This window comes from Phalangium opilio, unplaced genomic scaffold (assembly GCF_054372755.1).
Source record: "Phalangium opilio isolate 3A_F unplaced genomic scaffold, DU_Popi_V2 ptg000060l_1, whole genome shotgun sequence".
Lineage (NCBI taxonomy): Eukaryota > Metazoa > Arthropoda > Arachnida > Opiliones > Phalangiidae > Phalangium > Phalangium opilio.
The window spans coordinates 6,137,009-6,209,097 of NW_028324177.1; the positions used below are offsets into that span (position 1 = coordinate 6,137,009).

General features: G+C 38.5%; 3 protein-coding genes across 3 annotated transcripts; 2 read left to right on the forward strand and 1 right to left on the reverse strand.

Annotated features, from left to right (window-relative positions):
* Positions 1–6,445: 6,445 nt before the first annotated feature.
* On the reverse strand, positions 6,446–8,484 carry LOC149666831 (uncharacterized). Its single transcript, XM_089841641.1, has 2 exons — positions 7,172–8,484; positions 6,446–7,094 (listed from the first exon to the last, which is right to left on the reverse strand). Exons 1-2 carry the CDS (start codon positions 8,482–8,484, stop codon positions 6,446–6,448), a joined length of 1,962 nt encoding a protein of 653 aa, XP_089697767.1.
* A 10,152-nt stretch (positions 8,485–18,636) lies between these two features.
* LOC149666832 (uncharacterized) lies at positions 18,637–20,047 on the forward strand. The gene is made up of 2 exons (XM_089841732.1): positions 18,637–19,246; positions 19,311–20,047. Coding segments are annotated over exons 1-2 (693 nt in total). The 5' UTR covers positions 18,637–19,244; the 3' UTR covers positions 20,002–20,047.
* A 4,118-nt stretch (positions 20,048–24,165) lies between these two features.
* Positions 24,166–24,867, forward strand: LOC149666833 (uncharacterized protein F54H12.2-like). The gene has a single exon (XM_089841642.1). The coding sequence runs from the start codon at positions 24,166–24,168 to the stop codon at positions 24,865–24,867; it is 702 nt and encodes a 233-aa protein (XP_089697768.1).
* Positions 24,868–72,089: the final 47,222 nt, after the last annotated feature.

The following is a 72,089-nucleotide window of genomic DNA, read 5'->3' on the forward strand; positions in this document are numbered from 1 at the left end:
CGCACGGTGTTTTCCCGCCAATGACGTCACAAATACAGTTGTAGATTTTCCCGCCAATGACGTCACAGATACAGTTGTAGACAGGTCTGCCAGATTCCCGCGCAGGGTTTTCCCGCGAGGGGGCGCGCGAGTTTTCCCGCGAGGGGGCGCAGCCGCCAGGGGGCGCGCGGGGGCCCGCGAGTTTTCCCGCGAGGGGGCGCGCGCGAGTTTCCCAAGGGGGCGTGGCGAGAGGGTGACCTTGAAATTCTACACCTACACTCTACACCTACATTCTACACCTACATTCTACACCTACGGAGGTACGAAGTGCGGCTTTACACTACTCAAGCCAAGGTGTGCAGGTATCGTGCTGAGGGCTGTGCGGTACCGGGGAAGTTAATACGGTATCTCGAACGATCCCTCGGGGCACCAGGCGAAACCCCGTTGTAATTAGCCTTCCACCCGGGTTGAGGACTACCGGGTGGTGACCTTTTAATTGCCTCATTACTCGTGGGATCTTTATGGATTCTTAATAAACAAAAACTAAAAACAAACCTGGGCATGGAGCCGGTTCTACCGGTACCCAGCCTTCTCTCAGGGAAGGAGGCAACTCCCAACCTGCTTCTGGGCGTGATGCTGCCTCCGGCAGCACCCACCTGCAATCGGCGGAAGGCCAAAAGTCACCTCCTGCTCCTCAATCGGGTTCCACCAGGTTGAGTGAAGCTAATAGGAGGCGCAAGGCCAACCGCCGAAGAAAACAATCCCAAAAAGGTGGTTAGAACTCTGCACTGGGTGCAAGAGATACGGGCCGAGATGAGACTCCTGTACCTTCGGGTGCTGGGAGTAACGTCCCGGGTACGGAGTCTACGCCTGGTGCAAGAGAAGCTACCACCCTTTCTGGAAAGAGAGCTAGGGCGGAGGACCCTGATCCCTCGCCTAACTTACAAGCTGCCACGTCAAAGAAGACCAAGTCTTACTGCGACGTCGCCAGTATTGTCAAGATGGCCATCGTTAAAGAGGGCTATCCGACTAATACGGTCACGGAGGAGGACGTCGTTCCCATCCAGGCCGCTATACTTGACGCACTGGACGCTGAGCTTTCTTCGGGAAGCTCGCTGCCGCGTCCTCTCAATTTCCACATCATGGCTGGGGCCATGATCTATTCATGTGGGGATGTTGCGACCAGCGAATGGCTCGTGAAGGTGCTACACCATAATGAGCGTGCCATAGGGGGAACAGGCTTTCAGTGATGAAGGCCAGTGAACTCCCGAAGCCGTTCAAGGTGTCCTTCCGGACCAAGGACCGTCGCACCACTGATCCGGCGGCTCTTCTCCGGCGATAGAAGGCCTACAACGGTAGGTTTCTGACCGACTGTTGGCGGTGCCTGAAGTCGTTCGATGAGAAGAGCACCAGACGCTGGATCTTCCTAATTGATATCTCCTCCATGGAGGCCATCAAGGAGGCCGGCTTCGAGGGCCTTACTGGTGTAGATGTCGGGACATTTAAAGTCCTGACTGCGCCAAAGGACCCTCTCCAGAATGCCTCTGAGGCTTCTGAAGAAGAAGGCAATACTGCAGCCAGCGTGAGTGGGGAGCTGGCAGCAAATATTGCTGACATTAATTTAGAGCCATCCTTTACATATAGCTAAGACATAGACCTCGGGACAGAGTCCGACTTTTTGAAGGACTCTGATACCGAGAGGACCTACGCTCCTGTTACTGGGATGGAGTTGGGGGCCGAGGGTGCTGCTGGTGGAGGCGAAGGAGATACCGGTCCTGGATCGGGACTCCGCGCTACCGCCAAGCAGTAGCCGGGGCCGCCTCTCTTCCTAAGATATGAGCATCAAGGTGATCCAGATCAACCTGCATCACTGCAAAGCAGCCTCGGCAGTTCTATGCCGGAGGTTTGCCCTAGAGGGCCTGTATGTGGCCCTCATTTAGGAACCTCGGATTCATAATGGTAAAATCCTTGGTTTAAAGAATGCAGGTAATATCTCTTATGACTTTACCTCACCCAACCCCAGGGCGTGTGTTCTGACCAGGAAGGGTCTTGACATCCTTCCGTTTCCGAACTACCTCACTAGGGATACTGCTGTGATTAATGTAATGCCCTCCTCTTTTGGAGAGGCAACTGGCCTTATCATGACTTCTTACTTTCCCCATGATGCCACGGGTTCCCCTCCACCACAGGAGGTTGTCGTTCTTGTCGACCGCTGTGAGAGGCAGGGGGACAAGCTCATTTTGAGCTGTGATGCCAATGCCCACCATGTCACGTGGGGCAGTAGTGACTGCAACAGACGTGGTGATGAACTGCTTGAATATCTGGTCGGTACGAACCTGCATATTCTCAACAGGCGCAATGAGCCAAACTTCGTTGCTTCTAACAGAAAGGAGGTCATTGATGTCACCCTGGCCACGGACAATATCAGTCTGTCGGTTTCTAATTGGCATGTGTCTAATGAACCGTCTCTCTCGGACCATAGGCACATCTGCTTCTCGGTCGCGGTCAAGTCAACTTCGGTTAAGACGGAACTGCGTAACCCCTGTCGGACCGACTGGTCCGGCTACAGGGAGGAACTTTGCCTCCTACTCAGAGGTAATGCTCCAAAGCTTTCCTCGGTGCTGGAATTTGATTTGGCAGTTGATCTTATGCAACAAGCCATTATCAATTCCTACCACCACAACTGTCCGGCGAAGCCTGCCAGCCGGCCGAGGCTCGTTCCTTGGTGGAATACGGAACTTGGCAAGCTTCGCAAGCTCACTCGTAAACTCTTTAATAGGGCTAAAAGGACTAAAAGGACTGGGGACTGGACTATTTATAGACAGACCCTCAATAAGTATAATAAAGCCACCCGGGAGGGACTTCTGCGGTAGCATCTCTGATGCCCCTGCTACTGCCAAGATCATGAAGATCCTGGCTCATGATAACACTCACCAGCTCAGCACCATAAAGGTGGCAGAAGGTGAGTTTACCAAGTCAGGGACTGATAACCTTAAGCATATGCTTAAGGTACACTTTCCGGACTCCAAGGCTTTTGACCTCACAGGCACTGACGCTCCCCCCGTGCACTTTCGGAGAGCACACAGGGCGGACTGGGGCATCGCCAATAAGATAGTTACATACTCTAGACTTAAGTGGGCTGTAAACTCGTTTCAGCCCTATAAGTCCCCTGGCCCAGATGGCGTCTTTCCCGCCCTCCTCCAGGAAGGCATAGACGCCATTGGCCCTCATCTGTGCAGGATATTTAGAGCCTGCATTGCTCTGGCGCATATTCCAGATGTCTGGAAGCGCTCGAAGGTTATCTTTATTCCCAAACCTGGGAAGACGAGCTATCTTGAGGCTAAGGCATTTAGACCTGTCTGTCTTACCTCTTTCTTCCTAAAGACTTTAGAGAAATTGGTGGACAGGTATTTGCGGGATGGAATTCTTTCCCACACTCCCCTTCCCCCTCCTCAGTTTGCCTATCAGAAAGGCAAATCTACAGAGACGGCTCTCCATGGCATTTTGAACTGCCTTGACAGGGCCATCGAGTTCAAGGAGATGTCTTTGGCCATCTTCCTTGACATTGATGGAGCCTTTGATAGGGTCTCTAGTGAAGTCATCCTTCACGCTGCGGAGCGGTTTGGTATTGACGACACTTTGTGTCGTTGGATAAAATCCATGCTCACGTATCGTAGGGTGATGGCGTCTCTTCTTGGGGAATCCTTGGAGATCTCCACCGACCGTGGCTGTCCTCAGGGAGGGGTTCTTTCCCCTCTTCTTTGGTGCCTGGTGGATGAGCTGCTGGGTCGACTCGAGGAGGGGGGTTGTCACTGTTTTGGCTATGCTGATGACATCGCAGTGATTGTTACAGGGAGGTTCCCTGCAACTATCGCTGCACTGATGAAATCTGTCCTGAGGAAGAAGCTATTATGGGAGCCTGTAGGCTCAACAACCTCGGCTGGTGGAAGCCCAAGCACTGGGACTTCAGTCACACCAAGCTTTTCAGTGAGTACAGCAGTACTGAGCCATCACTTGTGATGGTCTCAGATAAGTCTGTTATATCATACCACTTCGACAAGCCCTTCAGCGTGCACTTTCCCAGTCGCGCTGTTTGGGAGACTACCCCAGTCCTTGGAACTGGGGGGAGTCCGTCTGGTTCACGGACGGCTCTAAGACGGACTCTGGAGTTGGTGCCGGGGTCTACTGCTTGACCAAGAAGTTTGGTTTTTACGAGAGCCTTGGCAACTTTGCCAGGGTTTTCCAAGCGGAAATCATGGCCATTTGTTTATGCGCGGATTTCTGCAACAAGAAAAACTACCGCGGACGGACGATTCAGATTTATTCGGATAGTCAGGCCGCCATCAAGGCGCTAAATCAGTGCCTTGTCGATTCTAGACTGGTGCTCAGCTGTCTGGATTAGCTGGGTTCTTTGGCTGCCCGAAACAAGGTTCAATTGCTGTGGGTGCCAGGACACTGCGGATACCTGGGCAATGAGAGGGCAAGCTTCAAAGGCTGGCGTGCATCGGTATCACGGGATCTATGAGGACAGCACCCACAGCTTCTCTAGAAATCCTTCTCAGTATGCTTCTCCTTCACCTCTTTATTGAGGAAGAAGCTATTATGGGAGCCTGTAGGCTCAACAACCTCGGCTGGTGGAAGCCCAAGCACTGGGACTTCAGTCACACCAAGCTTTACAGTGAGTACAGCAGTTGTTAGGGGGGCTGAGGCGAAGTTCTTCGGACCTGAGCCTGCGGTTCCCATCCCCCATGGCATAATTCGCCAAAGGATTCACTACCGGATGTCTGCACTTCAACTGCAGCTCTGGCTTGACATGGATGGACAGAGACAAGCCAAGGAATTTATCCTGGGTCCCTCCATTACTAGGGCAAAGGAACTGCTTGCCCTTACCAAAAGTAAAATTAGGCTGGTTACCAGTCTCCTCACTGGACACTGCCGGCTGAATAGACACCTGCACTTATTAGGCATCGTCGATGACCCACTCTGTAGGTTCTGCCGGGAGGTAGAGGAAACCTCATCCCATATCCTCTGTAGCTGCGACTACCTCGCGGCCATGAGGTTTGAGCATTTTGACATGCATACTATGGAACCTAACCAGTTCTCTACTGTCTCGGCCGATCGGATTCTCCAATTCATCGAGGCGACAGGACTCTTCGCAGTCTAACCAGCTCGGGGCGCACAATATACCTTTGGTATCGGTGCTCGACGCGGCGACGCGTCACCCCCTTCAACAATACAATACAATACAACAATACAAGCCGGCCATTAACTCTAACTCCGGTTCCGATCTTTTGTTTACTTACTTTAGAGATCAACATCTGACTTTTAATTTTACCGCTTTTCGCAAGGATTCTGACATATAATACCGCTCCATACGCGCTTTCACTGGCATCACAATAACAGTGCAGAGAATATCCCCGTTTTCGAAGGGACCGATAACAAAACGTGGAACCTCTATTTTTTTGCAAATCATTCAATTCGCTACACCAGTTTTGCCAGATTGCCAGCAGCTCGCTATTTAAGTCGTCATCCCTTCCTTTCCAGTTAACCAAATTAATTGGTACAAGATTTTTACGCATATAGTATAATAGTATACGGCGTTATTAAAGCCAGTGGATCGTACAACCTGCTGGATAATTTCAAGACGCCGCGTTTTGTATTTTGAATTTCGGGAATATCGCCAATTACTTGACCGACGTCATACATAAAAATGCCATTTCTGGGAATCCATTTCATCCCAAGTATTATTAAACTCTTACGTTCGCTGGAGATAATCATTTTTTCTTTTTGGTTGCTAGTGTCCCAATTTTCACTTTTAAATTTCTCATTGAGGACTTCAGAGTTACTCTTCCATTTTCTGAGGTTCAATAATAATTTTTGCCTCGGACGCTAGTTTCATGGCGGACGCCTAATCTTTAGCTCCCGACGTGAAATCCTCGACGTATAAGTCTTCGTTCAATTTTTTAGACGTCTCTGGGTAGCTCTCTTTATAATTTTTGAGGTGATGTCGAATTGTCGCCGATAGTTGAAATGGGCTGAAGGTTACTCCGAAACATACTCTCGACCAGAGGTATTTTATCAAATTTTTGTCAGAGTCGTATTCCGGAGGATTCTCATGCCACAAAAACCTTACTGCGTCTCTGTCATCTTGCGCCAAAGAGATTTACAGGAAGGCCTGCTCAATGTCGGCGACGATTGCGACCCTTTTGAATCGGAATTTTACCAGGACTTCGAATAAATCTGGATTCAAGTTAGGTCCTGGCAGCAAGCAGTCATTCAACGATTTCTGCCCACTTTCGCTAGACGATGCGGCTACTACCATTGTTACTTTGATGGAAGATTTCTCTTCATTCACAACAGGCTGATGGGGAGCGTAGAAGATTGTTTTACTATCATCGTTTATTCCACCTATCGCTACCTTTTCAATCATTTGCTTCCATTCATAATCTTTTAGTACATCTCTGTATCAAGCAAACAGTTCGGGATCTTTGATAAAACGCTTTGATGGTCCTAATCTTTTTCTTGCCATGTGGTAATTTGAATTTAGTTCTGGTTTTTCTTCGACCTGGTATCTTTCATCGACAAATTGAATGCCATCTTCAAATTTCTTCTTCGCTAACTCTTCAAGAGGATACTCATTTTCTTTTCCTAGTTCTTTAATACCTAGGTTCCCTAATTCCCAAAATGCCTTAACACGAGCATCTAAGGACTCCTCTGAATCTACCAAGGAAACTTTCATAACCTGAACTGAATCTCTAGGGCTAACCTTTTCCTCATTAATTATTGTCATATTTGTGATGGTACTTGACGGCCCTTGGACTACCCATCCAAAATCACTATTCGTTGCAACCACAGATTCAGTGAACTTTATTATCCAATAATAATCTGAGCCTATCATGATTGTAATTTTGTCATCTTCTAAGTCCTCGCTATCATCATTCGCTAATTTTAGGTTTTTCTCATTTAATTTCTCTCGAATCGCTGAATTTGGAATTTTTATTTTTGCTACGCTAATAACGGGTGTGGTGATGGCCTCTACACAAATACTGTTCCCATTGTGTAAGCTTGTCAGTTCAAGTTTCACCCTTTCCGATTTTAAAACGGTTGGGTCGCTGCTGCCAAATGTGTTAACTATTAAGTTTTACTTACCCGTTTCTTCTAACTCTAGTTTTTGGGACAGATCTTGTCTAACAAAGGTAGCCTAACTCCCACCATCCAATGAAACTCTTGCCGGTACCCACCCATTTTTCGCTTTAACTCTAACTCTAGCTTTTTGCAGGAGAATGCCCTTGTTCTCCCTCCGTTTTCCCGCCACCATGTTAACTTGTTCCTCTTGGTTCTCAACGGAAGGTCGCGTTTCGTTAGCGTTTTCAGGGTTAATACTGGGCCTTTATCGCTTTCCTTCTCGCATATTGACGAGTGGTGCCTCCCTTTACACCCACTGCAAACTATTCTTGACCAACAATCTCTTGACGTATGATTTCCTTTCAGGCAACGAAAGCAGCGACGTTTTTTTCTAAGAATTTCTTTTTTCTCCTCTAAGCTAAATTTCAAACAATCTACCGTTTTATGGCCCTCCTTTTCGCAGTAAAGACAAGATGGCCGTCTTTCTTCTACCGCTGTTGTCAACGCTGAAGCCGAAAAAGGCTTGTTTCTGCAGTCCTTTGAACGCTCGAAACTTTCACCTCGATACCCTTCTCGTTCTTTTTCGCGCTCTTTCTGTTTGCATGTTGAGTCTTCAAATTGCAATTTCGACAACGCGGCGCACCTTTCACGGCTGCGAAGCTCTCCCCCTATGAAATCAAAGACATATCGGACATCATAATTCTTGCTTGATTTATTTTGCTTTGAATACGCTAATCGGATTTCATTCGGTACAAGCCTAAGTAGCAGTGGGCATAAGAAATTCTGGAAGGTATTATGGTTGACGCCTATATTCTCTAAACATCTGACTTCCACTTCGCATGACGAATATAATTTTCTTAATCCAACCAGGTCTTGGGGTGATTTCACCTCTCTTAACATGAACAGTTTGTCAATATGCGAATTAATTAGAACGTCTTCCTCCCCATAATTCTCTTGTAGCATTTTTATGGCGGAGTCATAATTTGACTGAGTTGGGGTGAACCCAGATATGTCTATCGCTGCGCTTCCTCCAAGGTAACTCTTAAGGTAATTATTTTTATTTAACTTAGATAAATTTTCCCTTTTGTGAATTGCTGATTCAAACTGTTTCCAAAATTGGAGCCATTTTGCGCTCTCTCCATCGAATCTTTCAATTTGAAGTTGGGGTAGGGTCACTTGAATTTCGCTCTGGTTCTGGTTGCCACTTGATCTGCTTGATACGGAAGCTTGACTATGCTGATTTTGACTCGCTATTACATTTTTAATTCCGCTCTCCAACGACATTGTTAGGATGATTATTCTCTCTTCAAAATCCTCTACGCTTTGTAACTCATCCTGCAGATCCGCTATTGGTGTTAAAGGTTCGATTTCGTCATTCATTCTTTTAAGGCTCCCATGTTTTTTCTTGACAATCGCTAAAGTGGTCTCGAATTCTGATAGATTCGCTGGGTTTTTGTTGAGTAGTCGCCCCGTAGCAATTTCTAGTTTCTCCAACGCTACTCTTAGAAGATTTCTCTTCAGTGTTGCTCGGGCAAGTTTTTCCGCGTCGCTGGCCTTGTTTTCTCTTAACTTCGCTAACTTTTAACTTCTTAATTCGCTATTATTGTTGTTCAAGTTCCGCTAAACTATCTAAAGGTCCCGGTTTCGGCACCATGAAATAAACTCTCACAATTAAATATGTGGGAGACGCAAATTATGACCTTATGATTTTATTTCGTGAACAACAGAAAAATACATTTTAACAAATTTATGCTACGTCTTTACATCGCGGACACATCTTGGCTACTAGTTTATTTTGTCTCTCCTTTTTTTCTTCTTCCCCCTTTTAGGGAAGCTCCGATAGGGTGGTCGTGAGTTCCCGACCTTCGGACGCGTAAAGCCCCCGCGACACTACTCCTTTTTCCAAGTAAAACTCGCTCCCTAGTTCAAAAAAGACTTAAATCTAACAATTGATTTCAAAATTATTGTACATCCAACTTTTTATTCAACTCCTATGTATTTTTCCCAATAACCTTACAGGAAATGTTGCGTCGAGATGTTCTCGAACCATACGACTGAAGTGTGGTGGTGCCCCGTCGTACTTAAAACACATGTCACGTAGCAATGCTAATGGTATTTCCTCAAGTTTTTGCGGTAAAGTCTCTCTTAAAAACTCGAGATATGCCTCGCCATTTAGTCTGGGTGGTAGAAAATGAGGCCCTAATAAATGTGAGCCGACAATTCCGCACCACACATTTAAACTAAATTGAACTTGGTGACTCCTAACAGTTGTTACATGTGGGTTTATCTGACGCCATTCATATCGTTAGCAATGCTACGTGACATGTGGTTTATGCACGACGGGGCGCCACCACACTTCAGCCGTATGGTTCGAGAATATCTCGACGCTACATTTCCTTTGAAGTGGATTGAACAAGGAGGACCAGTTGCGTGGCCGGCGAGATCTCCCGATTTGAATCCGTGTGATTTCTACCTTTGGGGTCATCTCAAGGACTTTGTGGGCAAGAGTGAAGTCCGTGATGTGGACGACTTGCGACAACGAATACTTGAAGGGTGTGAAACAATCCGAAACACACCAGGCAATTTTCAACATGTCCAAGAATCGTTCGTTAGACGGGCACATGTTTGCATTAATGGGCATTTTGAACAATACCTCTAAAACTGCTGCTAACTTTGTACATGTACGAAAAAATGATACATTAACTGGAAACTCTTCTTTGTTTGTCACTTTGAACCAACTTTTATTGACCAGTCCTTGCACACTTCTACCTTTAATAATACGCTTCTGCTTGAAAATGGCTCAATAGAATTCTAAGATGGGAGGGTATTGGATATGTCTAAACAAGATGAGCAAGCTGATATGTCTTACTCTACATTTGTGACATTTTGCACGTTTTGGGGGTCAATGTATGGGGGCCCGTACCCCCGAAAGCAAAGTAGACCCCATGTTCTTTGGCACTTTTCACTCAGTTTGACCCAAAGAACACACCCTTTAATTATCACATGCTTACCAGAAACAACCTGTATTTATGATTATAGAGGCTATAGGTCCTCCTCAAATATTTTTGCCATGTAAGGCGGATTTTACAGACATTCTCTTGAATATGATTTTGACCAAGAGGGACGCAAATCCATCCACAATCTAGATCGATTAAAGATAAAGGTTCCGGGTGTCTCGCCTACCCTTTCACTATTGGGGGGTGGCGTGTAGATAAATATTAAATTAAAAAGGCTTAGTGTAGGGAGATCGTAGGGAAAGTACATGAATGCAATTGAGAGTTACCATGTTCATTTAATCATTAGGTACAAACGCACCTCAAATTAGTATTATCAATATCAAATAAACAAATTAAATTCCGGGTCATGACTCCGATAAACGAAATTAAATAACAAACAACTAATTGAAAACGAAATTAAATAACAAACAAATAATTGAAACAAGTGGTCGTAAAAAGAAAATTAATATCAAGGCCAAGGCCTTGTTTGGTAATTAATAGGTATGAAACCAAATGTACGTTACGTGGCGTCGGATCGGTAGAGTCCGTCATTTAAACACGGGCGCCAGCATGAAGAACCCTTGCATGTTTTCGCGTTTTCACACACCTCGATGCGCGGCTTCGTTAGCCGATAAATATATAAATGTAGAATCGGGGTTATGGGCTAATTAGCCTCTTTTACATTCGGTCTTATAATGTTAACCCGGTAATGTGCCCGATACTGCACTCGGTAGAGTGTCCCAAGGTACTATATGGGAACATAGTCCCGTTCAGCGTCTCCGGCTGGTTACCGACAAAAACTATATCGTTACTTGTCAGAGTCAGGGTTACGAATCGAATGTCTCTCTTTCTGAGTGTCCCCGCTTATAGATTTTTGCGGGTCATGGAGAAAGGGGTAGCGACTTGGCGCCAAAAGTTCTTCACCTATCTTTCTTCTTTTCTTCGTTTCACTCCAAAAATAAATACTCTCGCGCCAATCCGGCGTCCCGGAGGTCAAAGTGCGCGCACACACCAATATAAGTAAAGCACCCCCGCGCCAATCGGGCGTTCAAGAATTCAAAGCGCGCACACACACAAATATAAGTATTTTACAATATAACAGATCAAAACGGTAGATAACAATAAGTAGAACGGGTGGTGACTCTCAGTTTTCTACAGTATTAAATAAAATGCAAAAAGGGACGAAAGGGGGAACCGCCAAGCCCGAGAGGTTAGCTTGACATATATTCGGACGCTCCATAGCGCTAATGGGTTAGAACATCCTCTGAACTCCGACATAGTGTCGCCTGGCCAAGCCACACCGGCCGGTAGAAGAAAAGAAAGGCTATCCCCTTTTCTCTCGACGACCAGCATCGAGATCTAGAGATATACCTTTGCTTTGTGGTTAAAAACGGGTAAAATGATGAATTTAAACTAAAGTTGGGAAATATTTCGTTTCAGATTACTATAGCTTTAAATATGGAAAAATTTTCGTTACAACTCCTACTATAGCTTTAAATATGGAAATATTTTCGTCACAACTCCCCCCAGACTGGCTTCGAACGTCCTCGATCGAACTAAACAAAAAAATACGAGAAACAAAAAAGGATGGCCCTTCTGGAAAACAAAATGACACAGCAAAAAAAGAAAAAAACAAATTACACTCTATACAAAACGGATAATGGGTAGCTACGACGATTAGAAATCTCCATATTCACCAGTGCACTGATGGGTAAAAAAAATCAAAACTATGCGCATACAAAAAAAACACTAGATAGTTCTCTTGACTTTTCCAGTTATGGGATCCCTGGGTCTTAAGGTTCGACCTCTATTAAAATTTGGGACCAATTCGTCCGGCTCACTGTCATGCAGTTCAGCGGAGGACGTACAAAAATCGGAATCTCGAAGGTTTAAATCTTTCCGCTCAACATATGGTTTTAATTGAGAAATGTGGTAGGTGCCGAAAAGCACCTTTCTCGTGTTCACATTTTCCAACCTATAACTTCTCGAGCTAAGCTTTGACGCTATTTTGAAAGGGCCTTCATATTTTTCCGTTAACTTAGCTGCGGAATTATCGACAGCCTTGGAGAGATGATGCGTGCGTTTCAGAACTAGATCACCCTCTTCCATTTCGAAATCCCTATGGCGTTTGTCGTAATTGGCTTTTTGCCTAATTTGAGCCTTTTTGATATTATCGTAGGCCGTCTCCAAAGCTTTTTGCACTTTTGGTAGGACGCGTAAACCATAAGTATTTCCTCCTTGAAATTTATTACAGAAATGGAATGCTACTCAAAATACCCTAGTGTTTGACAGACATCTCGTTCGTTTCCATCGTCACCTTCCTCGACAGGTTCCTCCACATCCTCATCAGTTTGTGTATTATCAACATTAGCTTCATTAACTATTCTGTGCCAACACATAAAAATTATTATTTAAGTTAGCAAAAATTGTAATTTTTGACAGCTTATACCGAGGGGTCGGACACTAGCGAAAATCCCATGCACTTTTGTCGAAATCCCAAAATCTCTAAATATATTCAATGGGAAATTAACATGGAAATCTTAATTAAAATCCCAAAATCCTTCTCAAAATGCAAAAATACCATACCCAAAAGCGCCATATGTCCGACCCCTCGACTTAAACTATAATTAACTTACCTATATATAATGCAAGCATAAAAATTGAATAACTCCCGGATGTCAATTTGATCGTCATCATTTTCCGAAAAATCAAAAACGAATTCACTCCGAAAATGGTTTGATTTTTGCAAGAATGAGAAAATTTCGTGATGTATGGCAAGTTTTGAAAATTCTTGTATATAGAACTGGAAGCGTGGTGACTCAATAATTTGCTCATGTAAACGAGCGCGAGAATGGCTTACATGAAGTTCACTTAGTACTTCTTTCTTAATTCTGTTCAATAGGTTCGCCATGTTTCGTTACGATTCCCAAACATTAGTACTTGCTCGTACGAGCTCCAACGAAAGTAAACAACCGGGCCCTCCCCAATACCACACCCGTAAAAAACCAGTTTTACGCACATTTTTCTCACTACGCGACGCTAGTGTTTTTATTTTCACCTCTCTGCCTCGCTGTTCGGGAGGAACGGTACCGTTTCTCGCCTGTAAAAATACTTCATAGATGATGGCCGGCGCGAGGTAGGGAGAAGTGAACTTCGTGTAAAGTCATGAGCTACTGATGGTAGCAGTGTGATATCGCTGAAGAAGAAGTATAGGCAAGGTGAAGGCATCTTTTCCTCTCGTGCAAGGCCTCAGCCGATATCTCCTGGTAACGCTGGTATGGTCCAAAATTGAGTTTATTAAAAAAAACAAAAGTTGTGTCTTTTACTGTTACACGATTTGTTGTTTTAAACTGTTTTTTAAACGAGTAGAAAAAAACAGTAAAAAACACCAAAAAAATAGTTTTAAACATGTTTAAAATCACTCTGGCAGATCTAGTAGTCTATATCTAATAGTCTATCGCGGCTCTCCTTTAAGCCACTACTCCCGCTAGCGCTAGGCGCTTATTTTCACAGCCTGCTTGATTAAAAAAATGATCTTGGTTTGGACAGAAAAAACAAACGATGATCAATTGACTGAAGATCCGATATTGCAATTTTTCTATATTTATATTAATTTATTCCTTAATCACTATTTAATTCAATCAACGTATTTAATTGTTAATCGATTTATTCCCTCCAAATTAATTGAAAAATAACATATTTGAGCTTTTTCATGAACAAATTAGATTTTCCGAAATTATTTTGAAGGGAGTGCGTGTTAAGCGATCAATATCGAATATGTGAAATATTCTACTGACTGTTTAAAAAGAGCAAGCTCTCATTAAATTTAAAATGTCAAGGTGTAAAAAATTGTCCGTGTGGAATTTGAACCAGGGTACACTTGAATCCAAAGCGAGTATCATACACCTTGACCAACGGACCACAAAAACCTATTGAGAAGAAAAACACAAAAAAACGAAAACCAAAAACTCCTAAGTTTATAAGATGAAGCTGTAAGACGGGACCTCTGAGGGACTTGAACGCGGTACCACTCTCATCCAGTGCGAGTATCATACCCCTTGACTATCGGAACACGAACATGTACTGCGAAGTCAAACACGAAAATCAAGAGCTCCTAAAATTTAGAATTTGAAGGTGTAAGAAAGGATCCTTCCCAGGGTTGGCAAAAATGTAGTAAAAAAAGTTGTGTTTTTTATTGTTTAAAACACGATTTAAAATTAGATTTTCCGAAAACATTTTATCGTAAAATTAATTATTTAAAAAAGGAGTACGTGTTGAGGAATCAAATTTGAATATTTGAAATGTTCTACTGACTGTTTAAAAAGAGCAAGCGATCTTTTTAAAACGAAAATGTAATTTTTTAATAGCGGATACAAAATGAGGGTGATGGGTAAACTTGTACATTTAACCCCAAATGTCCAAATGTTTGATTTCTTTTGTGGCCACTATTAAGGAATTTCCGCTTCCGTACTGCAGAGTTTCTTGGTCAGAATTCGTACATTTGAAACGTCACCACCCCTTACTACCTTGTAGGCGCTTCATGTTTTTCGTTTACGGACTAAGCGTATTAATTTTAGCATTGTCAAGGGCCTGGCTTTAAATATTACGCGTAAACTTTAGAACAGTAAAATGTACCAACAGTGTAGAGAAACGTTGTTGCTTTGCCTTAAGTAGACGACAAAATAAGTTATTCTTGCTCAAATTATTAAATATTAATCTTCAATACAGATTGGTAACGGATAAATCAACTGGTAGGGTTTCCAAACAATTAAACACACATATGAAAGAGTCGAATTATTGCAAGGGTTTTGAGTCTAGCCAGTAACAACAGACTGGTGTCCATGTGGAATAAACACATGAGTAAAGGATGGTGGTGTTAAACAGACAATGGAGTAATAGCCAGCATAAGTGGAATACAATTTTCCAAATTTCCGGGAACTGTAAATGTGGTCCGGAAATTGAGAACACATTTGCTCCGATTTTCCAGCTACACGTCGAAATTAGAACCTTTCCGTGACATACGTCAGGTAAAACTGAGCATCGATCTTACAAAATATAATCCGACTAGGGGGATGAGTCGGTTAGTCCACAGCTTAAGTATTTTAAATTTATCTGACTAATAATTCCCAACTTACAGCATATATAAAGACTGAAATAAAACATTTGGCTTGCCAATCGCAATGGCTATCACTCTGAAGGTTCCAAACCAAATTTATAAAGTCACAATACCAACAAGATGATACAAGTCGTCTATTCAACGCCATGGGTGGTTTGAATACTTTAACGTATTTTGGAAACTTGTCTGAAGCATCACACTACGATGAGTGTAACATTGTAAATAACTTTAACACATCTTAACAGTTGGCAGGACAACTTGAAAACATCTTTGCACCAAATGTTGGCAAAACATTCGTACTAGAAACAAAAACTCCAAGTAGACAATTAGGGTTGCAAAAATGCTCGAAATACACAAGGAGTAGTAAGTTAACTATTCGGAATTAAATCGACTTTTTAACGGAAGACTCGTCCTGCTAGGAATTTCAAAATTTGTCGAAAATGCTATGGTCAATAACTCAATTTCTGAGATGCGATATGTTTACATGAACCGCAACTATTGTACCCCTATTCAGTAAGTTATGAGCTTGTGGAGCCAATATTTCACGAGGCGATATATTTATATCTAAATAAAATAATAAATTCCATCAAAAGTTATTACGAGTTGGTGTTTCTGTTAGAAGTAAAGTGGCAAACCTACTGAACCAGTATCTTTGGTTAATTTTTAATAATATAAATAAAGAAAAATACTGACATACAGCACAAAAAAGCACATTTAAGATTTATTTACTTTGCAAAATACAAGGCCTATGAAACAAGTGCTCGTTCCAACTCTTACAGATAAAATAGAACTATATGACAAGTCAACAAAAAACATTCACTTTTAACCAAATCATCGTCTTTTCCAGTGGTGGTCTGAAATTCACCTCAGGACGAGCAGGGGATATTTTGCTATTGAACAACGAAGGCGGCTTGCGAGTCAAAGTCAACGAAAGCATTCATTTGCTTTGTTCTCACCAAAACTTAATGAGAGACAAATTTCAAAAGCATTTGTTCCCGTCTAGGGTGAATACAATGATGAACTCCGCGGATATTGTCTTTAAGATAAACAAGCAAATACGAGGCAATTATTTTGACATTGTTGACGGCCTCAATTTTTTAAATTAAATTAAGAAATTGGTAACACCACAAGAGAATTATCAACATGAAAGAGATATATTTCCAGCCTACGAATGGGTGTATTGTGTGTCAAGTTCCTCCCTAAAAGATACGAAGCTTCAATTTTTTGGAATCGAGGTTGGTTTCGCCTGTGATGAGCTACTAGGGCCAATAAAGAGACGGGGCTCTTATAAGACAAACGGAGTTCACGTTAAGGCAATTTGAATTTCAAATAACGATAAGGATTTAAATTTTTTAAGTTCGAAATGGAAAAAGAGCTCTGAAACCCAATTTGTGGTTTAAAAAAATTCTGGCGGCTTCTAACTTAAATGTCGAATTAATCACGACCTTTAAAAGGCTTAGCACGCCACACAGTCGCCATAGAAAACGTCCACATAGATGTAAACTCCATACTTGAACTTACTCAGCCTAAAATTAGCCCCGCCTGTTTCACTTAACTCTCCACCACTGTGGAGCGCTGCCTCAAAAGCTCGTACTAGGTCGTGGCCGAGATTTTAGAAATTTTTCTCTTCATTCACGTGAGCTCCGTTGGGATCGTAAAAAATCTCAATGTCACAACTTCAAGAGCTAGAGGCTAAGGAAAACGTCTGATATATAAACTTAATGTTAGATAATTCTCCTTGAAGTTACAATATCCTTTCCACCTCTCAAATATCAAGTATATGGTAGATCAATAATATTAATGGAGTTTTATGGCTCACCAAGAATTGATCAAAGTACATTATTAAACAGTGCAGATTTGTCTTGTGGAATTTGAGCATGTACAAATTTGAGCTTAAAAACACGCATAATATGTTCGTACGATAACAATGATTTTGCTTCATTTGGTTTCTTTATTTATGGGTACTAAGTCTACTTTTTTAATTTTTTTTTTTAAATTTTTCTACTTTCGGCTTAAAATACCATAGAAATCAACCGCGCATGAGTTCTCGAATTTGTTTGGTCCATGCTTTATGATATTTATACATTAAGAGCACACATAATCTAAGTTCTTACTTGATCAAAAATCTCGACGGAAAACGAAACGTTGAGATTTTCTTTCTCAGAATGGTAAACAAACAAAATGGACGATATTACACATTTCCAATTTGCCAATGAAATCACACTTTTTCTACAAGAATTATCACAATAGTGCGAATATCCTTTAGATATTTTAAGAAGCTATAGTAATTATACGCAGAAAATTTGGATAATGAATGAGGCATTTCACTTTTTTAGTTTCAATGAGTGAGAAAATTTTAAAATTTATTTCCTCACTTCTATGAACTCTTCTATATTTTTACTTAAAATTTATTTTGGTTTTAGGGAGGTATTTTTGAATATTTTTTTTAAATGACGTTCTCTCAAAACCAATAATGCCCACTTTTTGTAAAAGAACTATTACCGTAGTTCTAGAAGGCGTTTTTACATAGTATATAAACCAAGAAAATGTAGCTAATGAATGAGGCTATATATCTTTTTACTCTTTATTATTTAAAAACTATATTTTTTCACGTCTGTGGATTTATCAATTGATTTCTTATTTTTGGTCCAGTATAAACTAGTCAACGTTTTTGGGAGGTATTTTCGACCAACAATGACCAGCTGGTATTAAGAAATATGTTGAAATTTTATGGGACATATGATTTTGACGTTATACAATTCAAATTTTCCTGGTTGACATTTAAGACTTTCGTCAAGTAGGAGAGAAATAATAAGACGTTTTAAGCCTAGTTTTTACCGGGCAGAAACGCGTCGGAATTGGCTTTTCGATGAGTTTTACGAAAAACTTGTCGTAAAGCGAGAGATTTTCTGTAGATGTTCATGGACATTAAGTTCTATCTTAAGAATGCTATGGAAAAATAATTATAAAAACGGAAAACGGTAAACAATCACCAATGCGCTTAATTTGGCCTTAATGTGGGTATTTTTGCACTCTCCGTGTCTCGTCCTTGAACTAATTAGCCATAGTAGGCTAATATTTCTCTACTGGTAGTAGTATATAAATAAGAGTTCTGGATAAGGGAAAATGGGGATTGTTTTTAAATTTTGCCGCCTCATAGTACGGTAGAGGCCGCCAAAGGTAGTACGGAGGGTCCGTACACAATTAGACGAGGGGATTGGATTCTTACACCGTTTACAAGTACGGGGAAGACCGATTAGTTCTGGATAAGGGAAAATGGGGATTGTTTTTTAAAATTTTCCACCTCATAGTACGGTAGAGCCCGTCAAAGGTAGTACGTAGGGTCCGTACACAATTCGACGAGGGGATTGGATTCTTACGCCGTTTCAGAGTACGTTGGGGGGGGGAGACCGAAACAATTGTATGAAAATTATTTGCCTAATCATCGGTGCTTTCCCTGGTATATTACGGGAGACTGGTGTCGAGACAGAACGAAGAGTTCTCAAATTTCTCTTCCGAGAGAGAGAGACGACCATCCGAGAGAGAGAGAGAGGAAAACGTTTTCAATGTGTATGAAAGAGCGTGAATTATAAATTCTTCATAGGGATTATACGTACAACATTGACTATAGGGTATATAATTTTTCCGAACAATGGAAAATGAGGATTGTTTTTAATTTCACCGATCCAAGGGTACGGGAGAGGCCGACTAAATATTACGGTTAGTGCATACCTAGGAATCGATGGTGGATTCAAATATGGATGTATTTTTACCGGTTTAATAGAAAATCCAGGTATAATTATAAATTATCCATACCAGTTGTACAGTCTACATATATATACGATTCAGAAAATAAAGTACCAAGAATTCAAATTTATAATTGAGAAATAACCATAGCTTCTTTCGAAGAGAAAGGTTCAAAGTTCAACCAAATTTACTATATAAAGCCGATTTTCTAACTTTAACCATCATTCTGATTTATCTCAACCGAATCTCTTACACCTCGTCATTCGAATACAATCTAGACGATGTAAGTATGGTAGTCTATACCTTGACATTTTACAGTATTTACAAGATATTTTCGAAACTTATAGGAATCCTCTCAAGACTTTCCCTATTTCTACCACCAAAGGGGTAACGGTTACTCCAGATTGTAACATTTTTATCGGAACTTTGGATGGGAGTGTGGGCATCGCTTTAACAGAAAGTCATTTCAAACAACTTCGGGACAAGAACGATCAAATATCTTCCTTCTTGGAAAGCGATTCCATTGAAAATTCTTCGTTTTTCTTCGAAGGATCAGAAACAAGACGAGTCCAGCTAAGCATTTTCCAAAATCGGAGAGTGGTGGACGTGAGAGAAATCATCCCCGGAACTGGGACGAATTATAGAAAGCAGTACCTAACCAAAAGGGGTTTTACCATATCGCAATACCCTTGGAAGACCTTGATGGACAAATACGACGAAGTCATAGCGTATCACAACGAAGTGAAACGGGTCTTCAAAAATATCAAACGAGACGTACTGGACCATATTACTGAATACGTGGATAAGCAATGCAATGGTTGTAAAATTGATCATCCCTCACAAAAACAACACGATTGTCTGATGATTGATTGGAACACCCGTTTAGACACGTATTTTGTAGACGCGATGGATACTATTAGTTATTCCGAAATTACCCATAAAATTGACACCTTTTTAAATGAGGATATTCGCGATGCGATTATGTCTTTCATTGTATGTAACGCTAAAAAGATGTTGTATAAAACTGAAGATTTTTAAACAATAAATAATTGGTATTAAAGTCTCAATTCTCTATATCGTAGCTCATTTAAAATCATGGACCCAGTTATGAAACATCCATTCACTGGGCTTGTCTCAGGTCCCACTCAATGTGGAAAGTCACATTTCATTGCCAATTTAATTAGGCATAATGCGTCCTGCATTTCTCGACCTCCCCAAAGAATAGTTTGGTGTTATACAGAGCACCAAGAGAAATTATTTAATTCCGTGTTGGAAAATAATCCTAACGTTGAGTTTCACGAGGGTTTATTAGACCCGAGCAATTTGAATCCCGAGGTTAGAAATTTTATAATCCTCGACGATCTATTATGCGAAATAGCTAATAACAAAGACGTCACTAACTTATTTATTCGAGGTTCCCATCACCGTAACACTTCGGTACTCATTTTAATGCAAAATTTGTTTTATCACGGGAAAGAAGTTAGGACCCTCAATTTAAATTCCCAATACCTCGTAATTTTTCGTTCGGCTAGAGACGTCTCCAGTGTCTTAAATATCGCTAAACAAATTTCCCCTTCTAATACCAAGTTTGTTGTCGATGCATTTCGTCAAGCCGTGGCGAAACCATACGGTTATTTATTCATCGACCTGAAGCCAAACACTGCAGATGAATATCGACTGCGAACGGGAATAATACCAGGGGAAGAAGCCGCTATTTTTGTACCGAAATAAAATGACTATATCAACATCAAAACGGGTGTGTAAAAACTTGAATTTTTTAAAATTTTTGAGCACTTGTAACGCGAAACAGAGGAAGGCTATCATCAAACTATCGAATCGTGACGCTATATTAGCCTTAGTCGAATGTTGTATAAATGTACTACGCGGTAACATTCAACTAACAGACGGGCCAAAGATACAATTGAAGAAACACCGTAATGTGTTGCATAAACTTTGTAGAAAAATTCCTCTCGCTAAGAGCAAACAGATTCTAGTTCAGAAAGGAGGTTTTCTCCCACTTTTATTAGCACCGTTACTCTCAATCGTTAGTTCAGTTGCAGGCTCTGCCATAAATCGTGCCATAAATAAATAAATGGCTCGGAAAATGATTTTGGTGTCCGAGGACGCTTTACGTCGAATGAAGAATACTACCACCGAAGATGTCGCTCTCGAATCGGACATACCATCCTTGGATAAAGAAATGAAAACTATTCTCGACAACCCTCGTATTTGCGAATCGGAGAAATTAACTTCATATAATCAAACTTTGCAACGACACATTGCATCTAATCGGAAACCAGTTGAAAAACAAAATAAATCAGTTAAAAAAACCTGGTACGAAGAAATTGCAACGTCTATCCCACCGTGCATGCTTTCTGACGCGATATCGTTGTACACTTGGACATTGAGGTATATTTCGTGGAACGAACTTGGCGAAATGGAAGTTGGGGGAAGGGTGGTGCCCGGAACTAACGTAGTGGATTTAATTTACGATGCGGTTAGAAAACCCATACCAAATACCGACCCAACGGGTTACAAAAGCTTCTACGAAATATTGCAAAATAACAATGTACCGAAAAAATTTATCAAAAACCCTACTAGAGCGCGTGTATTGAAATCATTAATGTTTAACGCGACACCACCCAAACTTAATCAATGGGTGACGATTTGATTGTAATTACAAATAAAACGTTTATCACGAGTTATGAGCCTTTATTTCCCTTTCATATCTCAAAATGGATGGTTGTACAGAAGTTGTAGCGCAAGGTATCGTGTCCAGATTATTTGAATCCTTTTCAAAAAATCCAAAAATATTAACCGGCGTCTTAATAATATTATGTTTCATAATAATCGAAGTTTTCGACTTCTTAATATTGTACTATGCGACACGCACATCCGGAAATAGTACCATTTATGGATAAGCTAGAAAATATTTATTACGACGTATCTGACTCTGGTGGGTACGTTGGTATTCGCGGATTGTATCGTTCAGCTAAAGAGAAGGGTCTCAAAGTGACGAAAAAAAACGTTAAGGAATTTTTACAAAAGCAAGATACCTATACTCTACATAAAAATACCAGGTGGCGATATAATCGAAATAAGACGATAGCGTACGGTATAGACGATCAATGGCAAGCCGACCTCATTGACCTCCAGAAACTTTCCAAACAAAACAAAGGCTATCGATATATACTTGTTTGTATAGATATTTTTAGTAAATACGCTTTCGTTGAACCGGTGAAAGATAAGAAAGGAGATACTATAGTAAAGGCGTTGAAAAAGATACTGGATGGTGAAAGAAAACCAAGGCGAATACAGAGTGACCATGGGAATGAGTTTGTGTGTAAAGCCGTTCAAGCTGAATTAAAATCACGAGGAATTGAGTTTTTCGCGACAAACTCGGAAGTGAAAGCCAGTATTGTCGAGCGATTTATCAGATCGTTTAAATCAAGGATGTATCGATACTTTACTGCGAAAAATACATATACGTACGTCGATGTGCTCCCCAGATTAGTTAGTGCTTATAATAACAGTTACCACCGTTCAATTAAATGTAAACCTATAGAAGTAACACCTCAAAATTCCAAAATCATTTGGAAGAATTTATACTGAGATATTGACTTCAGTCCCCCTGTGAAGTACGATAAGCAAAAACAAAGGGCTTTTTGAGAAGGATACGTCCCTAATTTTTCGGAAGAATTATTTCGAGTAATTAAGCAAATACCGAGACAACCGCCGGTATATAAACTCGAGGCGTTAAATTCGGAACTCATTTTGGGTGTTTTTTACAAAGAGGAAGTACAAAAGGTGGGAAAAGATCTCGAGACTTGCGCGTTCAAAATTGAAAAAGTGCTGAAAAAGAGAAAAAAAGCTGATAATACCGTAGAATTGCTGGTGCGTTGGAGTGGATACGGACCTCAATTTGGCAGTTGGGTGCAGGAAATTGACTTACAATGAGTTTCTATATCACTTTACCATCCGATTCATCGACAAAATACTTTCCCAACAATACTACGAGTAAATTTAGGACGTATCTTCCAGAAGTAGTAAAACTTAATGGCCCTTACGAAGTTGGATTAACGGAAATAAGTTATCCAAGAACCTGGAATAATGTGAGGGAAGAAAGATTTATAAGAATTTGGTCCACTGACGCTATAACTATGGAAACGGTAGTTGTTATTCCTAAAGGCAGTTTCTTATCAATTCGAGATTTACTCGGAATGTTGTTGTTCAAAGATAGCACAATCAAATTCACGTATACTGCTAGTTTAAAACGCGTATCCGTTTTTATGGACTATAATTACACGATAAATATACCTGGTGATATTGCGGTTATGATGGGATTTACGCTTGACTCAAATGAAGATTACGTAATTACGGAATCCATGATGGCGCCTTATATCGTGGATTTGGATGCTGGATTACATTCTCTGTTTGTTTACTCTGACGTAGTTACAAATACGATCGTAGGGGATAGTAAAGTCCCTCTTTTGAGAATAATCAGCGTGAAAGGAAAAGACGGAGAAACTGTCGATGTGGAATTTGCTCGACCTCATTATCTGCCTGTAGCTTCTTCGGACATACAAACTATAGAAATTAACGTTATGGATGAACTGGGAAACCCTATACAATTCGAACGAGGGAAGGTGAACGTTACTCTACACTTCAGACCGCGGAGGACCTGGCTCACCTTATAATAATACGAGCTGGATGGGGTAACTTTCAGTTCAGTGAATAGCGGCGAATGACAAACATCATGGGACGACCCCATTACATTTCCGCCCTAAGCGATTATGAGGACTACTATTTAAACCAGGCTGGTTTCGGATCCATGCCTGTATATCGGGGTGTTCCTGTACAAAGAGGGTATGGATTAGGGAACATACTGGCTTCGGCCTTTCGGAGCGCCATGCCCCTTTTTAAACGTGGTGCTCAGTTTCTTGGAAGAAAATTTCTCGATACCGGAGCGAAAGTCGTGACGGACGTTGCTAGTGGTATTCCAATTAAAAAGTCTCTAGTGACTAGATCGAAGAGCGCCGGTAAAGAAACCTTATTGTCAGCTGCGAATGTGGTTAAGGAGATGACAGGATCCGGAATTAAAAAGAGGCGGAGGGTGCATCGCAAAGTCACTCGGGTTAAAGCTAAGAAGAGGAAAACATCGTGTCGTTCTTATTCCGATATATTTTCCTAAAGCCCAAGAATATGGCGCTGATGCATCCTAACTCTAGTGGCTGCGTCAATGGCGAATTGGATATTTTCCAAGTCCCGTTAACGCAAACGGGAATTATCAGTGGTGAATGGGTCGAATACTTTCCCATTTCCAGCATCAGCAACAATTCAAACTTAGTTTTCTGCATTAGTGGAAATTCTGAATCCTACACGGATTTGTCCCAAACTCTGCTTCATGTTCAAGTGGATGTGAAAATGGACGATGGATCTTCCCCGAAAGCAGCCGTGATTGCCGCGGATGGTACAGTTACTACACCGGCGGATAATGTAGCCCCAGTTAATTTGTTTTTGCATAGTCTCTTTCCCGAAGTGCATTTGTTTTTAAACGAGAAATCGGTTACCCCTTGCGCTCAAAATTACCCGTACAAAAGTATGATTCAAACTATGTTAACGTTTGGAGACTCTGCTAAAAATAGTCATCTGACAAGCTCATTATTTTATTGCGACACGCCGTACAAGTTCAACGATTTTGCGAATAACAAGGGTTTCTTGAAGAGAGCTAAATTCGCCCAAAAAGGAACTATAGATATGATTGGTGCTCTTCATTTAGACATTTGCCAACAACGTCGCTACCTTTTGAACTTGGTGGATTTAAAATTTGTTTTTGGAAAGCCCAATACCGAATTTTGCTTGCATTCTGACGTAAAATGTAAACTGAACATTACAGCGGCATAGTTATGTTTGAGGAAAGTCAAATTGATACCTGAAATCCCGCTTGCACACGCGAAGGTGTTACAAATGTCGAGAGCGAAATATCCAATTACCCGCACGGAAGTTACTTCGTTTTCGATCCCAAAAGGCAACATGAGCGTCGTGCAGGATCATTTATTTAATGGGCAGAAACCGAATAGAGTCGTCATAGGGATGGTCGAACAAAGTGCGTTTTTGGGTGATCTAAAATTGTCACCATATAATTTCCAACCCGTTGATGTGAATCACATTTTTTGTTCGCCGACGGCAGTAGTGTACCACATAAACCGCTGACGCCAAACTTTGCAGAACATAGCTACATTCAAGCCTACGCTAATTTATTTCTTCAAACGGGTCAGTGGAATATTGACGAAGGAAATCAAATAAGCCGCGACGATTACCCTGGGGGAAACTGTCTTTTTGTCTTTGATTTGAATGCCTCCCATTTTCATCTCGTTAAAAATGGAAATTTGAGACTAGAAATGAAATTCGCTTCCGCGTTAAAAGAAACCATCGCCGTTATTGTATACGCCGAATTCCAGAGTTTGATTGAAATTGATAAAAACCGAACCGTAATCTTCGACTAGAATGGATACAATACAACTAACGAGAATTTTGGGGAAAGATAAGTTCACCAGAAATTTATTTCGGAGTGTGTTTGCCGCTGACCAACTACCAAAATTTGTGACGACTTTTCCGTCTCTTTATATCGTGAACACCGATACGTCAAACGGTGCTGGTCAGCACTGGGTAGCCTTGTATTTCTCCAGAAATGCCAATACCGAAATGTTCGACTCGTACGGAAATCCACCTGATATGTTTCGTTTTAATGACTTTGTAGAAAGAAATAGTAAAACTGTGACTTTTAACTCGTTACAATTACAAGGAAATCTTAGTAGAACGTGTGGAGGATTTTGTGTGTATTTCGCTCTTAATAGATGTAGGGGTGTTAAAATGTTTAATATCGTGTCTAGATTTTCGAAAAATAAAAATCTAAATGATGAGATGATCAAAGAATTTATGTATACAAGATATTCAATAAATTTTCAATAAATTATAGTGTTTTTCAAAGTTTATTTACAGAAAAATACATTCAATATTCATATATTTAAAAAAATCGTTAAATATAAGTTCATATTAACAATATTATTTTATTTATTTAAAATGCTTATCCAGTGGTGACCGTGTGATAGGGTACGAATGCCGTCTCCCAAAATATATCTTTTATTATCACAAGGATTGAGAGACATTTTATTTTGGGAGACAGTAAACAGCTGATGTTTCTGACTGACTATCCGCTTCATAGAATTACTCGTAACTCGAGTACTAAAGAGAAGGTCCCGATAACTCGAGTGTCGGATAATTTTTTCACTACTCTTTTACAAACACCTTTCGCGGTTTTTTTCTCCCCCTTTTCGGAGAGGATAGAATACATTTTGGGACGAAGTCCAACGAACTCACGTATAGGAATTCCATCCATCTCATCTTTCATTTTTCCTACAACCTTTTTGTTTACGTTATTGTAAAGAGGGTGATTCACGGGATATCCCGAGAAATCGAAAAGATGGGATGAATTATGAAAGTCTAAGTAGACGTCGTCCGTTTGTATATTATACGTGAGGCTGTCCGTGTCCCTGAAAAGTAACTGAGCCCTGTCACCGTAGGTCTTTCGTATGTACTCGTAATGAAACTCGTACATAGTTAGTTTCGAAAGATCCAAAACGGTGAATCCAGTGTAAATTGGTCTATTCAAAGTAAGCGACTTCTTCTTCATATGGATACCCACGAGTTCGTTGTGAAAAATCGTAAATTTTTCAAATGCCGGAGAGGACGCTTTCTTGATGGCTCGCTCGGGTGTTTGTACGAGATGAAAGTCTATCCGGTTTCTCAAGTTCTCCATCGTTTTACCTTTTATATATTTATATATTAAATTAAATTGCAACATTTTCTTCAATTTATGTTGCGGTTTACTTACCAAAACACGAGTTGTTCAAAAGCTTGAAGAAATCTTTTTCAAAACTATTGGTGGCAAGTTTCCGCTTTTCAGTATTAAAATTTATGAAGGGGCGAAGCCAGGGACTTTGGTCGAAAGATAGTAAACGGTGAACTTTCGTGAGTTTAAGTCCTTTCGATACGTAGTATTTCAAATTGCGATAGTGAACTACGTATCGCTCTTTGTTGTAAAGATTGGGAACTAGTTTAGGTAGGGTGTCTTTCTCCGGAAGGTGTAATCGTTGTAGCATCAGTTTATAATAAGAAGAAAATTGTTCCGTTTTTATTCTTTGAGATTCGGGTGCGAGAGGGTAACAGTTATGTTCGTGATGAAGTTCAGCGGGATATTCTAAGTCAACCTCCAAAATGAAACCGTAAGGAGACTCGTCCGATAGAGAAAGCACGTGTTTATGAGCGTAGTCGAGGAGGTCTTCGACTGGTACCCAAGCGAATCTACTCGTGGGTAGATAATCGACCATGGCGAAACCATAAAGGTTGTTAACGTCGAGGTACATGATGTAATTACTCTCTTTCTTGGGGTCGTAGGTTTCGGGGATGTTCGGGTTATTCGCTTCCGCGAAGCGATGGCTAATCATAGACACCCCTCCTCGAATACCACGTTCTATAAACAAGTGCATATCAATATCGAGAAGTAACTCCAACTTCACTTTAGTCATGTGAAGCGCGGACTCCCAGGCGAACCCCGGTCCGGTATATGCATGCGCGCAATCCAGACCGTAGTATTCTACGCACATAGCGCGGAAACTTTTGAATACGTCGGCGAGTTGAAGGGTATCCGCCTGCACGTATAAATCGTGGAGTTCCCCTGTTAATAAACCACCATTAATTTCACTTTTGTTTTAAAAATCTTCCATAGATAATACCTAGATTTTGGATTTTAAAAATGTTCCACACTTGACGAACATTCTCGTAACTCTCATCCGATATGTGTTCGTCAGTTAGAGCGTTGAAAAAGGCTTCCTTGGGTGGAAGTTCGACCTCTTGAAACTTCTCGACGTTGCTCATATAGTCGTAGGGATAGGTTAATTTTTTCAGTAAATACGGGACTTGATGAGCAGGATAGAAAGAGTTCAAGATGGGAAATTTTTCTCTACCTCCCATGGCCAAATTAGAAATTAAAGTTTCGAGACTAGCGGGCATAAAACGAATTGAGTCGATGAAACGTAAGCGACCGAAAGTGAAACTGATATACGATTCACTGTTAGATGGAATACACGAAATGTTCTCATCTTTTTGAAGCCCTATCCTTTGAATTATAAGATGGGCATCATAACTGAAAATTTTATATAGTTTATTATAGTTAATATTTAATGTTAAAACAGAACTTACTGTGACAAATTATGCATTATGACAGGAGTAAACTTTCCTACTCGCAACTTTAAATTACAAGAATTGTGCGCAACTCCACGAAAATGCCCTAGTAATTAATATTAGTTAATTTTTATCAATATTTACAGTATATTTATGTTCGTATTACCAGAATAATGGCAATGATCTCTGACTCCCGGATCATCCTGTGTTAGGACGTCCTCACACACGTAACAATGAGTCGCTTTACGACATAACTCTTCCTCGGCTGGACTCAGATCCATAGGAATATTTTCCTTTAATAATTCAGTGATATTGTCTCGCTCCATCAACAAACTTTCGAGAAAAATGTCTATGGCATCGGTTCCCCTATATGTTACAGGCGCATTTGGCTTTCCGTCGGGTCCTATTACGACGTAACTGAAACCGCACGCGACGTGCTCAGAAAGTTTGGTTGTTGATGAGATTGAAGAATCTGGGTAACAAGTCTGGATTTTGTCAATTATAGATTCAAAATCCGCATATATGACGTATGGGACCTAAAAATAAATTTATTAAGACTAAGAACTTATGGAAATTCCAAATGACTTCCTACCTTCTGAAGCCAATCAATTTTTTCAAATTTCAAGATGGGTTTTTTGTATGGCATTTTAACGAGTTGTGGACTGTGCACGTTACAGTCTTTTAAGTGTTCTCTATGATTTTTTTCTGAGTTTCTTCCCGCGAAACGATGTAAACAATAACGGCAGACGTAAATTTTTCCGTTATAGTTTGTGAAATGACTTAATAGTCGGCTAATATCAGTAATTAGACAAAAATGTTGCTTTTCTTTGGATTTTAGATAAAGTACGTCTATTTGTCGATCCTCGGGAGCTTTATTTTCGCTGACGTGGAGAGGAAAAACTTCTTTTTCGTAACCAAAAACATTGATAGATAGATTGTTTTTATTTTCAAACCTTTTTAGTTTGAGTGGATTTAATTCAAATGGAAAACAAATGTCGGTGCAGTCTAACTCCGTTTCAAAAGCTACGTATTTATTTTGATCATCGCGATGAGATTTTGGAGGTTGAGGATGTAATTTCGCGAGAATACACCATAAGAAACACTTTTGATCATTAGTTTTAATATTTAAGAGTCCTTTTCCGGGATTATTCAGTTCAGGGGGAAGCTCTATATAGGTACCACCAACCAGTGGCATGTATCTAATAATGTCCACTTGAAAAAACAAGATACGATCTATGGTCCATCCACTGCCCATATCTTGAAATTCCTCCATCGCCTGTACCATTTGTTTCACACACGAGTCTATTTGGTTAGATATTAAATGTGATAGTAAGGAAGTTTGAGTTCGGCTTCGGAAATATTGTAATGCTTCGACTTCCGATCCGTCGTTCAGTTCGCGAACGTATCTCACACGTAAAAAAATTTTCCACTTTATACCCCGCTTCTTACTTAAATGGTTTTCCAAGTATTTAATTAATGATGATTTTATTTTTTTAATTATTAATTCTGGATCCGTTTCACTCGTTTGCGGGGTATATCGCGAACTCACGATGGCGTCTTCGAGAACCGCGACTTCTTCGAGGTTTTGAAGAAAGTCATCCACCTGGTCGTTGGTGGCTAATTCGAGGTCTATGGGTTTATGGTCAGATGGTCCAGGCGTGGGGGAAACTGGACGACTCCGATGAATTCGCGAATGCTGAATTAGTCTGTACCTTCTGGCAAAACTATTATTACATACATGGCAGACATATTTTGTTTTTCCATGTTGTTCACGAACGTGGCGATTTAAAAGTAACTTGAAAGAAAATTTTCTCGAGCATAAAGGGCATGAAAACATATTGCCTAGTTGTTCGTCGCGACTGATAATTGGCTAGGTCTGACTTGATCTTATGTACTAATGAAATTTCATACCCATTACTCTCCCTAATCCTCTCTATATATGTGAAAGGTTCGACACCCTCTGTAGTCATGTAATATGATCTACGATAAAGTGACGCTTCTTGCTTCTTGCTACGCAAAACTATTCCAGCTTTTAGACAAATATTGTCTAATAATTTCATTGTAATAAAGAACTTCTTTCATCATGTACGTCATAGTGAAGAATTTTAAATTGATTTTCGCCATATTGAAATTAAGGAATAAGCATCAGATTTAAATTGTTGAGGTACGTTTGTAATAAAACTCCTACTCCCATTACGACAATAGGTTTTCTTATAGAAAGTCCATGTTGTGATATAAGTAAAACATAGTTGGTTTAAATAAAAACACTTTTATTCGTAAGATAAATATTACGCATTCCATAGTTTTATTTGGTGCGCCTTGAATAATGCGCAATTTTTATTATCAGAGTGATATTTACACTCAATTGAACAGGGATTCGACAAGTCTTTGTACTTGGGGCACCCTAATTCTTCGACGTTTATTATTGTTTTTCCAAAAAGTTCAGAAAGATATACTTGTTTTTCTAGCCCCTTAGTGTAAAGGATTGGTGCTTTCTTCGATATGGACGCGACGATTCCAGATAATTCGTCCAATTCGTATTCACCCTCGTCCCATAGCATCCCGCAAATATGTCTGGAGATCCAGGAGTTTATAGCCTTGTCTTTCACGTTTAACTTGTTGTAGGGGAAAGGTGACCTAAATGTGTAAACATCACTTTCACCCGTTTTAATAACGAGAAACGCCAATTCTTTAAGGACATATTGGTTGTTGGCTCTCATAAAGTTCGCTTCAACTATGCAGGAGTTTCCTTCCAACCTTTATTTTATAACATACATTTGTAACGACTCACTCAGAAAAACCTTAATACGATTATCGCTTACATTTTTAGTTGTTTTCCGAGATGTGTTCGAAACCAGATACGGATTAGGAATGAAATTAAATGGGTAGCATCACCCATTATATAATAATTCGTTATTAAAAATATAGCTTATAGATATACTGTATAAATTCCTTGAAAACTGTAACTTAATAATACTAAAATCCATATAATATGAATATACATGCTAAAGGGTGTATATACCTATGGTAATATTCCATAGGGTATATCCCTCATCCATGCCTCATGTTTCTTCTATCACCCAACTTTCCCGATCTCTTATATCCCACCGTACGCAGATTGTTCAAAGACCGTCAAAATTTAGCTTAATTAAAACCTCGAGTTCTCTCATCGTAACGAAACTAGAGCTCGCTCTCTCCTTGCCTTCCAAGAGAGACGATTCAGACAAATCGAGACGAGATTATACACCCAACGTTATTCTAACGCCCTCCTGGTCTGAGTAATATGAGTCGGATATTTAAAGTATGCAATTATGTATTAGTGTAAATGAGATAAACCAATAAATATTGAAATATTATTTTTTTTATTATTATTATTTCAGGCTATAAACAAGTCTTTATTTATCATTTTAACCAATACATATTGAAATATTATTTTTTTTAATTATTATTATTTCAGGCTTTAAACAAGTCTTTATTTATCATTTTAACCAATACATATTGAAATATTATTATTTTTTTTATTATTATTTCAAGCTTTAAACATGACTTTTATTTATCATTTAGTTTAATAAGGCTTCGTCTACTATATTTTGTAAAGCGATTAGATTCTCCAATTCATCATTGAATTCTACTCTCTTCGGTCTCTTTTTATTAGATTTTTCCGGCCCTGTAGAATTGATTTCAGCTTTAGGTTTGAATTTTAATGGTTGACAAACAAACAGGTTCGTGGTCTAGTGTGTTAATGCGTTTTAATGTTTGGTTGGGATGGGTTATTTGAACTCTTATAAATTACCTTCCACCTTATCCAATATATCCTCCTATTAATTAGCTGCTACCTTTTCCAAAATATTCTGATATTGATTAGCTGCCACCTTTTCCAAAATATTCTCCTATTAGCTGCCACCCTTTCCAAAATATTCTCCCATTAATTAGCTGCGACATTTTCCAAAATATTCTCCTATTAATTAGCTGCCACCTTTTCCAAAATATTCTCTTATCAATTAGCTGCCACCTTTTCCAAAAATATTCTCCAATTAATTAGCTGCCACCTTTTCCAAAATATTCTCTTATTAATTTGCTTCCACCTTTTCCAAAATATATTCCGCGAACCAGTCCATAACCTGAGGATCACAAACGGTTATTAAACGCTGTAGTGCTAAACTGCTGGTTGGGAAAATAGCGCTATATTGAGAAACGTGGAAACAGCAACCGCTGTTTTGGGAAATAGCGCTGTATTTAGAAACGCGGAAACAGCAACCGCGATTTTGCTTCCACGCGGATTTGCAAACCGCTGCTTTGGGCACCGCTTTACTCCAAAACGCTCTTTTGAAAACCGCTCAACTGCCCGTGAACCCTCCAAAACTGCACCCTACTCCCTCTCGGGTCAAATAAAATAAATACGTGACATCACCGTTCTGTCAGAGAGCAGGAAGGAGTGTATTTCCAATGGGAAACTTTTCTTCTTTAAGAGCAAATATTAGGCTAAACTTTCTCGTGAACAGGTTACTTCCAAATATTCCTCCTCCAAACTATCAAACGATGAAGATTTTAACAAAACATAGAGCTTCCCAACATCAATGACCATCATTTTCTTTAAAATAATGCTCTGAATCTGTTGCTCTCAGTGCTCTGTCGTTAATCACAGAGCAACAGAGAGCAAGAAAATAGCAACTCTCTGGTGGTGGAGCAAAGTTCCAATGTAAAACCTCCAACCAATCATATCACGCGCTGCCTTCAACCTAAGAAATTATAATTTCCTCAGCGCGAAATATGGCATACAATGCGAGTGCCAAAGCTAGGAGTATGACAATCATATGTTTTATTATTATGCTACAAAGTCTTATTTGTACAAAAAAAAAATTAATATAGAATAAGTACGAAAGAAAAACGAGTACCGAGAAAACCTCTAAAGAATAGAGGGTGTTACTTGTAAGTCTGCCGTAAATTAAAGGGAGTGTTCTTTGGGTGAAACTAAGTGGAAAGCTCATCAAAGTCAAGAACATTGGATCTACAACCTTGGGTTACGGAGATATGGTCCCTCAAAACAAGTAAAATACCCAGAAATGTGAAGAAATAATGATTCCCATTCAACTACGACAATATCAATAGCCTTCGATCTTGAATGATTTTGAACCCTCAACAAGCAGAAGTGCATTAAACGGGTACAAGTATGCTTGAACGAGAATTTGCAATAGCTTTACATTACAAGTTTAATGTACTTCTGCAAGGTTATGCATAACTTACTGAGATCGAATGATACTTATAGGGTCGAAACAAGCTGCTCTGATGTGGGAATAATTATTTCTCCACATTTCTGGTTATTTTACATGTTATGAAGATCAAGGTTTGGGGTTCATATCTCCGTAATGCAAAGTTGTAGACCCCATCTTCTTTGACAATTTTCACTCAGTTTGACCCAAGAACAAGCCCTCTAATTTATGGCTTATTAATTAGAAACACCCTGTTTATCATTTAGTTTGATATGAAAAGAAAACCTTATCTAGGGTTGTCCAAAACCAGCCGTATTCCACAAAGCGAAATCCATTCGCTCCCGAAAAGCTTCATATGTTTCATGAATAACAGGGAGCATTAGTTTAAGGGCACAGGAACTGGTTGTTGGAACGCTGCTTGCCTTTTTTCTCTTCTTGAGAGTCGTCTAAAGGATGAAGAAACCCAATAGAGGGGCAAACGTCAAAGCCCAAAGGTGGTATTGCTTCTGCTCCCGTTGCAAAAACCATGATGTCTTTCACGGTTTATTTCTGTTAGTCCATCTTCGCATTCAATAACGTAGTCATGAAAGAACTGCAAAATCTTGCATTCTAAGTCGAATTTCTTCGTGAATTCTTTTCTTTTAAGCTTGTTTCCCAGGATTTTTTGGGCTTGACTATTTCCTTTGTAACTTTTGAAATTATTAACCGATTTGTAATTGTTTTCCTCATGGCCTTCGAAATTAATGCAATCTAAGCTTGTTCTACTAAGGGACAATTTTATCGTACAGCATTTTGTGGTTTTTAATGTCTTACTGTCGCCCCAATGTGGCTAGCGCATCCATTTCTGCTTTATCTTTTTCTTGATATCCTAACCTTTCGAAAATGGCCTCATTCGCCAAATAGAAACAAAATGGCGACCGAATTAAAACGGCTAGAAACCTTTGAGCGGGACTGTACCTACCGATGCTGCGACCCTCCTGCCCTACTCTACTTTTGATATTGGACTATATTTAGGTTGCACCAGGGGAGTTACAAATTCCTTTCCCCTGAAGAACAGAAATCGCTGTCATGCACCACAGCCATTAGGCTTAAACTGCACTACTAAAGCTGAAACCAAATTGAATATTTTATTCGTAGCTCTCGGAGCGCTCATATGGAGCAATTACAATCAATGTTTCAATCAAATACTCCCGATTTTACATTACATATTCATACTCATCAGCTTTCCCAGTTCCCTAAAACCAAGTATAGAATCATTTCGGTATTTGGAAGGGCATTAGTTGCGTTTAATTCTAGTATTTACGATACCTGACGTCACGACTCTCAAACATTATCCGGTTTACTTCCCCCATTTTGTCAGCCACCCTCTCACATAGTCATCACCAGAGAGAATTAAGTCGGAGCGGAGCTAGGCTATAGGTCAGAGAATGTCACTATGTAAATTAGCTCTTAGACCGGAACAGCCTGGCCTGTTACGCCCCATTAGCTTGAAGAGTAGCTACATCTCATTTAGCACTTGTAACAATAACATGCAAAGCATGAAGTTATTCCCTTCATCCAATAGTATTTTCAAATATTTTTATATATGGCTGGTAGTTCCCCGCGTGTGAGGCTGGTTACTTTCCCCAACCCCGTGAGCGTCATCGGGATAACCAATTCTCAAAAACTCTCTCCGCGTGTGCTTCGTGAACTCGAAGATGAACTCTTTTCAAGAGCCCTTCACGAACTTTGAAGACCCCGTAGCTTCTGGTGAGAAGGTATAAAAAGACGGCGCGTTCTATTATTCTCTCTCTCGTTAGCTATCTGCGAGGCCGGACTCTGCCCGACTTGTCCTAGGACCAGCCCGAACCACGTTACCAGGCCTAAAGCAGGATGGACCTTAGGACCGAACTTTAACCGGCCGAACTTTTATCTTTTGCTTCGGATCCGCGCCCATGACGAACTTCACAGTACCGTAAAAACTATTTATTTTATAAAAGAGCTCTCGCGAAATCATGCGCGCCAATAAGGAAATAACCAGCCCACCAATTTTTATTAAGTACTTTTTATCATGAACTGTTGTTTAACCTTATTACCTTTTAAATTACCTACTAAATAAATCTTAATGTTAATTTTAATTATGCCGACAGTCCATTTTAATTTAATCCCCCTAGACAAAACGAACCTATTTCATTACATATTATTATTCACTTAAGTTATCTATAAAATCTGTCGCACACTGTCATATTGCTTCCACTCCCTACTTAATTCTCTCTGGCATCACGGATAAGCATTCATTATTCTACGATTCGACTCCATTACGTAATAGATAATTTTCTTACTTTCTTGTTGATCTTCTTTTGGCAACCGGAAACTGAGGTGCATTGTAACTTGGTATTGCCCTCGGATGTGCTGCATTTGGTCTAAAAAGCTAGACAAATTCGCTTGTAAACCTCCCATACTTGAAGGACCATTAATATTCGTAATCGCTGTTTCGGAAGCGGAAGCTGTTGCATCGCGCCTGGGATACTGTGCCGATAACGTTTCTGCTAAGTTTTTCATAATGACTTCGTTATTCATTACGCGTTGAAGTGTTTGTAAGGTCTCATTTTCATAGGTACTAGGCCTGCCTACTGGATTGTTGTTTGCCATTGCGTTAACTTCGTGAAAAATTAACACAAGAGATCAAAAACATCAACTATCTCAATCCTTGCTAAACAACCAAATGATTTTCTTTCCAGGGATGCCAGATTGAAAACCTTCAACCCGCCAAAATCAAATATGGAAACAAGCCCAAAAAACCGCCAAATGGTGTTTCGAAAAGAGGCCCAAAAACTGCCTAAGATCTAAACTATCCAGCCCAAAAACAAGCCAAAAATTTATCGTGAAAATTTGAAAATAGTTTTTTTAGAAATTTGAATGCAAATTCTATACTGGCACCATTTTAAAAAGCAAAACAAAATTAAATCATTTTATTTAATCATGAACTATAAGCCGCTCAAAAGGTTTGGCATCACCATTTGTCAGTTTTTTGGGCATTCTAATGATCTTCCCCTATTGGCGGTATTTTAAGTACAGAAAGCCAAAGAAAAACCCGACAAGCCCAATTTCCAGCTAACAGCCAACCCTTTTTTATTTCAAGCCAATATTTTTGAGAAGAAGCCCAATTGGCGGATTTCCAGCCCAATATGGCAACCCTGTTTCTCTCAAAAAGTGTTGGATTTCGGCCACCGCCTATTGGTTGTTACGAACTTTCACATCGTGGGAACCATCATATCGTGGGAACCAAAGCAAAGAATTTTAAGTGCAATAAACTTTTATGTCTGTGAATTTTAGTTTCACCCTTCTACTTCTTTTTGTAATTTTTTAAAGTATAAAATGTATTTAATTTTATTGGTCAATTATTTTCTTATACAATTGTATTTAAGTCATTAGAAATATTAATTATCTTAAATGAACCACTGGTTCCAGCAGAAGTGAGATCGGCCTAGCCGTCCTATTTTCGTTCTATTTTATGGGTTCTCGGCCAAGTGCGAAGGTTTTCACACGCATAGAGGGGTTGAAGTTCACCAAGCCCTTACCAACAGCAATATATTTTGCGAGGGGTCAGTCACTCAGCGTAATTGGTGTACACGCTGTAGTTTTAGTTTTGATTACATTAAAAGGATCCATTAACTGTGTCCAGTAAGACTTGACTTCCACTATACATTCCTAAATAAGAGTTAGCTCCATAGTTCGAATAAACATGACTATAATACAGGGTGTTTCTGGAAAGTCTGGCACAAATTAGCAGGCATGTTCCTTGGGTCAAAAGGAGTCCGAAAGGTCCTATGACGTTTTGGGGTAAAGCGCTCCGTTGCGACGTTATGGGCTCTCAAAAGTAGGCCGAAATCAAGGAGATTTTGCAGAATTATAGCACTAGTATTGTGGTTTTGACCCAATTGTTTTCGATTATTGAGCATAAGGCAATGGTCGAAATAAGTTCAAACCTAGTGGAAGACCGTGAACGTGTTAAACGGGCAAAAGCGTTAATCCCTTTGTTTTTATTGATGATTGTAATTAAAGGTAAGGAAAGTAGCTCAGATATCGGTTACTTGTTCGTTCAGATGTACTGGTAACTGACCAGTCTTTTATTCTTTATTTGAATTAGACACATTACTTTTACAATAATTTGAATGAACCCCATTACTTTTACAATCCCTTAACCTTTACAAAAATTCGAATGAACCCCTTAAGTTTTACAATAATTCGAATGAACCCTTTAAATTTTACAATAACTCGAATGAACCCATTAATTTTAATATTATTCGAATCGAACCCATTAATTTTACAATAATTCGAATTGAACCCATTACATTTACAATAATTCGAATTTCCCCCCTGCTGTGTTGGTCTAAACATTAGGGTAGTTTTCAACGTCAGAAGTTGTAGGTTTTTTTACAGACGGCTTAAATGTGTGTACCTTAACGTGCTTCATGGCGTACGCGCGCAAGTTTGCTTAAACGTTGATGGTGCCCATTTTGAACAATTTTTGTAGAACAATGTAATTAGGTTTCATTCGAATTCTTGTAAAAGTAATTGGGTTCGATTCGAATTATTGTAAAATTAATGGGTTCGATTCAAATTATTGTAAAATTAATGGGGTTCGATTCGAATTATTGTAAAATTAATGGGTTCGATTCGAATTATTAGAGAGGGTGCAGCCAGTATGGAGTAATTCAAGATGGCGGCCACTCAAGGGGGAGGAGTCGGGTTTTCCCGATCTCCTCTCTTTACCTGTCAATATTTGATTGATTGATTGTATATGCTTATAACAAAAGATGGTTTTGTAGGAATAAAGACCATAATATAAAGTAAAAGAGTTATTTTATTTTCTTTAAAAGTATGGTGGTAGCTTGTAATTCCGAACACTTTTTTAAAATCGATTGAAACATGACACACGTATAATGTTATGAGAAATATTTGATATTGTACCAAATAGCTTGAACATTTGCGCTACTTTTGAGCCTATTTTGAGCCAAAATTACCGGTAACTTGTGGAGAAATATCTATTTCCCCATTTCTAGTAGTGGCGTCCAATTCCGAACTGATGTCTTGTAATTCCGACGTAGGGGGTTTCAATTCCGACCCCCCGCTTCCAATTTCTGACCCCCCGCTTCTAATTGCCGACCCCCCGCTTCTAATTTCCGACCCCCCGCTTCTAATTTCCGAACCCCCGCTTCTAATTTCCGAACCCCCGCTTCTAATTACCGAACCTGCTTAAAAACAATAATAAAAAACTCATAATTTCATTAAACATTTATTTAGTGGAAAAAACAGTTTAGGTAAGTATAGGCCTAGGTACAATGTGGATTTAACGGGGATAAATAGAAGTCTTTAAAGTAAGGTGGAAAAAAGGCAATTATCGCAACGATGCTTGTAACCACCAGTGCAAGCTAACCCTTTCTTTGCTTCACTCAAGTTGCAGCATTTAAAGCAGTTCCAGTTCTTGCAAACACTGCAACACACCCACACTTCATTAGCCTCCCTATTTTCCCATCGTGTGTCGCAAGATTGGCAGACTGTTTTTTTATCAGGACGGAATTTTTTAGTTTTAGTGGCTTTCTTGGCCAAAATTTTCTCCTTAGCTGCTGCCTTGTTTGCTGTAACTGTCGCCTTTTTCTCCAATTTTGCCCGCTTCCGCTCTTCCTTCTCATTCTGTAATTTCACCCTTTCTTCCTCCCTCTTTTGCTTCTTTTCTATCTTTTCTATTTCTTTTTTTTCATTTTCCTCTCTCTTTGTGGCCATAAGCGAGATAAATTCGGGTCCAGTTAAATGCTGCGGGATTACCATTTGATTTCTCTTCCGCTTTTCAACTCGTTTATGAGCTGGGTAGGAGAGAATTCCCCGAAAAGCTGGCGTTGCGATTGCGAAATTGCTAGCAATTGAAGTTGATGGACAGTTGGTTGCTGATTCAGATGATGTGGGCTTGCTTATGAGAACTGAGGATGAATGTGTGCTTAAGTTCAAGGCAGCCGTAAAGTTGAAAGATGGCTGGGAATTCCTCTGCGTGGGTGACGGCGGAGGCTTGCTCAGGGTGGCTGATTGCGGAGGCTTGCTCAGGGTTGCTGATTGCGGAGGCTTGCTCAGGGTTGCTGATTGCGGAGGCTTGCTCAGGGCGGCTGAAGGCGGAGGCTTGCTCAGGGCGGCTGAAGGCGGAGGCTTGCTCAGGGTGGCTGAAGGCGGAGGCTTTATTAAGGCTGCTACAGGAACTTTAGTTTTTGAATACGGAACCGCAAAAGAACGTTTTCTAATTGTTGAAGTTGGTATGGAAATGCCCGGCGATACAAACCCTCGAGCTGCCGAAGTAAAATTACTTGTCTGGTCAGAGACATTCAAAGTGGATTTTTTCGACGTGGCAGTCGCCTCAGCATTGCAAGTTTTTGAAGTTGAACTTGGAGGTGTAGATCGGACAGGTCGGTTTGTAACTTGATTGTGTGGCACAGTTGGGAATGCCGAATTTTGTCCAGAGTTCTCAAATGTTTCAAAATCTTCCCTTGGAGAATGGAAAAAGTCGTTGACTGATGCTAAAGTGCTTGTAAAACCCAACTCTGATGATTTGTCGGATATGGGGGCTTTCATCGCGGCGAAATAATTTTTGAGAGTTTTCCACGCATCAAACAATGGTTCTGCGATGTCAAAGCCTTCTTCTTCCATTAACCTGAACTCCCGAATCTTTTTTTCACCCAACGCTTCTTCGAGGTTTTTCATAGATTGCTTCATTTTGTCAAATTCATTGTTCGGCGCAGTCTCAACTTCCTGATCATCGTCAAACAACTCTGATGGTAACAGTTTGGTTTCGTCTATTGCCAACCTGTTCACGGGAAATACCCCACTCGCCCGAAAGCCATGAATGATAGTGGCCGTGCTTATAGTGTTCTCCCAACATCCCCGAAAGACACGAGAAAAGGTTTTCTTGTCGACAAATTTTCCAGTTTCCGTTTGGTACTGTTGAACAGCTTTTGTCCAATTGCATTTCATTGCCTTAAAGACTGAAACATCAAGAGGTTGCAAGATGTGGGAGGAATGTGGGGGTAGACAGTACAGTTCTATGCCATTTTCTTCGCACAGTCTGCTTGTGTCCAAATTGACGTGACTACTATGTCCATCTAGCAGCAAAACAACGGGTCTAGCAGGTGGAATGCATTTTAAAAAGTGGTTTTTTATCCACCCCTGGAAAACTTCAGAAGTCATCCATCCAGATTTTGAGAGCGCGAAACGTGACCCTTCAACTCCGTCTTCGAGAGGATTGTGTGTAAGACGAGTTCCGCTAAAAATCTGAAAGGGTGGGATTGCGCTTCCAGACGCGGATACTGCGCACAAGACCGTTATTTGTGTCCGTGTATCCCCTGCAATCTGCATAACATTTTTCTGTTTCCTAGACGCAAGGACCTTGCCAGTTTTCGGTGACAAGCAAAACCCGCTTTCATCCGCGTTCCAAACACGGTCTCCACCATGGTCAAGCATACCAAGGCCAGACATAAATTTCTGGTACCCTTGAAACCAACGATTAATTGCAGTTGGTGTACATGCAGTGGCTCGAGAAATATGCAAGGGCTCGGCGGTTCTCAGCTTCACGTCAGGATTTCTTTTTAAAAATCCACGGAACCATTCTTTTCCGGGTTTGTTATCTTTAAAAGGTGTTATTCTTCCTTCTCTCTGAACCATATCTCGTACTTTATCAAAAATTTGATGTTTTACGCGACCATATCCGATTTTGGACATCTTGATCGCCCAGTTAGCCAGATCTCTCTCTTCGTCATAACTTAAAACAGACTTTCTTCCAACTTGGGCACTGTCATATTTAACCGAAAGTTTGCCATGCAAGGTAGTTTTAGGGATGTGGTAAAGGGCAGCCGCTTTGGTAATAGAAAGACGTCCTTCACGAACGTCTTCGAGAGCTTTGACAACATCCATATCTGTGTATTTTGATTTGTTTTTACGTGGTTTTTTAACACCACCACCTGTAATGTGGTATAACTATGGTGAAATAAACTTCAGCGCCTATCTCATTTGTATGCTAAATTGGGATTATCTAAAACTGAAATATTTTTTTCATTAGGTGAATCGGGATAAAATTCCCTAACCAAGGCTTAAGTTTTGGGACGTTAATTCTATAATAAATTTCGCTTTCAAGTTTTAAATCTCTCGTAGGTTAATAGGATAAAAAAGATTATTAATAAATGCAACAGCGATTTACATTACCTTGATCGTCATATTCCATATTCAAGTAGGTATAAACCTTTAGCGACCCGTTTATGCAAAAGTTTGAAACGCGCGAACGCAAATTTTCAAACTTGGCGCGAGATTGAACCGTTATTTTTTTTATCGCGGAATAGTGTACGAGTACGAGTGACGGCGCCGCGGCGGGGAGGGAAGGAAACAGGGACTTTACGCTAGCCGGGTTAAACTAAAGTTGTCTGCTTGAAAAGCCCGGGAAAACGTATCGCCGTATTATCGAGGATAACTAATCTGTTAAACCATGTCGTTTAATAGCGTTAAATTTAATTTTACTGTCGATAATTTATGATTAATGGAGTGTTGTTTCGAGTGGTCGGAATTAGCTGCTCGCAAAGGTTTTTATAAATATTCTTTTATTAATTTAATTTTGAGCCAAAATTTCGTTACGAATGCTTATTTTGTGGGGGAAAACTTGACGTTTTGGCTGAAATTGAGTTTATTTGCCTCTGATTTATCTGAAGAAAATGAAACCTTATTTTCGGAGGCATCAGGGTCGGCATTCCCTTTAATTGACGTTAAATTAAATTCGCAAATTAGGTACATTTTTATTTCGTGTCACATCGTTCCCTGACTTTTAGATATGGATTTGAAATGATGTTTTTCGGATAGACAATGAATCAAGGCATAATTTAAGCCTATTTTTCACGGTCTAAAGCCTCGCAAGTAAAAGAAAAATCAATTTAAAAAAACTGTTCGGAATTAGAAGCGTTCGGAATTACAAGCCACCACCCTATAGGTTCTAATATTAAAGATATTTTTTCAATTTTCCTTTTAAAATGCATTTGATTTATTCTAAAATAATTCCTTCTATCTTCGTAAGGAAGAAGATAAATTTTAATATTATTTTTAAATCTTACGTAAGTCATTAAGCCTTTCTTTGATATACTAGGCGTTAAGTTGTTTTCTAAAGTAGAGTTCCAAAACTAATCTTTCGAGATCTTTAGTTTTGACTTTAACGGTATGATAAGTTTCTTCCGTGATTTCTTGAGGTTTTTCAGGCGTTTTTTCTTCAGTCTTGACTTTTATATTTTTGGTGTACGTTTCTGTTTCATCAATGGTAAAGGGTATGTTTTTAGTAGGCCCACCTCTGATAAAATTACATTTGGGGAAATGTTTTAAATGTTCTTCGTAAGGATTATCGGTCGGTTTCCAGGCTAGCAAAATCCCATTACATTAGAAACATTGTACTAGATCATCGGTATGTAACGCATAAAACCCCGCTCTGCTTAAAGCTTTTTTATAGTTTTCATCTTGAGGCCAGGAGTAAAAAGAGTGATATCTTTGCAGCTCGGAGTTCATGATGCTGAATGAATATGATGATAGGATTATCTGAGTTATATCCCCCTAAATTTACTATCCCCCTTTTTTTACTTCCCCCTCTTCCTTAATATACGAAATAAAAGAAAGCAGTATTAAAAAAAGGTGACACATTTATTTTTTAAAAATACAAAAGAGATTACAAAGAGTATTTGTTAACAAAAGGATTAAGTTAATCTTCACGGGCGCGCTTCAACATGTTTGTAACAATGACGTCATTTTTCAAGCAATCTCGTCCAAACTGTCGCATGAATGATTTGTGGCTCTTTCTTTTTGTTCTTTGTATTATATACATAATACAATATAGTCCGCATGTCGAACTTGACAAGTTTTGAAGTCTTCTTTTGTTAAAGGACCATTTTCTTGAATTTCTTTTAACAAATTCTTTAATCGAGGGGAGAAAGTTCCCTAAAGCCAGTGAGTCAAAATAATAACCCCTTTTGTTTCCATCAAAGTAACAGCATACCCAGTGGGACCCGTCTTTATAGTGATTGTCTAAATTTATTATAATAGATGAAGGAAACTTGTCAATTTTTTCGGGTAATAAATCACTTGGGTAAACACCTAGGAAATGTGGTGTGAATCGTAGAAAGCGTGTTATCTGATCGGCGTTCATTATTTGTTTAACAAACGATTGACACGTTTCTATTTTTATATATTTGTAACAAAGCCTGGAATTCGTCTAATACGATACAACTAAGCGTAGTGGTCGTGCGTTTTTCAAAACCCAATTCTAATCTTAATTGTCCTTGTTTCGTGGGACTCCAATGATCTGAATGACTCGCGTAACCGTCAGGTGTTAAGTCTAAACAGTAAATGGCGTAACCCGAGGCAAAGTCGTCCATAGAGATATTGTTCCCCTTGTCATTGTAGTGGCAATTTGACCATCCTTCAAGTCGGCTAGGAATTTCAAGATCCGATAGTTTTAAATTGCAAACTGTTCCAAGTTTCTAATCCTGTAATATTTTACCCCGTTAAGTCCCTAATTTTAACTGTAAATATATCTCAATGTAGAAACCTCCTGAACCGAAAAATATTACGCTGCTGTTAAGAACAATATAAAGCTTATTAAGGATTTTCGATTAAAGTTCAAGGCTACGACCAAGAAAGGTGTGAAAGGACGGAGTTCAATACTTTTTCCTTTCGTAAAAAGGACGGTAACCCCTTTCGTATTCTTTACAATGGTATGTAAGTTTGCTGTAATACATTCGGTGTACGTAGGATTAGAGATAAAGATCATAATATAAAGTAAATAAGACAAGAATGATTTTGGTCTGTTCTATTGTAATAGTTTTAGTTAGCGAAGTATTTGGAGGCCAGTGGCTACTTGCATATAGTGCATTTCTGGTTCTTATTGCTTATTATAGATTTTTTACATACAATCCAAATTTATATGATTCTCAGTTGACGAATTTAAGTAGAAAGCAAAAACTTCCGTAATATTTCCCATTCATCTGTCACTTCCTCCTTTCATATCTCTATGGGCTTATAGATGTAGGCCCTAATTTAAAGTAAAAGAGCTTTTCATGAATAAAGATTATAATATAAAGTAAATTTACTCCTCTTTTTCATTTTTCTATAAAAGCAAAAGATCTAATTTTGAAATGAAATTGATATAATATAAACTTATTTCTCCAATCTGCGTAACTACGGTATAAGTTTATATACTATTATCAAGTAACAATACAAGTCAGTTTCACTAAAGAATATCTGAGCCCAGATTGTCACATCTATGTCATAGTGGGGGGAGGGAGAAGTTAGTATACTACCGTCACGACTGTATTATCTATGCAGTTAGCCCTTTAAGCAGAGTTAACTTCTTAATACAAAGGTAATTAGATTTGCGTTGCATAAAATTTATTTTGGAGTATAGGCCATAGTTTACCATTCTTTATGACTCTCATAATAAGTAGTACTTCATTTATTCTAAATTAACTTCTATCTTAAAAAGAAAGTTGATATTAACTATCATTATTAGTGTAAGGAATTAGGCTATTTTTTAATTTAAAATGCTAAGTCAAATATTTTTGAGATGTGTGGTTTTGAAATTAAAAGTAATTACCAATTCAATTGATCATTTTCCTATATCCCTTGGTTTTTTCTTCGTTGACATCGAAAGGTTTGTTTGCTCGTTCAGCGTATTTTCCATGGAAATCAATGCTGAATTGTATGTTTATCGTTCGGCAAGCGGCTCTTATAGAGTTTCCCATGCTGGAAACGTTCCTTTTTATGATAGACCTTATACATTGTCAGGTAGAGAATAAAACCTTGCATTACTTAAAGATCTTAGATCAGTGGCTTCTCTCTCGCTCGCAGTCCATGGTACTGAAGCTATTATAGTATCTACCCGTTATACGAATGTATTTACTACCCCTTCCCCCCCCCCCGCAAACCAATTTTTTTGAGATGTTTACCCCCAATAACCCCCCCATCTGTGACGTATGTAATATCTTTGAAAATTTTCTTATTTTAATTAAAGAGGACCATTATAAAAAATGTACATTATACAAACTAACAATTACGAAAACCGTTCTCCTTTATGATCTATTATTATGTATGCCAATAAGAAATCCATATTTAAATGCAATAAACTTAACTTTAATTTTTAAAATTTTACACTATTAACATAAATTTTTTTAAAATTTTACACTATTAGCATAAAATTTATACTGTCCTCGTTCTAGTATACGAAATTAGCGTATAAAAGGCTCTTCTCCAATGCGCACGGACGATGACGGGCTAACGTGTTTCTTTGGTGGTGATAGAGACAGGTGACACGTGTCTCACCTTCTATATCCATGGCCTTTGGACAATCCACGTCATTCAAATTTATGACTTCTTTATTTAAAGTATTAAAAAGAAAGAAACATTTTTGATAACCCTTGCAATGTATACGGCCTGCTAACCGGGTACCTAACATGAGACAGCGACGAAGATTATGATAAGGCGTTTCTCCTCGTCCAAAGGAGATTCCGTGTAAATTTCTGGTGATGTAGCTATTGAGTCGTTGTGTAGACGAAGGAAGCGTAGATTGACTATAAAGCGGTAAAAATGTCCCTGACACTATTCCTGGAACTTTGGTAACAGTAGCACAACTTAATTTTTTAACTATCAGATCGTCTGCGAGGTTGCATTTTTCGTTCTTCCCGTGTAGATACTCAATGTCAACTACTACAGATTTCATGTCTTCTAAAAGATAGTTTCCTAAATGATGATTCTCCAAATGGTTGCAATGTGGTTTAAATACTTTCAAGTCCTTTCATTCAGTATATTAGCTATAGAATATAAATCATATGACGGAGGGGGTGGCATGCTGAAACACGTATGACAATAGCTCTTAACAGGACCAATCGTTGCCCCCCAATTAACAGTCTGTATAACAAAAGAACTGAGATTTCGACAGAAGATGAAAAATTAAGAGACAATCTTCTTTTCTTGTCAGGCGGTCAAACATTCTCTCACATTTGGCTCTCGTCGTGAATAGTCGCATGCATTTTTAGCTCCTGTTTCCGCGCCTAGCTTAAGCCTAGGCTTAACGTGATTCTAGGTTTTAGGAAGTTTTGGCTTAAATCTAATTTTAGACTACAGTTTTCGAATAATTAACGATCTTCTTTAATGACTAAAGAACTAAAAAAACTAATAAACTATCAACGAAACTACTCTGTGGAAATTTGAAAGCTACAATGGACGAAAGTGTCACTACTCCAAAGGACTCTGAAGTTGAACACTGCTTGACGCAAGGTTGCAAATATAATAGAAAAGATGAAAAGGCGAGTAGAATTAACATGGTGACATGTGACATTTGCCTTACGTACTATCATTTAACATGTGTCAACATTAAAATCACGGAGGCAAAACGATTTTTTTGCTGTGGGGAATGTAGAGACAGACTTACTAAGCCTTGTCAATGCAAGGGCGAAACTCCGATTAAACCTATAAAAAACGATATTATTGATCTTAGAAAACAAATAGCGAGCATAAAATTAACAGCAACTAAACATTACAAGGATCTTACGGACGAAATAGAAAAATTAAAAAGTGATTTCAAGGAGGAACTAGCGGCCAAGTTAAACGTCATTCAAGTTGTACATAGTCAAAGTATACAAGCTCTTGAATCTAAAATAAATCAATGCGCTACTGAGACTTCAGTACAAGGTGCAAGTGAAGAACTCGTTACTGCTGTTGAAAACCCATCTATTTCTGTACAAGCTGCAAAGCGAACAAGATCTCAAGCCAGTAATGCTTCGAGGCATCAAACCGAACCTCATCTGAACTCTACCGTTTTAAAACCTATGCTTGTACATAACGGACAACTCAAAAAAATTCCGGCTACAAACGAAAAATCAAGGATAGACAAGAGAGATGACGATAAGAACTCAAGGCCAAAGGGGGGCCAAGACAACTTTAAAATCAAAGCAATTGCAATATCTGAAACGTACTACATTGGCAGCTGTACTCCTGCTAGTAGTGTTGAACTACTAGCAAAACACCTGGAAGATAATGGTATTCACATAAATGGACTTAGAGCCTCAAGAAAAGAAGTACTAGATTCCAAAAAGAACTATATACTGCAATCGGATAGTGCAATAGACTCGGTATTAAAAAGCAGCATCTGGCCTGTGGGAATCTCCTGCGCAATATTAGGAAAGCCGAAATCAAACTCAACAAAAATTTGGGGTACAAATGAAAACCCTGGACAAATCCTTGGAGTAAGACAAACTTCCACCTTCACAATTGCAAACTTCTCAACGAACACAGATATACAAGAAGTAACTGACCATATTAACTCTCTAGGCATACAAGACTACGATCTGGCACTAGAGGAAAGTGATAGGTGGACTGTCTCTTTTAAAATCAAATGTGGGCGACAAGACGACCCTAAGGTACGAAACAGGGATAATTGGCCGAGGGGAATTAAAATAAGAAGGCATTTTGATAAGACCACGACTATCACCTCAGATAAGAGAACCCAGGACGATAACTGACAATTCAGCACCGAACTTGGTACCCCACTGACCTTAAATATAACTAAAGGCCTAAGAATTGCGCATTTAAACATTCGAAGTCTTGTGAAACATATTGACGACGTAATACATTACGTCATAAAATTTAACTTAGATATCTTTGGAATTACGGAAACCTGGCTTAAAAACGAGATACCGGATATAGTTGTGAATATACCAGGGTACTCACTACTACGTTGTGATCGAACTACAAACCGATACGGAGGAGTATGTCTCTACTATCGTGACGGCCTAGTAATACAGCCACTGACAAGCAAAGACCTTTGCTGCCAAAACACGAATATGAAATCATATGGTGTAAGTTACTTGAAATAAACTCTAAACCACTTATCGTTGGAATATGTTACTGCCCTCCGACAATGACAAATGAGAAATCCTTTGACATGCTTAAAACCAATATAGACTTTGCCCATGAAGACAGTACACACGAACTTATCCTCCTGGGAGACTTTAATTGCAACCTTCTCCCGAACGTAAAAGAGCCAAAAAGAAAACATTTAAATAGAGCCACTATAAACTATAAACAAATTATTACTGACCCGACCAGAATAACTACCACCACAGAAACTTTAATTGATCACATTTACGTCTCGCACCCCACCAGAATCCTACAACAATTCTCTATTCCAGTTGGGACATCAGACCATAACTTAACCATTTGCGTTCGAAAAAAGATATGCAATAAACCAAAGAGGACGATCGCTAAGGTACGGGACTACAGGAAATATGATGTTGATTCCTTTGTTATGGATCTAACAGAGTCACTAGCAAAATTAAGATTCCAGAATGTGAATGCCGGTGTCGAACTCTTGCAAACGGCTATAATAACTCAATTAAACAAACATGTGCCTATAATTACAAAAAGGAAATTTATCAATCCACCCCCGTGGTTAACAAATGAAATTAAATACTGTATGCACCTTAGAGATAGGGCTAAGAGAAGGTCACACAAATCAGAGTCCGCCCTCGAGGAATTTAAATTCTATCGTAATTATATTAATAATAAATTAAGAGTTGAAAAACGGAATTGCCTTAAGAAAAAACTTGCACAAATGACAAATAAAAAACAAGACATCTGGAAAATATTAAAGCCTTACCTTAAAGATACTAAGAAACCAGATATTACGCTAAATGTTCAGGGAAAAGTTATCTCTGATCCACATGAGGTGGCGCAGACTCTAAACGAATACCTGATTAAAAACCAATTGGCGACGCCGATATATAAAACAGACATCTCTCATGAAGCTGAGTCAACTACCAGTTTCTCGTTTCACGAAGTAAATGAAAATGAAGTGTTCAACCATCTTAAAAATTTAAAGAAAAGTAATGCCTTTGGTACTGATGGAATCTCGTCCTCCCTTCTAAAAGGCATAGCAATCCAATTTTGACTCAAATAATAAACATCTCATTCAGAACAAACACCTATCCTGAAAATTGGAAGATCGCTAAAGTGATTACCATACCAAAAGGTGGAGACCAAACCGACCCCGAAAATTATAGAGGAATTTCGCTTCTGCAATGCCTATCAAAAATTGGCGAAAAATGCGTACAAGAACAGCTACAGACGTATATTCAAGACAATAACCTCTACTACAGGCAGCAAGCAGGTTTTCGGCCGGGACACTCTACCATAACAGCGATTATTAATCTCCATGAAAACATCGTCAAGCAGCTAGAACTAAACAAATTTGTTGGTATCGTGTTTGTGGATCTCTCTAAAGCCTTTGATCGGGTTGACCACCAAACGCTCATAACAATTCTACGTGATTGCGGCCTTAACCATAATGCCATTCTATGGTTTAAATCTTACCTCGAAAATCGGACTCAAATGGTGTACACAAACAATACTTATTCGGACTACCTGGACATAAAATCGGGCGTGCCACAGGGTAGTGTACTAGGACCACTTCTGTTCAATTTGTACACTAGACATCACCACAAATGCTTACAATCAGCAAACCTATATGAATATGCAGATGATGGGGCACTGCAATACTCGGATATAAATCCAACTATATTAACAGAAAGGTTAGAAGCCGATATCAACTGTTTTATACACTACCTTAAACAAAAAGGAATGGAAGTTAACGTCTCCAAAACTGTCTTCATGATCATCGCCCCAACTAAATTTATGAAAATGCAGGTCCAACATATTTCCAAATTAGGAAAGTCTAATATCCAGCGGGTACAATCCTTTAAATACCTAGGTTACTACTTCGATGAAGATCTTTCAAATGGCATACATATCGACTACACAATAAACAAGATCAACAAAAGACTATGGCTGTTATATCCTCTATTGTCATCTTTGGAGGTTAATAGTGCCAAAACCTTAATCACCGCCTTAATACAACCTCTATTTGACTATGGCAATCTATTATATAATAACTGTTCCGCTCCCTATGGGAAAAAACTACAAGTGATGCAAAACAAATGTGCGAAAATTATTTTAAAACGTAAGAAAAGATCATCTGCTACGGAAGCGCGTGATGAACTAAATTGGCTCACTATAAAAGAGCAGCATACTTGGGCACTTTTACTTTTCGTTTTTAAAGTTTTTAACAACAAAGTACCTGATTACTTATCTGAATTATTTTTAAATGTAAATCACAAACATTGTACTCGTGGTAGCGAAACTAATTTAAAGACAACTAGATATTGTAATAGATTTAGTAATCAAAGTATCAGCCTTACGGCAATTAAGATCTGGAATAGTCTGCCTTATGATGTAAAATCTATTTCTAATATGTCTGAATTTAAAAAAATCACAAAGAAAATTGTAAAAACTTAAGTTAATAATTTAATCGGACTCCCTTGTAAACCAGTTACACCAACTGAATGGGAATATCCAAATAAAGCTTTTTATTATTATTATTATTATTATTATTAAATGGTATAATTGCCTGTATCTTAAAAGGGGGAGGTAAAGGTAAATAATGAGCCCGTGGCTAAGTTTTGTTGAACCTCTCTTACAAAAATGTTCTTAAGAATTCCAAAGGCCATTCTTTGGAACCCTATGGAGCCCTTGGGATGATTTTCTAAAGGAACAATTCCCAAAGACTTTCTTTGGAATTTCCTAAAGATGTCTTGAGACAAATGTCCAAAGAATGTCTTGAGATTATTTTCCAAAGAAATTCTTTAGGAATTCTTGAGATTAATTTCCAAAGAAGGTATAAGGTTTATTTTCCAAAGAAACTCTTTAGGAATTCTAGAGATTAATTTCCAAAGAAGGTATAACGAATATTTTCCATAGAAATTCTTTAGGAATTCTAGAGGTAAATTTCCAAAGAAGGTATAACGAATATTTTTCCAAAGAAATTCTTTAGGAATTCTAGAGGTAAATTTCCAAAGAATGTATAAGGTTTATTTTCCAAAGAAACTCTTTAGGAATTCTACAGATAAATTTCCAAAGAAGGTATAACGAATATTTTCCAAAGAAATTCTTTAGGAATTCTAGAGGTAAATTTCCAAAGAAGGTATAACGAATATTTTCCAAAGAAATTCTTTAGGAATTCTAGAGGTAAATTTCCAAAGAACGTTTAACGAATATTTTCCAAAGAAACTCTTTAGGAATTCTAGAGATTAATTTCCAAAGAAAGTCTAAGGTTTGTTTTCCAAAGAAATTCTTTAGAAACTCTTGACATAAATTTCCAAAGAACATCTAAGGAATATTTGCCAACGAAACTCTTCTGGAATTCTTTAGATCAATTTCCAAAGAACGTATGTGGAATATTTTTCAACGAAATTCTTAAGAAATTCTTGAGATAAATTTCCAAAGAACGTCTATGGAATATTTTCCAACGAAATTCTTAAGGAAATCTTGAGATAAATTTCCAAAGAAGGTCTGGGGTTAATTTTCCAATGAAATTCGTTAAGAATTTTAGACATGAATTTCAAAGGACCAAATATATTTGCAATTATGCTTTACATATAATTATCTCAAAATATTTTTACCCAAATTGTTTAGCTAAAGTTTTCCTGCATAGACATTGACTTGATAGCTAAATAATTAAAAACGTTTCACAAAGGCTTGTCCCGTAGCTAAGGCTCAGCAAGTGCTGAAATGGTTTATCATATTTACCTATTTTCGTTTTTTTTTGCCTTTAATAATTCGTGAGGTGTTTATGCAAAGGATAAATTAAATTAAAAGTAAAATACGCGTAATTAAAATCGTTATGTTTAGATTTACAGGGAGTATAAGCTGGCAGCAAAGAGGGTAGAAAGAAGGGGAGTTGAAGCTAGCGGCTTTGGCAAAGCATTTTGGGTGTTCTCGCTTTTCTTCTTTATTTATTTGTTATATTTTCCTCCTAATATCCGGTTCACTGTATTTCAACCAATAAGAGGGCAGAGAAAGATGCGCGCGCACACCGGAAGCTTAGATGTAAACTTTCGAAGCGAGAACACTCCAGCCAAGCCTTCTACTCCCCCTCTTTCTACCGTCTTTGCTGGCGGTCGAAACTTTCGCTTTTGAAACGTAAAATTAACCTAAAATTAATTCTTTTGTGACACGTTTTATCTTTATTTCGAGCGTAATTAGAGTTCAAAATAAATATTTTTTAAAAAACATTGTAGATAAAATTAGGTTAAACGCGTTTCTGCTACTCAAAAAACTCTCAGTGAAAATACATTATTAAACTTAACAACAACATCTGAGTCTACTGCTAGGCCATTGAAGCCTCCAAAACCTACTTAGTACCCTATACATTTGCACAAGGTTAGAACTTTCTGCCGTTTTCGGATGTTTTCAAGTCGATTAAATGTCTGACTTTATAAGCAGTTTCGCACTGCATGCGAGAACTGCCCGTGCTATAAGGGGTTGTTGTTCAGCATATAAGATCTGCACTCCCTGCATTGGGATATGGTTCTGCATGTGAGAACTATCCTCGTTTCTAGAGGGCTAAATTAATTTACCCCATAATCTTCCCAAGAAAATTCCAAAGATATTTCCAAGAAAATTCCAAAGATATTTTCCAAGAAAATTCCAAAGATATTTTCCAAGAAAATTCCAAAGATATTTTCCAAGAAAAATCCAAAGGTATTTCCCAAGAAAATTCCAAAGTTGTTTCCCAAGAAAATTCCAAAGATATTTCCCAAGAAAATTCCAAATATATTTCCCAAGAAAATTCCAAAGATATTTCCCAAGAAAATTCCAAAGTTTTTTCCCAAGAAAATTCCAAAGATATTTCCAAAGCATTTTCCAAAGAAAAAGAGGCCAATATTCCCCAATTTCCCAAAGAACTCCTTAAGGATTTCTAAATAAATTTCCCAAGGAATTGTCTAAAGAATTCTAAAGAAGATTTTTGTAAGGGCTATGTACCCTTAAAGCATTAACGTCTAAAATACGAAGAATGCGTACGAGATCTTAGATAAATCTTCAAACTTTTCTTCGTGATATTGTGTATACTAGTTTTTAGCTAACGTTTCAAAAACTTTAACATAGGAATACGCCTACAGTGAAACCATTCAGCAGTGAGAAAAAATAGGCATTTCAACTTTTCTTATTGTATTGTGTATATTATTACAATTGTGTATACTAGATTTAGCTAAGGTTTCAAAAACTGACATAAAAATACGCCTACAATCAAACCATACAATAGTGAAAAAATAGATGCTTCAAAGTATGTCGGAAAATGTATAAAAAAGATTAAGCGGTTAGACGAGATCTTTATGATTTTTCATAATTATCCGACAAGTTTTATCATGTTTTAAAATTTTTACAATTTTTTTCTTTACTTTTTTCATTTCACTTTGGAACTTTTTATCCAGGTAAATTCCAATAGCTTAATTGAAACTGAAAACCACGAAAGCTATGTCTATAATTACAATGTCTATATTTGTGAGTAGACTAGCATATTTCTACAGGAAATAACCTAATGGCTAAGTTCCCCAGTAGGAACTATGTCACGTTCGCGACCCTGATACATGGAAAAACTAAAAGCGTTAAAAAATCATATGTTTTTATTTAAATTCCTCTTTTATATGGGTTTTTTTTTGGAACATTTAAATGCTGTTTGGTTTAAATAACCATGATGGCCATATAATTTTATTCTATTCGAGTCTCCATTTGCCTGTTTAACCAATCAGAGTTTGGTTGAATTATCTAATTTCTTATATTATAGACCTTATACATTGTCAGGTAGAGAATAAGGCCATGCATAACTTAAAGATCTTCGATCAGTGGCCTCTCTCTCGTTCGCAATCTATGGTACTGGGAAACATCCTGATGCAATTATAATATCTACCCGTTATACGAAGCCCCCCCCCCTCCCCGCAATGCACCCCCAATAACCCCCCCACTTCCATCTGTGACGTATGTAATATCTATGAAAATATTCTCATTTAATTTAAAGAGGATCATTTTAAAAAATGTACATTATACAAACTACCAATTACGAAAACCGTTCTCCTTTATGATCTATTATTATGTATGCCAATAAGAAATCTATATTTAAATGCAATAAACTTAACTTTAATTTTCAAAATTTTACACTATTAACATAAAATTTATGCTGCCCTCGTTCTGGTATACGAAATCAGAAAATTGATTCAGAAGTTCCAAGTCTGACTTCAAAGCGAAGTCAGTTATCCTTCCTAATCCTTCCTTAAAATCAGATGATGACAGCGATTTTTCTGACATTATATGTGATACGATCTTAATAATAATAATAATAATAATAATGTTAAGTGCAAAGATCTCTAGTCTGAAGTGCAATTATTTTTATTCTGAACTATAAAAATAAAATTTTTTCCAATTTTAATTTTTTTAACATATATTTTTTTAACATAAATAAACTTACGTTTTTGTGGGATATAGAAATTAATATATATAAAACAATTAAACAGTATATAAAACCTAGAAAAATTTCATTGTAGCTCAGACAGTATGTAGAAATATTAAGTGGTCATTGACCAGTTTTTTAATTAAAACCCTTAGGCTCTACTGATTAAATGACCAGTTTAAAAATTTTCCTTATTTCTCCTCCTGCTTAAGTCTTTAGAAAGAAAGTTGTCTGCTGCGAGTTCTACTGTTAACATTTATTAGTCTCGCTCAAAAACTTGGAACATATAAGCCCCCTAGAATTACACATCAAATCTACGCTTCGCGCGCCCGGTTTTTTCAACAAGTAAACTTTTTCATTCGTCGGTGGTGCCATCTATGTTTGTGGCGCGTAACTAGAATTTTCTATATTTTTTGTTGAGAAAACCACTTTCTTGTACTAATCTCAAAGTGCGCAAATAAAAAATTGGCAAAAAATATTCAATTAAGGAATGTAAAAATACACGGAGAAATAAAAATGTTTCTTCTTTTGCTCCATTCATTTGACGAGCATGGTGTCCATGTGGGATGGACAAAAAACCAGATGATGGTGGTATTTAGAAGCTAGTAAATACAGACTGCTGTCCGTGTGGGATGGACAAAAAACCAGATGATGGTGGTATTTAGAAGCTAGTAAATACAGACTGCTGTCCGTGTGGGATGGACATATGACCAGAGGATGGTGGTGATAGACAGACATTGGAGCAATAGCCATTGTAAGTGGAATACAATTTTCCAAATTTCCGGCAACTGTAAATGCGGTCCGGAAATTGAGAACACATTTGCTCCAATTTGCCAACTGCGAACGCGGTCCCCTGGGTTGTAACAACAAACAGACACGTCGAAATTAGAACCTCTCCGTGACATACGTCACTCGGAGAGGTAAAAAAATTTCTTATGCTACTGTTAAGTTTGTAAATAAATAATTTAAAGGCATTTTATTGACCACCTCTTCTTGAATATTTAAATTGATATGATTAAAATTACCTATGTTGCTCAACAGATGTGTGAAATAAGATACGTTACACCGTTATAAACCAATACCGTTATGATTTGAATCGCGCATTAATATTAAGGTTTGAATCCGAGCGTACCCCGTTTTCCGCCATTACTTTAATGTTGTAGTATATAAGACTCTCAGTTATTAATGCATTATAGCAATATCACATATTCCTGAACTTTGAAAAGTGAATCAACGCATTCACACTGGGGAAAACCCATTCAAATGTGATCAATTGGAATATCTATTTTAATATTTCCAGTATATCTTTTATAGAAAATATATTTTATTAATTCTACTTTTATACATTGCTTTAAATATTTTCTTTACACAGCTCCACTTCTTGTTTCACTTAATAGTGCACCAACTTCTCAAGTGTCCGACCGTTGCCTACGGAATAAGAATTAAGGCCAGTTCTCCGTAGGGTTTTCAGACTGTATTTCTGACATTTTAGTTCGCCTTTAATATCCGCTAGGTGCGCTCTTAGCTATCCCTTCGGTGACGCGACGCTACGATTTGAATTTTTTTCCCGCCGAGCCGACGCGCAGTCACGCGCTACAGGCAGACTGACTTGAAGCAACACGTCCGAAGCTGAAGGGGTGGATTTCTTTCCAATCCTCTTCTCACCCGTTTTGACTGCTTTCCCCAACATATGTGTGTTAACTATAAAGAGACGAATAGAATGTAAAACCGTTTTAAAAAAAGTAGAGGGTGGTGTTTGTGGGTCTTTCAAACAGAAATTTCGGTTGGCGTTCGTTGCCTAGAAAGCTATTCGGCTTTTGTTCTCGCGCTGTGTACGATTGTCGATTCACCTGTAAAGTTATTATATTTAAATTTCGTGTTATTTAAATCAGAATACATCTACATGTCTGCAATATAGTTCTGCAAGATAAAATCTAGAAAGGTATCTTACGTCAAACATTTTTGGGTATATACTTACTATAATATCGGTTTAAAGTTTAAAATTTAATTTTATGAATGACCCCTTTAAAGAAGGATAGCAAAGAGCGCCAGCACGCGAGGAAATATATCAAAGAACGATTCTTCCCGATAGGTTAAAGTCCCCCACCTTCAGCCAAGCTTGAACTGGCCTTAATTCTTATTCCGTAGGCAACGGTCCGACCATAAAAACATAGAAAAGAGACCCATGTTATTATCCCTAGTTTATTTTTGCGTGTTTATTCTCTACTGGCGTCTCAAGTAGGCCACCACAAGAGGCCCGTGTAATTGTCAATGGTTTCGTTTCGCATGTTGGGGTATCTGTACTGGCCCCGCAATTAGTCCACTTAAAACGCCTTAGCCCTAGTTAAAAGGGCAATGTACTACCCCATTTATTTTTTCCTGTTTATTCACGAAAGGCTAAGTATGCGCCTCTTTTCGCGGATAAAAGACAGTAGAATAGCAATATTTTGGAAGAGGCGGTAATTTATGGTTAGTGGGCAAAATGAAGCAATTCATACTATTTCCTCCATAATATGTTTTGCCTTTCCACGTAGGGGGAATACTACTATTTTTACTACTATCCTACTAAACAATTTCCCACTATAAATAGGAATGAGTCTTAATATTATAGGCATAGTTTAAACAATAATTAATATTTAGAAACACGATATTTAAGAACATTTTCATTACCGCGTCTATGCGCCCAAATTCATAAGCAAATGAGAAAAATTCAGCCTCAGCAAAGCTGACGACTGATAATTATTTCGTCTCAAGCATTATACATGGCGCCACCAACGAATGATAAAGTTGAAAGATAGTTGTTTGTAATACCTAAATTATGAAACTCGCATATTTATCCCTTTGCGCGGTCCCTATTTAGTAAAAATAACATAATTTAGGTATAACAAACAATTATCTTTCTTAACCGTAGCATATAGACAAGGTGGTCCTACAAGGACAAGGCCTGAACCTTAGGAAGTTAAAAGAGGGATAGAGAGAGGGGCCATAATTGGCGTCCCAAATACGATGGTTAATGTTTTTTTCTTTATTTTCGGGTCGCCTTCTCTTTTCCCCAACTTGAACATAAAACTCTCTTTATAGTAAAACAAAAACCCTTCAGAAAAATGAAGAACGTATTATTTACTCACGTCATTGAAATTCCTTTTCACTTGAATATATTAGTTTTCAGATAGTGCAAGCTTAAGGACCACTTATTTCAAATTAATTTATCTTACAAACAAATTAAGTTAGTATTATTTCCATCTCCTTTTTGGTTTGAGTTGAGAAACTTCCCCCACCACCCTTCGGTCAACACTAGGAATGAATTACTTTAAAGCTCAACTTATTTTATTTACAGATATTCATTATTAGGAAAGAATCACATTTTAAGTACCAAGTTATTTTTATTTACACATATTGTTGAGCATTACAAACAATTGCTCAATCATACACTTACAAAATTCGTCACTTAAAAAAGTTTTCATTGTAAATACTTTATTTATTGTTACACAATCGAAGTTATTTATCGCGGTGTCAAAGTTCATTGAAACACGCATTTTCCAGTCATTTAAACTATCTTATTGAATTTGGGAAGGATGGTCAACATTACATCTGAAACAACATCCACGGATGTTTGTTTTCAATTGTTCTACAATACAATTTTTTAATAACGTATGCACCCGATTCGCCTCCTTGAGAAATGTCACCACGTCTTTATACGTATCCATTAACGTTTTGGTAAGGTGGTATCCGACAGCAAAGCCCTTTTTGGTTTGGTAGAATTTACCGTACATAGCACCTGTTCCGGGGTACATTTCTCGGATGTCTAGAATCTTGCGGTCTTGATACGTTCGCAACTCCACACGTTTCGTTTTCGAACTGGTGAAAAACCATGATGTTCCTAGGATGTCATCAGTTTCAATGAACGATAAAATATCGTCCTTCCTAGCGTAGAGTTCGTGGAAATCAGATTCGTGTAGGATGAGTCCAGTTGAATTATCTTTTAACCCCAGTCGTACACCTAACTTCGGTGTAAACTCGATCACTTTTTCTTCTGAGAGGGGAAACAAAATTACGGTAGACATTCTGTCGAATAGGGAAAAGAGACACTAAGATTTTACCAATAAGAAATATTCGTGTACATTATCTATTCCAAATTAAATATCATTTAATTGGTATAGCTTAAATCTATTTAAATAAAAAGAACGCATTATTTGCTCACATCACTCAGATTCCTTTTTACTCGAATATGTTAGTTTTCCGATAGTGAAGGCTTATATACCAATAATTTTTGATATCTTTATCTCACAATAGATAAGCTACCACCATAACCACCGCTTTTTGGTTTAGTTCTCCCACCCTTGCTATACCGAGTTTTCATCGCTTTTTGATCTTGAACTCCCAACCATGTTAAATGTCTATGGGATTTTAACATTAAAAAAGTTTTCACCGCCGTTCCACCACCCTTCCACCGTGTTCCACCGCAATTTCACCGCTTTTTTGATGCAGGTCTCTCAAAATCCTACTACTAACAACTCACGTTATATTTTTTAAAAACTACCATATAACCATTTATTACAGTTTATCATGGCTTCACAGGTTTTTCGTCCTGCAGACCTTTCTCGTTTCCTACTTTAGCTCATAATGCAACATATATAATAAAAACATTTTCATGTATTTTTAAACCTACCAACATTTTTACTTTAGTTTTAAAATGGTTTGCATATGGTTTTCGTCAAACCCTGCTGAAATTACCACATATAGAATATAAAGCTTCCTTTATAGCATTAAAACTACCCTCTTACGATTATTCTAAAGTTTTAATATGGTTTGCACTCCTTTCAGGTTTTCTGAAAACTCTGGTCCAAAAAGAACATGGAGAGTAAAAATTCCAATTTATTTTTTTAAACTATCCTTCTACCATTTTTTCAAAAGTTTTAAGACAGCTCACAAATACCTTTTTTTATTTAATGCAAATCTTGCCGAATAAGAGCTTTTACCATTTTGCAATTACTTCGACATGCTTTACACAACCTTTTTACCTCTCCGAGTGACGTATGTCACGGAGAGGTTCTGTAACGGCCGTGTCTGTCTGTCTGTCTGTCTGTCCGTTGTTACACCCACGTGACCGCGTTCGCAGTTTCCAAATCGGAGCAAACGTGTTCGCCATTTCCGAACTGCATTCACAGTCACGGAAATGGCTCCTCTACTTGAGTTCTCACACCACAATCTTCTGGTCTTTGTCCATCCCACTTGGACACCAGACTATACATACTGGTTCTAATCACCACCATCTTCTGGTCTTTGTCCATCCCGCTTGGACACCAGACTGTACATACTGGCTTCTAAACACCACCATCTACTGGTCTTCCGTCCATTCCACATAGACACCAATCTGTCTCATTGGCTACTAACTCCATCGTCATCGTTTGGTTTAAGACATTCGCGGCGATCAACTAGGGTTACGAGAAACGTCTAGCCCCCCTAAGGTAGGATCGTCTACCAAAGGTTTTCGCAATTGCGGTTGTTCTTGCTTTTAACTGTAGTTCGACACCCTTATATACTACCTATTTGAGTAAGGCGAAGCAACCGGCGTATGCTTCATTTCAAACGCCAATATTAATCAAGTCTCTCAAGAATGTTTATTTGTTCTTTATCAAAACGATGTAACGCTCAATTAGGCGAACAACTAATGAAGAAAATATTTAATATTAATTATATTTATTTTAATATTTAAGATAATCTTGTTTCTCAACTCATAATTAATACGGAAAGAGTTAAAAAGCAGTCTATGTTTTTGTCTGTGTGTGTCCGTCCATTGTTACACTAGTGCGTCGCGTTAGCAGTTAGCCTTGCGTTGATGTGATAAGAAATCATACAGAACCATAATATTCCCTTTTTCCATAATATAAAGTGACTATGTGGAAATATTTTTCGTAATTGTGATGCATTTAGTACTTTTGTAGCTTTAAAGCTCTGTTTCATTTTGATATTTCAAAGATTTTTTTAAAATTGTTATTTGAAATGGCTGTTTATATATTACTTAAGCTATACCACATCTGTATATAGAATAATTCTTGATTTAGTGATTTCGTGAAGAAAGCTGAGACCGGCGGGTATATCAAGTATTATCCGCAATAGGCTTAGTGAAACAAAGAGTAAGTAATTGAGGCCCAAGGTGTAGTAAACTTTGGGTTTTGATTTTCGTGTCTGAAATGAAGAGACGTCAACGGTTCAGATTGAGCCGAAAGTTAAATACACTCTTAAATAATCAGGTTAAGTTTTTATAATAGAAGAAAAGATCATGGTGGTAATTAGATTACTTTAAGGGCTAATGGTAAACGGGTTGTAGCTACAGAGTTTTTATTCTCTTTATGGTGTGCATTGACTATCAGTGCGTCTAGCTACAATTTAGCTTTGGTGTTATTTAACGTTAACAGTCATGTTGGCAAACTAAGAATATTGTTGAGGTGAGACGAGACGATAGTGTTTACACTGCAAACCAGTTGTGAATGTAGCTATCAGAATATAGGATAGACAATTGGGCCTTTACGAACACATAAAGGTTATATGTCTCCAAAATTTATACACTTCATTTCCTGTTCTTTTCCCCATTGACTGATTTCCATGTGTCCCAGATTTATCCTTATTGGATGTAAAATCTCGTCTGCTTTACTGTATATTCGCTATGCTTGGAATACTGCTTCAATATTTCGTAAATTTTTACTTCAAAAAAGAGAAATAATTCCATACCTAGGTAAATAAGTTTGTACTCGGAGAGGTAATATTTTGGTTTTCCCAACTTGTTCGTCTTAATATGCCGTGAGAATTTTCGTAGTCAAACCTGCAATTGTGTATAAACTTTCAATTTTGATTAAAATAATTCTATAGAACGGTCCAATAGTACATTTTACGACGAACTTCATCTTTATATGTTTACTTCCGTATGGTGTAAAACTGAATTCGAAATAATGCATTAAGGAACTTATTAAACTGATCCACATGAAAATTTCGAAAAGGTTGGAACTAATAAAATAGTCAATCGGACTAATAAATAAGACATATGCCTATTTCTGTATTTGAAAGTATGTTCAGGAGCTTAAAAGTTCATATCTTTTCGGTCCCTAAAAGTCAAGCAGTGTCTTATGTTATTTTAACATGCCGTCACGGTTCGTGTTTCGTCTTTGGCGGGTTATAATCATTATAATTTTTTTTGGATTATAACATATCCTTTTATATGCCTTTGCGACAGACGACCATTTTAACATCATCGGGAGTCCGCGTCAGCTTGGCAAATAATGCGATAGCACAGGGCAAATCACCATTTTTAAAATTAAATCATAGGCGGGTCAGTGGTCCACGGGACCATTAAGGAAATTCAAGCGTAACCAGAGTCCAAATATTATTTCAAATATTTTAATTATCCAATTCTTTAGTTTAGCAGACGACGTACCCTGGCCATGGACCAGTTTATTCATTCCAGACCAGGGGGAGTCACTTGCCTAATGTCCATTTTCAAAAAAAAATCATTTCCCACCCTGGTCCGTGTCCAAAATTGGTCGATGATCAGTCTGAGAAATAGCACACTTCCTCTAGTCCGATGGACTATTTTATTAGTTCCAACCGGAGCCTCCGAGATGATCTAGGCCCGCGCCTATCGCGAAGCGAGAATATTTTTTTAAAGGAATGTTTCACCCATAAACTTTATGTCTCTTAGCGTCAATAGTACTTTTATAAAGATAGTGGTACTACTAAAATTAAATTATTAGCGATAGTTTTCATTTTATAATTAAAATAAAATTTTATATGGACAAAACCCTTAACCCCTATCTCTAAACTTCACTGTCGTGCTTTTCCAGACCTGCCAGATGACTGGCTGGTTTAAATAGCGTTTAGCCAATGAGATTTTAGCACTCCAAGCAGAAGAATTTCGGGTTTTTTTTGTGTCTGACAATTTCGTCTTCAAGTATGTTTAGCTCTCGTCGTTAGTCGTTTCGTTGATCAATTTGAATCAAAATTAATTGCCAAAATGCCAAGTTGTATTATAAAAGACTGTCAGTGTTAACTCTAGGTGTGCGGTTAGTTTTTATACTGTTCCCGATCACTGTAAGTACCCTTATAGTGCATTAAAATGGTTACGATATGCCACGATTCGCTAGCGTACTAGCTAGGCCTTTGCTACGGGCTTGACTACGGCTCTCTCTACGGGCGCTGCCAACGTACCTTGTCGCCGGTCTAGCGCTCAACCGCGTAATAGTCGAGTTTACTTTTTAGTAGAAGCTTGTCCTATAGATACCTCGGCCAATAAGATGGAGGACTGAATTAATATATGAGAGTGACGTATCGCACTCTCTCTGGCTTTGCGGAAAAGCACCATACAGGCGCTATAGGGTCCTCAATGCAATTAGTTTTTCTGATTTAATTTAAAATATACTTAATGTAAAATGTTTTCAACTCTCGAAATCTTGGTTTTGGGTGTAATTAAAGGGATTACAGCAAAAAAAGTTTATGGGTGAACCATTCCTTTAAATAATTTATTTCGCCGTGTTTTCTCGCTTGGTGGTACCGTAAAATAAAAAATAAGTTCAGCCTCGTGACCCTGTCGACTGCTACAATATTAGGTTAAGACATACACGTATAACGGTGAAGCCGAGGTCGCGGATAGTAATAAACTGTATAAGAAAATTTTTTCAAGACGTTTATTAAACAATAATGCCAAGAAGTAAAGGATGAAAAAGTTAAGGTTCAAAAATTAAAGGTTTTCAAGGAGTAAAAAAATTCCTCTTACGGTACATTAAAATTGTGAATTAGCAAGAAGTTTTTTTACTAAAAAACCACAATGTTAAAATCTCATAATTAATTTTGTTGTCCATACAATCGAACCAATAGATTAATAAAAAATATCCCCTAAAACAATAACGTTAATTTAAGGGTGAAACCCTACTCTTTCTCAAAATTTTTATAATTGTCCCTAAAATATCAACGATAATATATGGAAGACCAGGGTCGCAACGGTAATAAAAGCGCCATTATACACATATACGGTAAAAATATTTCCTCTATGAAACCGGTTATTTCCCCACATAAAAATCAACACGAACGGGACTGGATCATCTAGGAGGCTCCGTTCCAACTTTTCAAAATTTTTAAGTGGATCAGTTTAATAAGTTCCATAATACATTATTTCGAATCCAGTTTTACACCATACGCAATTAAACATATAAAGTTGAAGTTCGTCGTAAAATGTATTATTGGACCGTTCTATAGGACAATTATTTTAATCAAAATTGAAAGTTTATACACGATTGCAGGTTTGACTACGAAAATTCTCACGGCATATTGATACACGTGCAAGACGAAAAAGGTTGTGTAAAGCATATCGAAGTAATTGTAAAATGATAAAAGCTCTTATTCGGCAAGATTCGCATTAAATAAAAATAGGTATATGTGAGCTGTCTTAAAACTTGTGAAAAAATGATAGAAGGATAGTTTATATAATTAAATTGGAATTTTTACTCTCCATGTTATTTTTGGACCAGAGTTTGAAGAAAACCTGAAAGGTGTGCAAGACGAAAGAGCAGTGCAAACCATATTAAAACTGTAAAATAATCGTAAGATGGTAGTTTTAATGCTATAAAGGAAGCTTTATATTCTATATGTGGTAATTTGAGCAGAGTTTGACGAAAAACATTTGCAAACCATGTTAAAACTTAAGTAAAGATGTTGGTAGGTTTAAAAATACATGAAAATGTTTTTATTCTATATGTTGTATAATGAGCTAAAGTAGGAAACGAGAAAGGTCTGCAGGACGAAAAATCTGTGAAGCCATGATAAACTGTAATAAATGGTTAGATAATAGTTTTTAAAAATTATAACGTGGGCTGTTTATTCGATATGTGCTATTTTGAGCAGGGTTTGCAGAAAACCTTACAGGTGCGCATTAGTGCAAGACGAAAAACCAGTGCAAACCTTTTAAAAATTAAGAAAAATGGTTAGATAGTAGTTTTAAAATTAAAATGGGAGCTTTTTACTCGATGTGTGCTATTTTGAGAAGGGTTTGCGGAAAAATATTAAGGTGTGCAAGGTTTGCATATGAAGTTGTGCAAAGTAGTATGGGGTATGGTGGCAACTTCTCGAGAGGTGCGCAAATTTTGCATATAAAGTTATGCAAAGTAGTATGGGGTATGGTGGCGTGTTCTTGAACGATGTGCAAGGTTTTCAGGTATGCAAACTAGTAGTGAGAATGAGGATGGTGTGCAAGGTTAGCTTAATTGGTTTGCTTATAAAGTTGTGCAAAGTAGTATGTTTTGAGGGGGTGTGTTCTTTAAAGGTGTGCAAGGATTGCATAATCAGTATGCATACGCCAGATGTGCACACTAGTAGTGAGAATGCGGATGGTGTGCAATATTTGCTTAATTGGTTTGCTTATACAGTTGTGCAAAGTAGTATGGGGTGGAGGTTTGTTGAAAGGTGTGCAAGGTTTGCGTAATCAGTTTGCTGGTACCAGGTGTGCAATCGGGTAGAATTTTTGAAAGCTTTGCAAGGTTTGTATAATAGGTTTGCAGGTGTGCAAACTACTAGCTAGCTAAATGCGCAAACGCTTTAAATCTCCTAAAGTATTTTTTTGTTGACAATTTCATTTAAAGCGTCATAAGGGGGTATCCGGTGTGAGGCATTTTTTTTCTTACTGTTTCGACTGAAAGACGATCGTGGATAGACCGTTTATGTTGATTAAAACTAGGAAATGAATGGACATTTGTGACGTGAAAAAGAACTGATTTCCACATTTCAATTAGGATATCAGGGTTCCCATCACAGTTTTCTGCGGCAAACCACAAGTGGCGGCTGAGAGATTTCACCCAGGGTTCAAGATCCTTATTATCCTTTTATTTTACTTATAGCCGTTATCTTTTTGGAAACGCTTTTTGAAAAATGCCAAACATCGAAATGATGGTCTATATTCGGATAATTATCCCCTAAACATTCCCTAATCTGTGTTTGTCAGTTGTGATTCTAAATATATTATATACAAATTTTTCCATTTTTGTCAGACAGCTTTTCAAACTTTCATATTGCTAGACTTGTTTTGAACCTCGCTTTTCTTTACGATTTCAAAATGGACACATTTGTCACTTTCCTGGTCAATGAATGTGTATCCGCAATATTTGGCTGAATGCCCTGGCGAGTCATATCGTCCATCACCAGAAATCGTGACTTCTGAAGAACATCTTAATTTCTCTAAAATATTGCTTGGTTCATTTCTCCAGCTGACCCTAATTTCTGCAATGATATATTATTTTTGAATATTGTAAAAAGCTGATTTTTGAATTCCACATAATCCCATAAATTGAAAAATAGTGTTGATTCGTTGAAATGTGGCCACTGAGAGCAAAATACTTGAAGCAAGCAGTAAATTCCCCACTGCCATTCTTCCCAGCACAGGCTGTGAGCGCCAAATAAATTCGTGGCCACTTAGACAGGTCATCTTGACAGTTAATAGAGATCCACAAGTTTCAGACTTGAAATTTTCAGTAATATCAGACTGCTTTTGAGTCGGGATATAGAGTGGTTATTTGAGAGCCGCAGATGAGTCGAATGTTTAATTTAAACTAATAAAGTAACTTATTTATTTAAAAACGAAGTCGTGGTTATTTCACTATCAGCCAACCTCTCAAAAATAACACATAACCCCCCTTCTCAAAGTTATCTTATTTCCGTCCCTTCTTAAAAGATAACCCACATAGTAGACCATTTCGACGTAAATAAGAGGAAAAGACTGGGGGGTAAAACTTTGCCTTCCATCTCGCTTTTCGGCGCCTGCACTGTAGTCTTTTTGTATCATGAGAGTACGCGGAGACGGCAATGTATCAGCCCCTTGTACGTCCCGATGAGGGTTGCTTACCCCCTTTTTAACGTCTAAAAGGTCTATAACTTACAGCAAGAAAAGGTTGAAAAGGGACGGAACTAAGCAAAATATTTTCAGCTACCAGGAAATTCGCGAGAGCGGAAATAAACAAACACTTTCAAAGTATCCAGAGACACTATTCTTTAAAAATTTGAATGATTAGAAGCCCAAATCCAAATCTAAACATAAGGGTTGGGTCTGTTCCCGGATAAATAACACTGGGGAAATTATATAACTAAGGCTTTTAATAAACAAGGTTAACTAACATATTTACATAATAAATGAAATTAAAGGCGAGGGTGAGAAGGGTATATGAACCGTCCGTCATGATACCCAAAACTAGACTGACTGACTGACAATGTGCATTGAGAAAGCTGACTCATGAATAGGCTAAAGTTACCAGGGCGCCACTAGTGGTGAATTTAAACATTAGGGCAAAGTTCATAATCTCACAGTCGCCCTCTTTGACATAATACAAAATTCTATACTTTGATTAATAAATACTTTCAACAATTACACATAAGCTATTCAATATTTAACATCTTAATTCCGTTAACAAAATTCATTTTCCCTAATAATTTAGTAAAAATATCAGCTAGGTTCTTTTTGGTTTCTACAAACTTTAACTTAAACATATTTTTAGCTAATATATCCCGTACAAAATGGTATCTAATGTCAATGTGCTTAGATCGATGATTCTCTACACAGTTTTCGGAAAAGAAGATGGCGGATTGGTTATCACAGTAAATCGTAGGATGTCTGATATATACACCAAATTGCTCTAGTTCTTGGATTATCGGTATAAGCCAGAGTAATTCTTTAGTGGCCTCGGATACTGCAACATACTCCACCTCCATTGTCGAGAGGGATACGGACTTCTGTCGTAGAGACCTCCAGAATACGGTAGATGTTCCAAGTTGTACTGCATAACCGCTAGTGGATTTCCTTGTATCTCGATCGGAACCCCAGTCGCTGTCATAGAAAGTTCCGGATTCGGCTCGCACTCATAGATGAGACCATGCTTCGCTGTGGACAACACGTATCTTGTCAATTGACAAAGGTGACTCCAATGTGAGAATCCTGGATTACTGCTATACTGGGATAGGGCGATTACAGAGAACAAAATGTCCGGACGGGTTCTCTGTGCAATAAATAATAAACTTCCGATTAATGACCGATACGGGAACTGCTTCATGCGTTCTTGTTCCTTTTCGTTGGTAGAACAGTCTTTCCGTGTTAGAATGACACCTGAGGCCACCGGAAGTCTCACAGGTATTTCTACGTTGATACCATAACTTCGTTTAATCTTGTCTATATACGACGCTTGGTGTATTTTTAATGATCCGTCTTCTCTGAACTCAAATTCGACTCCGAGTAATTTCTGTATTGGACCGAGATCCTTGATTACGAAACGCTGAGAAATAACTGTGAAAATTTCTTGCTGGATATCGTCATTCTTTGCAAGTACTACCAAGTCATCGACGTATACGAGGACTACCGCGCTATGCGGCAAATAATAAATACAGTTCGTTCCAGTTAGTTTCTTGAATCCAATGTCTTGGAAACTCCGGTCAAGTTCTATGAACCCATTGGCGCCGCTAGAAACTTTTGCGGGGTAAGTGTTGGCATAATACAACGTACATCGTAAAAAAATGTTTTGTAGACCTAACTCTAAAGTCTATTATTTTATCATGTTTTTTGATCTACTTTCGTTTCATATATATTGAATTGTTTTTGCCTTAAACGAGTTAGTGTATCTAATAAACTTTGTTGAGTTACTACTATGGTCTTTCTTTAAAACCCAACAGGTTATAGGCCCAGTCACGCGTAAGGCGGTAGTGTGATTTCGTTTTGATATTACCCCAGTAGCACAAGCCTTCCGCATAATAGTCGGTTAAAGGTCGAATAGTCGGTTTACGGTCCAGTCGGCTGTACCGTGCTTATTCCAACACTTTTCCGACTCATGGAGCCGACTACTTCTTTTAGTTGGCTATGCCAACATCTATCTGACAGTTGGAACTGAGATGGTTTAAAGTAGGCTTGCCTACCGTCTAGAAAATTCCAACTTATTTTTTGCCAATTGATTACCGACTCTTTCACGCTAGTCGGTATTGTGACGTTTAAGAAGAGTGAAATTAAAAGCCAAGTTATGCTTAGGCCGTTTAGTAACCGACATTTATCCGACAGTTGGAACTGAGATGGTTTAAAGTAGGCTTGCCCACCGTCTAGTAAATTCCAACTTATTTTTTTTCCAATTGATTACCAACTCCCTCGCGCTAGTCGGTATTGTGACGATTAAGAAGAGTAAAATTAAAAGCAAAGTTATTCTTAGGCCGTTTAGTAACCGACATTTATCAGACAGTTGGAACTGTGGTGGTTTGAAGTAGGCTTGCCTACCGTCCTAAACATGTAACCCATTTTTGCCAATTGATTACAAACTCCTTCCCGCTAGTCGTTTAAAAAGACGTTTAAAAAGAGTAAAATGAAAAACGAAGTTGTTGGTAGGCCTTCTTTTTCCGTGGGACGGTTTTTTTTTTGGAGTTTTACTATTCCGCATATGCCACCAAAATATTTTTGTTATATATTTAACTTATACTATATTTCGACCCACAATCAGAAGTTGATAATACTATATTTTTGGCAACACTAGAAACATAACGTTACAAAAAACTGCAAAGCAAGAAAACACATCTGATTTTCTAGTTTGAATTTCCCCTCCTGTAATTTCTCGGGTCAGGTGACACGCCTCTGTTCTATTGGCGTAACTAAGGTAACGGCCTGCACGTCATCATCGAAGAGGGCGCTGCTAGTGCGAAAGCTTAAGCAAGTCAGCCTTTCCAGTATCTCTGACGCTGCTGGGTCGTCAGAATATTTAAACGAGATTTTTGTGGTCGAAAATTATTAGTTCTAGGCTTGCTAATTTTAATTTCATTGCTAAGGTTCTTTATCACACTATATAAACTAGAAACGTCTTCGTTTGTCACGTAAGGTTTGAATTTTGTTATTGAATTATCAATTTATCTACCTTTTAGATTCAGTTTTATGCATAAGCCTTTGCTTTTTACCTAGCTTCTCATCTGCTGGGAATCACACCCCTATAAAGTGAAACCAAAACTTAAACGTTTTCGTATACCTTCAGTTTCTTTGTTTTAATATAAAAGAAGCAAGTGTTTTGGGGCGCTTGGAGTTCAAAAACCTTATATATTAAGTATTTTAAAGATTTTGGTTGTGAAAATTATACTGAATTCCAAAATAGATCTCAATATGTTTTAGTTCCAGAATTTTTATGCGGTTTCAAACCTTTTTAGAGAAAAATGTGTGAAATAATACCCTTTAGAATTGTATGTTTTCTTTTTTCTTCATTAAGATTTTTGTAATTTAATAGATAGCAACTGGCCACATCGAAGATATTAACAATGAATAATAATAAATGCTTTAATTGATATAAATATTATACTCGCCCTGAAAATTTTACTTTTTGTTAAAACCAATTAGCTAGGCAGCTAATATTTCCATTCGGCTAGTCGTGTAATATCGAATACATTGTTTAATATTTGAAATTGTTATAATTGATGCTCAACCTGTATGTTACTTGAAATAACCAAAGTACAAATTCTAAAGCGATTTTCATTGAAAATGTTATAAAGAAATTTCAATACTAGGTATCAGTATCCTTTACTATAAGCGAATGAAGCCTCGAGTTAGACTTGATCGTCGCAAAACCGTTGGGCCTCGAGTTTAGGTTTGATCGTCGCAAAAGCGTCGGACCTCTTACTGACAGGCGGTTAAGTCGACTCTCAAACGTGTTGGATGAGGGTCCTATTTCATTCGTGTCGTAACAGTCGGTAAACCAGTGGGCCGTCGTCCCACCGGGCGGACATTTCGATTCTCAAACCCTTACTCTACCAGCCCTTTACCGACGATTTACCGTTCCTATACTAAAAAGCCGCGAAATCGACGGATTGAGCGCGGCTTTAGGTAGGCATAATGACGCCGACATATAGTCGGCCAACAGTCGTTTTATAGTAGCCTCAAAACAGTAGGAAAACCGGCGGGCCATCGTCCCTCCAGGCGGACATTTCGACTTTCAAACCATTACTCTCCCGACTTATTAGTGACTTTTTACCAACTCGTCGGTAACACACAAAGCCGACCATGTAGGCCCTACGTCGGCAGTGCTACTGGGGTAGTGGTAGTTGAGTTGTAGTCTTAGATTAATCGCATCCCGTTTCAAACGGCAACCATTATGAGTAGTGACACCAAGTGCACCATTGCGAAACTCAACAGAGCAAACTATCAACTGTGGAAGTTCAAAATGAAGATGCTGCTGACAAAGGATAACTTGTGGGAAGTGGTTGACACAGAGAAGCCCGAGACGAATATTCCTTCTGACTGGGACAAGCGGGATAGGCAAGCCCAAGCTGCTATTGCACTGTCGGTTGAAGATGACCAATTGATTCACATCATTAAAGGCACCACCGCTCGATCCATGTGGACCACGCTCAGCAAACTACACGAGCAGTCAAATATGACCAGCAAGCTATTCCTATTAAGAAGAATCCATCACATGCGATTCAAAGAGGGTCAACAACGTATCCAAGATCATATCACGTCGATGTTAGAACTGGTTGAGAGGTTAAGAGGAATCGGGCACCAAATGGAAGATAGTTACCTCTCAGCCATGTTGCTATGCAGTTTAACGGATTCCTACAATGCGTTGGTCACCGCGCTTGAAGTGAGGCCGGAAGCAGAGTTGACACTGGAATTGGTAAAGGCGAAGGTAATCGACGAATATAACCGACGTCAGGAAAGTGATGCTACCACTGAAGCGCCCAAGGCAGACACAGCATTAGTAATTGCGAATCAAGGCAGTCGACCAAAGCACTAATCATCGGCGTCGTCCTCAAAAAGGAGTTTGTTATCACTGTAATAATCCGGGCCACTTTATCAAGGACTGCCAACGTTATAAAGAGAAGATGGACCAGGAAAGAACTCAAGTAGGACGCAAGCATCGAAGTAAAGGTGTGAAAGGAGGGTCACCTTTCAGCGAATTCGCGGCCTTCAAGGCTTCTGCTGGCATTGCACTCAGCTCGGCATGGTATGTCGACTCGGGGGCCACCAGCCACATGTCAAATAAGCGAGAAGATTTCCAGTCCATGAAACCCGCTTCGGAGAAGATTTACCTTGCAGACGATACCTTCATTCAGGCGGAAGGAATTGGCGAAGTCCTACTCAATTGCATAGGCCCAGACGGACAGGTACGCAACATAGTTGCTAAAGATGTTTTCTATGTACCCCAGCTAGGAGGACGCCTGTTATCCGTCTATCGATTAACCCAGACTGGACACAAAACTATCTTCGAAGACGACACTTGCACAATTATGGAGGGAGATCGGAAAGTAGCTATGGC

What these genes read in the sequence shown, in the direction of transcription:
- LOC149666831 (XM_089841641.1), bottom strand. Translation starts at nt 8,484, where the DNA reads ATGAATGACGAAATCGAACCTTTAACACCAATAGCGGATCTGCAGGAT. An exon ending in GTGGGAGTTAGGCTACCTTT is followed by an intron (nt 7,095 to 7,171) that starts GTTAGACAAGAT and finishes CACATTTGGCAG; the next exon opens with CAGCGACCCAACCGTTTTAA.
- LOC149666833 (XM_089841642.1), top strand. Translation starts at nt 24,166, where the DNA reads ATGGCGCTGATGCATCCTAACTCTAGTGGCTGCGTCAATGGCGAATTG.